General features: G+C 59.8%; 5 protein-coding genes and 1 long non-coding RNA gene across 8 annotated transcripts in view; 3 read left to right on the top strand and 3 right to left on the bottom strand.

Moving 5' to 3' along the window:
• Positions 1-8,712: 8,712 nt before the first annotated feature.
• On the top strand, positions 8,713-18,213 carry LOC142829294 (perforin-1-like). Its single transcript, XM_075928692.2, has 3 exons — positions 8,713-8,737; positions 13,842-14,425; positions 16,782-18,213. The coding sequence occupies exons 2-3, from the start codon at positions 13,899-13,901 to the stop codon at positions 17,845-17,847; spliced, it is 1,593 nt and encodes a 530-aa protein (XP_075784807.2). The 5' UTR covers positions 8,713-8,737; positions 13,842-13,898; the 3' UTR covers positions 17,848-18,213.
• A 4,792-nt stretch (positions 18,214-23,005) lies between these two features.
• LOC142818243 (perforin-1-like) lies at positions 23,006-28,535 on the top strand. Its single transcript, XM_089779059.1, has 3 exons — positions 23,006-23,157; positions 25,769-26,333; positions 27,220-28,535. Exons 2-3 carry the CDS (start codon positions 25,789-25,791, stop codon positions 28,280-28,282), a joined length of 1,608 nt encoding a protein of 535 aa, XP_089635185.1. The 5' UTR covers positions 23,006-23,157; positions 25,769-25,788; the 3' UTR covers positions 28,283-28,535.
• Positions 28,536-36,118: 7,583 nt separating this feature from the next.
• Positions 36,119-38,460, top strand: LOC102462304 (perforin-1-like). Its single transcript, XM_089779060.1, has 2 exons — positions 36,119-36,701; positions 37,370-38,460. The coding sequence occupies exons 1-2, from the start codon at positions 36,193-36,195 to the stop codon at positions 38,406-38,408; spliced, it is 1,548 nt and encodes a 515-aa protein (XP_089635186.1). The 5' UTR covers positions 36,119-36,192; the 3' UTR covers positions 38,409-38,460.
• Positions 38,461-40,824: 2,364 nt separating this feature from the next.
• Positions 40,825-47,194, bottom strand: LOC142829291 (uncharacterized). Its single transcript, XR_012903728.2, has 3 exons — positions 46,890-47,194; positions 41,205-41,284; positions 40,825-41,126 (listed from the first exon to the last, which is right to left on the bottom strand). It is a non-coding gene; the product is annotated as an uncharacterized LOC142829291 (long non-coding RNA).
• Positions 47,195-49,311: 2,117 nt separating this feature from the next.
• Positions 49,312-56,294, bottom strand: LOC102459672 (perforin-1-like). Of its 2 annotated transcripts, none has more exons than XM_075928672.2 (3): positions 55,924-56,294; positions 53,787-54,392; positions 49,312-50,451 (listed from the first exon to the last, which is right to left on the bottom strand). In XM_075928672.2, the coding sequence occupies exons 1-3, from the start codon at positions 55,974-55,976 to the stop codon at positions 49,329-49,331; spliced, it is 1,782 nt and encodes a 593-aa protein (XP_075784787.2). In that variant the 5' UTR covers positions 55,977-56,294; the 3' UTR covers positions 49,312-49,328. The 2 variants fall into 2 exon arrangements, with proteins under 2 accessions (XP_075784787.2, XP_075784788.2); XM_075928673.2 differs by having other exon boundaries at positions 53,787-54,350.
• Positions 56,295-61,633: 5,339 nt separating this feature from the next.
• Positions 61,634-62,957, bottom strand: part of LOC102459428 (perforin-1-like) — a 9,330-nt gene continuing 8,006 nt past the window's right edge. The window contains exon 2 of one of the 2 annotated variants that reach the window (XM_089779051.1): positions 61,634-62,957. This exon is cut by the window's right edge and continues 1,810 nt beyond it. The gene's annotated coding sequence lies outside the window, so the exon portion shown is untranslated. The other variant, XM_075928674.2, reaches the window with a different exon arrangement.

The raw sequence follows: 62,957 nt of genomic DNA, 5'->3' as shown, positions 1-62,957 counted from the left end.
CCCTGGTGCCTCCCCTGGGAACCCCCTCCCCTCCCCTCCCGGGGCCCTGCTGGCTGCTGCTCTGGCGCCCCCTGGTGCCTCCTCCTGGGAACACCCTCCCCTGCCCCCTGGGGCCCTGCTGGCTGCTGCTCTGGCGCCCCCTGGTGCCTCCCCTGGGAACACCCTCCCCTGCCCCCTGGGGCCCTGCTGGCTGCTGCTCTGGCGCCCCCTGGTGTCCCCCCTGGGAACACCCTCCCCTGCACCCCTGGGGCCCTGTTGGCTGCTGCTCTGGCGCCCCCTGGTGTCCCCCCTGGGAACACCCTCCCCTGCTCCCTGGGGCCCTGCTGGCTGCTGCTCTGGCGCCCCCTGGTGCCTCCCCTGGGAACACCCTCCCCTGCTCCTCTGGGGCCCTGCTGGCTGCTGCTCTGGCGCCCCCTGGTGCCTCCCCTGGGAACACCCTCCCCTGCTCCTCTGGGGCCCTGCTGGCTGCTGCTCTGGCGCCCCCTGGTGCCTCCCCTGGGAACACCCTCCCCTGCCCCCTGGGGCCCTGCTGGCTGCTGCTCTGGCGCCCCCTGGTACCTCCCCTGGGAACATCCTCCCCTGCCCCCTGGAACCCTGCTGGCTGCTGCTCTGGCACCCCCTGGTGCCTCCCCTGGGAACACCCTCCCCTGCCCCCTGGGGCCCTGCTGGCTGCTGCTCTGGCGCCCCCTGGTGCCTCCCCTGGGAACACCCTCCCCTGCCCTCCCGGGGCCCTGCTGCCTGCTGCTCTGGCGCCCCCTGGTGTCCCCCCTGGGAACACCCTCCCCTGCTCCCTGGGGCCCTGCTGGCTGCTGCTCTGGCGCCCCCTGGTGCCTCCCCTGGGAACACCCTCCCCTGCTTCCTGGGGCCCTGCTGGCTGCTGCTCTGGCACCCCCTGGTGCCTCCCCTGGGAACACCCTCCCCTGCCCTCTGGGGCCCTGCTGGCTGCTGCTCTGGTGCCCCCTGGTGCCTCCCCTGGGAACACCCTCCCCTGCCCCCCATGGAGCCCTGCTGCCTGCTGCTCTGGTGCCCCCTGGTGCCTCCCCTGGGAACACCCTCCCCTGCCCTCCCGGGGCCCTGCTGGCTGCTGCTCTGGCGCCCCCTGGTGTCCCCCCTGGGAACACCCTCCCCTGCTCCCTGGGGCCCTGCTGGCTGCTGCTCTGGCGCCCCCTGGTGCCTCCCCTGGGAACACCCTCCCCTGACCCCTGGGGCCCTGCTAGCTGCTGCTCTGGCACCCCCTGGTGCCTCCCCTGGGAACACCCTCCCCTGCCCCCTGGGGCCCTGCTGGCTGCTGCTCTGGCGCCCCCTGGTGCCTCCCCTGGGAACACCCTCCCCTGCCCTCCCGGGGCCCTGCTGCCTGCTGCTCTGGCGCCCCCTGGTGTCCCCCCTGGGAACACCCTCCCCTGCTCCCTGGGGCCCTGCTGGCTGCTGCTCTGGCGCCCCCTGGTGCCTCCCCTGGGAACACCCTCCCCTGCTTCCTGGGGCCCTGCTGGCTGCTGCTCTGGCACCCCCTGGTGCCTCCCCTGGGAACACCCTCCCCTGCCCCCTGGGGCCCTGCTGGCTGCTGCTCTGGCGCCCCCTGGTGCCTCCCCTGGGCACACCCTCCTCTGCCCCCCGTGGGGCCCTGCTGCCTGCTGCTCTGGTGCCCCCTGGTGCCTCCCCTGGGAACACCCTCCCCTGCCCTCCCGGGGCCCTGCTGGCTGCTGCTCTGGCGCCCCCTGGTGCCTCTCCTGGGAACACCCTCCCCTGCTCCCTGGGGCCCTGCTGGCTGCTGCTCTGGCGCCCCCTGGTGCTTCCCCTGGGAACACCCTCCCCTGCCCCCCTGGGGCCCTGCTGGCTGCTGCTCTGGCGCCCCCTGGTGCCTCCCCTGGGAACACCCTCCCCTGCCCCCCTGGGGCCCTGCTGGCTGCTGCTCTGGTGCCCCCTGGTGCCTCCCTTGGAAACACCCTCCCCTGCCATCTCCGTAGCCCCAGAGCACCCTGTGTCCCTTCACAGCAGCTGTTCCTCCCTCCCCTATGTCGGGGCTCTGTGCTCCCCCACTCCTTTCCCTCATATCAGGGGCTCTGTGTGTCCCCCATTCCCGCCATGCCAGGAGTGTGGGTCCCCCCGTTGCCCCCCTTTCCCTGTCACAGAGCTCAGAGGTTACAAACATCAGAGCGGCCAGACTGGGCCAGACGAAAGGTCCATGTAGGCAGGTGTCCTGCCTGCCGACGGGTGCCCCATGGGGAGGGCCGTACGGAGGCCTGGAGAGCTGGTTTCTCTGTTGCACTCAGAGCGGGCGAGGTCCTAGCTAGAGAGCCGGCCCAGCCCTGGGAGGGGCACGTTGGGAGGACGTGGACACACGGCGAGAGTCCAGAGGAGAGCGACAAAGCGAGAAGAGGTCGGGACACGCGGCCTGTGAGCAAAGCGGCAAGCAGGGGGCACGGTCTGTCCTGAGAGAGTTGGGGGGCTTGGGGCCGTGCTGTGCTAGGGTTGCTAGATGATTTAATCAAAAATACTGAGCCCCCTCCCGCCCCAAAAAAACCCCATCAGTGGAAAAAATCTGTTGAGAAAAAAAAAGAGGAGACCAAAGTCATTGAACATAAAAAAATGGACCCCAGACTTATTAAGCAAAATAAAATAAAATAATAAAAAAAAACCAGCATGGCCCCTTTAAGAAACGCCTCTGAGGCTTTTTGGCTATAACAGGCTGGTGGCGGCTGGTGGCCATCTTGTTTTCTGGCTCCAGGCCAGACAGTTGTCCTGCAGAATCGGGTAACCTGGTTGCTGAGTGTCTGTAGGGTTGCCAGGTGTCCGGCTGTTACCCAGAGAGGCCGCTATTTTTGCCTCCTGCAGGGAAAACATCAGAAAATTCCGGACATTTCAGGTGTCTGGTATTTTCTGAATTTTTTTACCGGACAGGATACAAAAACAGCGGAGGGTCTGGGTCAATACTGGACACCTGGCAGCCCAGGGCTTTCCACGTGTTCAGGACTGTGGCCCTGTAGGGTCCTGTCTTCTCCCCACACGCCCACCAGGGTGGGAGAAGGATTCATGAACCCGCCCCACATGGAGCTCTGCCCTGATCTCTCCCCTCTCGAGACAGAAATAGGGTTGCCAGGTGTTCAGTATGTGGGATTTTTTGCCTCCCCTCCAGTAAAAAAATACCGAAAATACCAGACACCTACAATGCTGTCTGGCTGAATTCGGAGGCAGCCTGGCATCCCTTGTGCCCACCGGGTTCATCAGGGAAGCTGTCCGGCCCCACGCAGGGAGGAAAGATGGCGGGTGGCCACCAGCAGCTTGTTAGGGCTAAAAAAGACTCACCACGTGGTTTTTAAAAGGGCCCCGGTGCTGGGGTTGTTGGGTTTTTACGTAACAATTCTCGGGGGCCTTTTTTTTTTTTTTTTGCTCAACGAAATTTTTCCTGGCAACCCTAGACGGAAACCCAGTCTGAAGCAGGGAGCGCAGCACTCGCTCCACCGGCCCCATCACCTCTGGGGTGACAAGCTCCCCCCCCAACTCCTGCGCCATGTCCGCAGAGCACGCCGGAGGATCCAACATTACCGTCCCCTGCAGCACAGGCCGGGATGGGGAAGGCAATCTGCAGCCCCGGCCCCGGCCCTGAAGCCTGGCCCTGCCAAACCAGCCTGAGTTAGTTGGAGGGCTGGGGTTGCCATGCTGTAGCCCTGGCCCTAGCCCTGCCAGGTGGCTGTGGAAGTCAGGCTGCTACGTGGCGCCCCCAGCCTTCATGGGTGGTGAGTTTTATGAGCTGGTTGCGCCCATGTTCCAGGAATATTCAGAGCCGGGGGCCGTGCTCACCAATGGACTGAGGCTAGGACAGCCTGTTCTTTCTGTTTGCTGGTCATTCCTTGAATGAATCATTCAGTTAAGGGGAATAGCCCAGAGGGAAAAGGCGATGAATCATAGAATCATAGAACTGGAAGAGACCTCAGAAAGTCATCAAGTCCAGCTCCCTGCTCTAGGCAGGACCAATTCCAACTAAATCAACCCAGCCAGGGCTTTGTCAAGCCGAGACTTAAACACCTCTAGGGATGGAGACTCCACCACTTCCCTAGGGAACCCATCCCAGCGCTTCACCACTCTCCTAGGGAAAGAGTTTTTCCTAGTATCCAACCTGGACCTCTCCCACCACAACTTGAGACCATCGCTCCTTGTTCTGCCATCTGTCACTACTGAGAACAGCCTCTCTCCAGCCTCTTTGGAACCTCCCTTCAGGAAGTTGAAGGCTGCTCTCAAATCCCCCCTCACTCTTCCCTTCTGCAGACTAAACAGACCCAAGTCCCTCAGCCTCTCCTCATAAGTCATATGCTCCAGCCCCCTAATCATTTTGGTTGCCCTCCGCTGGACCCTCTCCAATGCGTCCCCATCCTTTTTGTAGTGGGGGGCCCAGAACTGGACACAATACTCCAGATGCGGCCTCACCAAAGCCGAATAAAGGGGAATAATGACATCTCTGGATCTGCTGGCAATGCTCCTCCTAATGCAACCTAATATGCCGTTAGCCTTCTTGGCTACAAGGGCACAGTTGACTCATCTCTAGCTTCTCATCCACTGTAACCGCCAGGTCCTTTTCTGCAGAATTACTACTTAACTGATTGGTCCCCACCCTGTAACTATGCTTGGGATTCTTCCATCCCAAGTGCAGGACTCTACACTTGTCCTTGTTGAACCTCATCAGATTTCTTGTGGCCCAATCCTCCAATTTGTCTAAGTCACTCTGTACCCTATCTCTGCCCTCCAGCGTATCTACCTCTCCCCCCAGCTTAGTGTCATCCGCAAACTTGCTGAGGGTGCAATCCATCCCCTCATCCAGATCATTAATAAAGATATTGAACAAAACCGGTCCTAGAACCGAACCTTGGGGCACTCTGCTAGAAACCGACCCCCATCCTGACATCGAACCGTTGATCACTACCCGCTGGGCCCGGCCTTCCAGCCATATTTCTATCCATCTTACCGTCCATTTATCCAATCCACAATCCCTTAACTTGCTGGCAAGAATACTGTGGGAGACCGTATCAAAAGCCTTGCTAAAGTCAAGGTATATAACATCCACTGACTTCCCCACGTCCACCAAGCCAGTTACCTCATCATAGAAGCTAATCAGATTGGTCAGGCACGACTTGCCCTTTGTGAATCCAACAAGCATGAAGTAACAAGTATGTGTGAAGAGACAATCGCCAGAGGCCAGAGAGACCAAAGCTCTGTCCTGTTGAAGAGAAACTGAAGGGGGGTTGGGCTGCCAGTAAAGGGCCTTTTTTTTGGAAACAAGCATCAGGAAAAAGTCGTCTTTGTGTTTTAAAGTAGGTCTAATTCAAATAAAGATTATTGTACAAAGCCAACTTTGAACTTTCTATTAGTGAACTTAAAATCACAATAACTGAAGTGATAGAGATGCAGCCGTGTTAGTCTGGTGTAGCTGAAACAAAAAACAAGACTATGTAGCACTTTAAAGACTAACAAGATGGTTTATTAGGTGATGAGCTTTCGTGGGCCAGACCCACTTCCTCAGATCAAATAGTGGAAGAAAATTGGCACAACCGTATATACCAAAGGATACAATTAAAAAAATGAACACATATGAAAAGGACAAATCACATTGCAGAACAGAAGGGCGATGCGGGGGGGGGGGGGGGGGGGGAGGAAATAAATGTCTGTGAGCTAATGGTATTAGAGGTGATAATTGGAGAAGCTATTTTTGTAATGGGTAAGATAGCTAGGGTCTTTGTTGAGACCCACGTGTAGAGTATCGAATTTTAGCATGAATGACAGTTCAGAGGATTCCCTTTCAAGTGCAGATTTAAAGGGCTTCTGAAGCAGGATGCAGGTAATTAAGTCGTTGAGACAGTGTCCTTTCTGGTTGAAATGGCAAGAAACTGAAGCTGAGAGAAATGTAGCCGTGTTAGTCTGGTATAGCTGAAACAAAACAGAAATGTACATATTAAAGCCAATTATCAAACTGACACTAGGTGTAACCATTTGAGAGTGATTGTTTTATTACAAAATAGTCAGGGAGAAAGTTATAAGACTATTAAAAACATTGAAAAAGTTCTTATACATCACTAGAACAAAACCAAGCGAGTACATTATGATAAGATTTTGACCAATCCACTACGTTACAAAATCACCTGCCAATATTTGACAAAATCCTTGGTTTGAATACAGACATCAGTATGGAACATCCATGCAGGCACAATGATATGGTGACATTATTGTCATGATCAATTAGACATCACTGGAAGCAGAAGAAAGTGGCTTTATATCATGTAAAAGAACTTTGGGAGATCTAGTAAACAAAAGAGATTCTGTGAAAGACAGCGAGGGACAAAAAGAGATGGAAAGAGTCAGTTATAGACAGTGTTTCGTTCCTGGATTCACTTACTATGTTAAAGAGTTCTCTTTTGAAGACCCAAGTAAGATGCAGGCAATGACTGAAGATGCTGTCTTTTTGTTTGTGTGAAAATTATGTAGGAATTCTTCTTCCTAATCTCCCCAGCCAGCGCCCCCGCACCTCCCCCCCCCACCAGCTCTGATTCCTGCCCACTCTTACTCTTGGCCACCCTCGCGGCCCCTGATCCCCCCCAACTGTGCTTCCTGCGCCCCCTTACTCCCGGCCAGCCCTGACCCCTCCCGGCTGGCCTCCCCTCCCCCGACCAGCCCCATTGCCCCCCTCCACCGCTTTAACCGTTTCCAGGCCTCCCCTTTCCAGCCAGCACCGCTCCCTTCCTGGCGCCTGCTCCCCCCTGCACATGAAGTGTGTCCGGGTTTTGGTTTTTTTAATGACCACCCGGTAACCACTAGCAGTGATCCAGGTCCTTGGAGTCTTTTTTTTTTTTGCTCAATAACTTTGGTCTTCCCCCCTTTTTTTCCTTCAACAAATTTCTTTCCCGGTGTTTTTTTGGGGGGGGGGAGCAGCGTATTCGGTATTTTTCTTTCAGCCAACTGGCAACCCTAATCATGGGCCACCCCAGCCCTGCAGACAGACAACCGGCGGTGAGAAATGAGGCCGGGTGGGCGGGAGGATCCGCTGCTGGCAGCCAACCGGCGATTGCAGGGGGAGTCCTCACCGGCCGCCTACAGGTGCTGCAGCCAGCGCGCTCCCTCCATCCGGCCTGGGGCTACCAGGGACACAGGCAGCTTCTGGGCTGGCCGCAGGGGCTGGGCCGACAGCCTGGGATCTGTCCTTTCCCGGCCCTGCGAGAGCTCGGCCCCCACTTCTGTGACCACCCGAGCAGCAACCGCACTGCCCCAGCGCTGGCCCGCAGTGCGTCAGGCCTGGGCTCAGCAGGGGAAGGCCGGTGACCTTTGGGCTCTGTGTGCCCCCCTGCCCCAGCACCCCGCCCTGCAGCTGGGCGGTTTCTGGGAAATGCCGAGGCTGGAGCCAGCATCCCTGGAAAATTTTTGCTGTCAGCTTCCAATTGGCTCTTCAGTTTTGTTTACGCTGTAGGAACCAAACCCACCAATCACAGTCCCAGGGCAGTGGGGGTGGGGGATCCCTCCTGGGACAGTGGGGGTAGGGACCCCACCCACCAGGCACGTGTCCTGCCCAGCTCAGGGGGGAGACACCTCTGAGCCCAAAACTCAGCTAAATCCAGGGGACAAGAAATGATCAGACAGGAGGAGGGTTCAGGGCCCCACCCAGGGACCCCGAGGGGAACAGCCTTTTTTGGGGGTGTCGGTTGGTGGGGGCTGTGATCAGGGCTGCAGGATCTGGGTAGGGAGGCTGGCAGGGGAGCAGGGGAACCGAGCAGCGCAGCCAACCGGGAGCAATGTTCCCTCGAATGTTTTCCAACTATCGGCAGGTTGTTCCACCTTTGTGCGGAATAAAATGTTTACATGCGCCGAGGCCTCTGCAAGGTGCACCACCCATAGAACACAAACCGCGCTGGGGACGCTGTTAGTGAGGTGGGCAGCACTGGCATCTCCCCTGAGGGGCCGCACAAGCGCTTAGTTCCCAGGGGACGCTGGCCGGGAGGGGGAGCAGGCAGCAGGGCAGTCTCGGGGTTGGGGCTGCCAGAGCCAGCGCTGCCCACAGCTCACGGTGCCCTGGGCACACGCCGCACAGGGACTGTAGCAGCCACCACTGCTGAGGCGAGGTTTGGCAGGCGGGGAGGCCACAGAGCAGTGAGGGGAAGGGGGGAGGCCTTGGGCAGGGGGTGCATCAGGAAAGTGGGATTGGGGGGGCTCAGGAGGTGGCAGATGCTCTGAGGTCACCCTCTAGGCACAGGTGTAACATCCCCCCTCCACCGCCTGCCCAGAGCCTAGAGGGGGCCCCACGCACCCCCCCCCCAGGGCACCAGCCAGCCTGGGACTGCGGAGCTCTGGGCCGGCTGGGGTGGGCGGGGGGCCCCTCCGGCCCTGGGTGCGGCGGGGAGGGGACTGGGCCCCACAGCCCTGGCACCAGAGGGGAAGGACTCAGGCTCTGCCAGCCCGGACAGGATGCAGAGGGGGGTCTGCCCAGGCACTGGGGGGGCCGAAGGCTCACCGGGGGTGGGGGGAGGGGTGGCCGGTCAGGGTTTCCTTTGCCCAGGCTGGAGGGGGGGGGCTGAGGGAGGGTCAGTGTCTGGACCAGGCACCACGGGGTGGGCGGAGAGAGGGGGGGGCCCGAGGGGAGGGGGGCGGAGCATCCCTGGGAACACCAGCCCCCAGCCCCTAGGGATGTATTTATAGGGCACCCGGCAAACCCGGTGGCAGGGAGTCTGGACGCTGGATCCCTCCGGCCTGGGACACAGAACAGGTACGTGCCGGACACGGGGAAACGCAGACGATGGATGTCAGCCGACGGTCAGGGCAGTGTGTGTGTGTGTTCTGAGAAAAGGTTTAACGTCTGTGACTTTACTGCTAGAACCAGGGTCCCGTCGCAGAGGGCAGCCAACAGGCTGACAGATGCACCTGTTCATAGGAAGAGCTTATTACAGCTCAGATTTTAGCTGCTAGGATACAGGATCCCTTCGCAGCGGGCAGTCTAGGGAAGACTGAGAGATGCCCCAACGGATGTCACCTGGGAGTGACACGATCCAAACGCCCAAGCTCCTTCTATACCTGTCCCTTATAACCAGCTGAAGTTCTTTTAAATTGTGCTTGTTTCTGTTACAGCAACTGAAGGAGTCAGGTTAAAACTTAAACAGTTACAGGTTTATTAAAAAAAACTTATAAAAGCAAATGGTTACAATGGCTATTGCTCTCTTTCTTAACTGCTAGCAAATACAAATCTTAAAAATGGTTACAAAGAAAATAAAGAAAGAAAATAGAAATAATGGTACCAAGTGACAGCTTAATCTTTAAAGAGCTCTAAGTCTGTGTACACTTAAGACAAAGGACACATCCAGGTACAATTTTTACCCCTTTCTGTGCCTCTCGACTCCAGCGGGTCAGGCCAGGGCCGGTCTCTCAATTCCTAGGAAAGACGAATACGAGGTGGGCGTCCCCGTGGAACCTCGGGAGATCAAACACCAAACCCGACCAGCACATAGATGGTAGATGGACACTCAGAGTAAATGTGCTGCTGGACCCATCTTTATACCCCTGGGGGCCCGTATCCTCTTTCTTATCTTAAGAGGCCAAATTGTCCTGGTCCGTTTTGTGGCGCCAGTTCTTACAAGCAAGTTTCAAATAATTTACACTTGCAAGAGAGAGAACTAAATTGTGAGCACTGGACATTCTTTACTGGGCGAGAGATTCCTCCCCCCGCGGACGGCTGTGTGTTCGTATCAATATGGGTTAAGTCAAGGACACTCCTCGGCAGCCTCTTGGTCAGCAATTGGCGGATCTCTGTTTACAGCCATTCACGCTCACAGCAGCCTGCCATATCCTGAGCCTCCTGCTCCCAGGCTTTTACTGTTCTATGTGCCCTGCATGCTCCAGGCAAGCAACGATGGATGTTACAGGGGGGTTCCTGTCTGGCTACAATGGATCCGGGGCTAAACCCCGAGCTCTGGGGAGAGGGAGCCACGGCCTGGGATCTGGCTAAATCAGGGTGACCTGGCTCAGGGGGCAAAAGCCAGCAGGGAGCCGTTTCAAGAGCTGGGGTGCGATAGGACAGTATCTGTTTGATGTTTCAGTTCCTTTCGCCCCCAAAGGCCGGTGACCTATTCGGAGCTCTGTGTGCTCCTCCCCCCGGCCCCCCATCCTGCAGCTGGGTGGTTTCAGGGAGGCTGGGAGCCAGTGTCCCTGAAAGAACTGTACTTTTAGCTTCCAACTGGCTCCTTGGTTTGTTTTTTATTTTTACATCACAAAGCAAACCCACCTATCAAAGTGCCGGAAAAGTGGGTGGGGGGAGAAACTGCTGACCCCAAGGTTCAACTCAATTTGGGGGCAACGAGTGATCAGACAGGAGCAGGGGAGAGGGTCACAAGGCAGAGCCAGGGATTGTGAAAGGGACCCCTGAGCGGAGACCCCTGGACAGCACCCGCCTCAAAGGTGTCAAGGGGTGACCCGGCACCCACAAACGCTGGCTTCCCAACAAGCTCTTGGCTTTCAATAGCACTTCGGGGGTCCTGGCTTCAGGCCCCTGGACCGGAATCCCCAGGGACTGTCACTCAGGGCAAAGGCAAAGAAGGGGGCAGACCTTCCCCAAACTGGGGTTGTTTCTAAGAATTCCACTCACCAGCCAGCCAGAGCGCGGCGTCTACAGCCCTGGCCTGGTTGGCAGAAGCCAGCCTCGCTGCTCCCGTCGCCACCCGGCCTTGGGCTCCCACCCGGGCAGCCGAGTCACACGCCGAGTTCCGCGAGTGCCAGCCTCTTGGGCACGTTGCCCTCCGGGGAGTGACTCTTCCAGACCTGCCCCAGGCCCCGCATGCAGCCAGAGCTGCTCAGCTCCGCTCAGCTGTGTGACAAAGCAAAGAGAGAGCCTGGGCTAACGTCCAGGGGACCGTGTGAGCTACGAGGAGAGGCTGAGGGAGTTGGGTTTGTTCAGGCTGCAGAAGGGAAGAGTGAGGGGGGATTTGAGAGCAGCCTGCAACTCCCTGAAGGGGGGTTCCAAAGAGGCTGGAGAGAGGCTGTTCTCAGTGGCAGAACAAGGAGCAATGGACTCAAGTTGCAGTGGGGGAGGTCTCGGTAGGAAAAACTCTTTCCCTAGGTGGGTGGGGAAGCGCTGGGCTGGGTTCCCTAGGGTGGGGGTGGAGTCTCCATCCCTAGAGGTGTTTAAGTCCCAGCTTGACAAAGCCCTGGCCGGGTTGATTTAGTTGCGATTGGTCCTGCCTAGAGCAGGGGGCTGGACTCGATGACTCCTGAGGTCTCTTCCAGCTCTCTGGTTCTATGGTTCTATGTCCTACAGCTGCAGACACAGTTCCCAGCTGTCTCCTAGGCGGGGGGGTGTTCTGGCCTTGCCAAGAGCCTTTTCCCAAATCAGTTCATCAGATTCCTTCCAGCATCAGGCTGATCCAGGTGGGAACTGGAGACCTCAGCTCTGTGGCTCAACTATTCCCTGAGCAAACTGAGGGGGGCTGAGCTCACAGGGCCAACTAATGGCTCATCATTGACACAATCAACTCTGGATTAAACAAAGACTGTGAATGGCTCGCTAACTACAAAAGCAGCTTCTGCTCTCTTGGAATTCACACCTCCAGATCAGCTGCTAGAAGTGGGCCTCATCCTCCTTGATTGGATCCACCTCGTCATCTCCAGCCTGATCCTGGCCTGCATATTTATTCCTGCCTCTGGAAATTTCCACTACATGCATCTGACGAAGTGGGTCTTTGCCCACGAAAGCTTATGCTCCTACACTTCAGTTAGTCTATAAGGTGCCACAGGACTCCTCGTCGCTTTTGCAGACTAACACGGCTACCCCTCTGATACTTACTACCCCCACAGCTCACTCCACTGTGAAGATTAGCTTTCGCTCTCTGAATTAAGAGAATAACCTCACACTAAATATGTGAAAGCACACAAACACACACTCATTGCACACACACACACACACACTCATTGCACACACACACACACTCATTGCACACACACACACACACACACTCATTGCACACACACACTCATTGCACACACACACTCATTGCACACACACACACACACACACTCATTGCACACACACACACACACACATTGCACACACACACACACTCATTGCACACACACACACACTCATTGCCTAGTAGGTCTCTTAAGGTTGAATCTGGATTAGCCTGCTAGTGCTTAACCTCTTCTGGACCCATATCCCTCCCCTTTCTAGCCCACTAGACCGGGGTGGTCAATAGTTATTAATGGGGGCACACCAAGATTTGGGTAAGTGGCCACGGGTTGAACTTTTCTACGGGGGGGGGGGGTGCAGTGTCTGTGGCGGCGGCTGGGTGCAGAAGGGAGCTCAGGGTACGGGACCGGGGTGCAGCAGAGGCTGTGGGGTCCGAGAGGGAGGTTGAATGAAGGAGGGGTTATCAATGGGGCAGGGGGTTTGGGAGCAGGCTCCGGGAGGGGATATGGTTGCAGGAGAGGAGTCTGGCCTGGCGGGAGCTATACGAGGGGTTGCAGGGACTGGGTGGGAGTTGTGACCTGGAAAAGGGCGAGAAGGGGCTGCAGGGGATTTGGGGGGTGGCCCGGGGGCAGGTAGTAGAGGGGAGAGAGGGGGTGCTGTGCCAGAAGCAGGCTCTGGCTGGAAGGTGCTTAGCTAGGCAGCCCCCAGCCGGCAGCCCTGCAGGAACCTGAGCCAGGCGCCACGCCTGTGAGCTGGGCTGGCTGCTCCAGCAAGGAGAGGGCGGGAGGATTCCCATGGTGCCCCTGCCGCCAGCAACATTTCTCAACTCCTATTGGCTGGAAACTGGCCAACGGGAGCAGAGGGGTTTTTTTAGGGGCAAGGCTTGGCACGAAGCTTCCGCCTCCCTCTCCAGAGCAATTAGCAGCCGGGCATTTAAAGAGGCATCCGCTACTCTGTAGAAAGGGGCCCGGTGAGGCAGCCCTGGCCAGATCCAGGGGCTTGGAGGGCAGGATCTGGCCTGCTGGCTGCAGCTTGCCCTGCACTACTCCCAAAGCAGGGACAGAACCCAGGAGTGCAGGCTCCCCGCCCTTTCTGCTCCAGCTCATTGACCCAATTGCACTCAGAGCAGGGAGCGAGGTGGGAATCCAGCAGGGGGCGCTGTGCTGCAGGGAGCAAGGCAGGGGCCCAGCAGGGGGCGCTGTGCTGCAGGGAGCGGAGCAGGGTCCCAGCAGGGGGCGCTGTGCTGCAGGGAGCGGGGCAGGGGCCCAGCAGGGGGCGCTGTACTGCAGGGAGCGGAGCAGGGTCCCAGCAGGGGGCGCTGTGCTGCAGGGAGTGGAGCAGGGTCCCAGCAGGGGGCGCTGTGCTGCAGGGAGCGGGGCAGGGTCCCAGCAGGGGGTGCTGTGCTGCAGGGAGCGGGCTGGGGTCCCAGCAGGGGGCGCTGTGCTGCAGGGAGCGGGGCAGGGTCCCAGCAGGGGGCGCTGTGCTGCAGGGAGCGGGGTGGGGTCCCAGCAGGGGGCGCTGTGCTGCAGGGAGCGGGGCAGGGGCCCAGCAGGGGGCGCTGTGCTGCAGGGAGTGGGGCAGGGGCCCAGCAGGGGGCGCTGTACTGCAGGGAGCGGGGCAGGGGCCCAGCAGGGGGCGTTGTACTGCAGGGAGCGGAGCAGGGTCCCAGCAGGGGGCGCTGTGCTGCAGGAAGCAAGGCGGGGGCCCAGCAGGGGGCGCTGCGCTGCAGGTGGGGGCCCAGCAGGGAGTGTTGTGAGCAGGGAGCGGGGTGGGCTCTAGTATAAGTTGCTGGAGATCTCTCTTCTCAGATGCAGGGAGAGCCATAGAAGCCTGGAGACTTCTGGGCTGTGTTGGCCTGTGGAACTCCCTGCCACTAGATTGTCATGACTGAAGACTCTCTCTGTTTCTCTCCCTCTAGGGAGGGTCAAAGCCCAACAGCAGCTTTGGGTGAGGGGTGCCCCTCATCACACCAGCCATGGCCACAGCCAGGGTTTTCATCCCTCTCCTCCTCCTTGCGCTTGTGCCTGGGGTCTCTCCCTTCTGCCGCACAGGCACGGCTCAGGAGTGCAGGAGGAGCGTGGCCTTTGTGCCTGGGCACAGCCTGGTACGGGAGGGCATCGACGTCACCACGCTGGGCTGGACGGGGAACTACCTGGTGGACACCAGCCTGTGGCGCGGCCCCAACGGCACCTGCACCTTGTGCCGGAACCCGCTGCAGGGGGGGCAGCTGCAGAGGGCGCCGCTGGCCGTGACGGACTGGAAGGTGAATATCTTGTGCAACCGGGAGCTCAGCACCTCGGTGCAGGAGTCGGCCGTGGCCGTGGCCCGGGCAATGGCGTCCGATGTGAACAACGACTGGAAGGTGGAACTGGAGCTACCGGGGGAGTCCATGGGCCGGGCCCTGGAGGGGACCCGATCCGAGCTCTCCGGCTTCGCCTACGAGAAGGAGCAGCAGGACAAGTTCATGTTTGTGCTCCACGAGCTGCCCTGTGGGTATTACAGGTGAGAATCCCCTGAATGTCCCCCCGGCCCTATAGTGCAGCGCCCCCTGCTGGGCCCCCGCCCCGCGCCCTATAGCGCAGCGCCCCCTGCTGAGCCTCCGCCCCGTTTCCTGCAGCACAGCGCCCCCTGCTGGGCCCCCACCCCGCTCCCTGCAGCACAGCGCCCCCTGCTGGGCTCCGCCCCACTCCCTGCAGCGCAGCGCCTCCTGCCGGGCCCCCGCCCCGCTCCCTGTAGCACAGCGCCCGCTGCTGGGCTCCGCCCCACTCCCTGCAGCGCAGCGCCTCCTGCCGGGCCCCCGCCCCGCTCCCTGTAGCACAGCGCCCCCTTCTGGGCCCCCATCTTGTTCCTACAGGACAGCAGCCCATGGTGATTCCCTGCCCTGCTCCCTGTAACATAGGGTATCCTCTTGAGTCCCCAATTCCCTGCAGAATTGCACCTCCTGTTGGGCCACTGCCCTGCTCTTTGGGGCAATGGCACAGCACTGCCTGGGAGGGGCCCTGCCTCCTAATCAGAGAATCAGAGAACACTAGGACTGGGAGGGACCTCGAGAGGCATCGAGTCCAGTCCCCTGCCCTCACGGCAGGACCCAGTACTGCCTAGACCATCCCTGAGAGACATTTATCTAACCTGCTCTTAAATATCTCCAGAGATGGGGATTCCACAACCTCCCTGGGCAATTTATTCCAGTGTTTGACCACCCTGACAGGTAGGAACTTTTTCCTAATGTCCAACCTAAACGGCCTTTGCTGCAGTTTAAGCCCATTGCTTCTTGTTCTATCCTCAGAGGCCAAGATGAACAAGTTTTCTCCCCCCTCCTTATGACACCCTTTTAGATACCTGAAAACGGCTCTCATGTCCCCCCTCAATCTTCACTTTTCTAAACTAAACAAACCCAATTTTTAGCCTTCCCTCACAGCTCATGTTCTCTAGACCTTTCATCATTCTCATTGCTCTTCTCTGGGCCTTCTCCAATTTCTCCACATCTTTCTTGAAATGCGGTGCCCAGAACTGGACACAATACTCCAACTGAGGCCTAACCAGCGCAGAGTAGAGCGGAAGAATGACTTCTCGTGTCTTGCTCACAACACGCCTGTTAATGCAGCCCAGAATCATGTTTGCTATTTTGCAACAGCATCACTCTGTTGGCTTCTATTTAGCTTGGGGTCCATTGTAACCCCTAGATCCCTTTCTGCCGTACTGCTTCCCAGACAGTCACTTCCCATTCTGTGTGTGTGAAACTGATTGTTCCTTCCTAAGTGGAGCACTTTGCATTTGTCTTTAATAAACTTCATCCTGTTTACCTCAGACCATTTCTCCAATTTGTCCAGATCATTTTGAATTATGACCCTATCCTCCAGAGCAGTCGCAACCCCTCCCAGCTTGGGATCATCTGCAAACTTAATAAGCACACTTTCTATACAATATCTAAATCACTGATGAAGATATTGAACAGAGCTGGTCCCAGAACAGACCCCTGCGGAACCCCACTTGTTATACCTTTCCAGCAGGATTGTGAACCATTAATAACTACTTTCTGAGTACGGTTATCCAGCCAGTTATCCACCCACTTTATAGTAGCCCCATCTTAGTTATATTTGACTAGTTTATTGATAAGAATATTATGTGAGACCGTATCAAACGCCTTACTAAAGTCTAGGTATACCACATCCACCGCTTCCCCCTTAGCCACAAGACTCGGTATCCTATCAAAGAAAGCTATCAGATTGGTTTGACATGATTTGTTCTTTACAGATCCATGCTGGCTGTTCTCTATCACCTTGCCACTTTCCAAGTGTTTACAGATGGTTTCCTTAATTACTTGCTCCATTATCTTCCTTGGCACAGAAGTTAAACTAACTGGTCTGTAGTTTCCTGGGTTGTTCTTATTTCCCTTTTATAGATGGGCACTAGATTTACCCTTTTCCAGTCCTCTGGAATCTCTCCTGTCTCCCATGATTTTCCAAAGATGATAGCTAGAGCCTCAGATACCTCCTCTATCACCTCCTTGAGTATTCTAGGATGCATTTCATCAGGCCCTGGTGACTTGCAGGCATCTAACTTTTCTAAGTGATTTTTAACTTGTTTTTTTAATTTTATCTTCTAAACCTCCCCCCTTCCCGCCAGCATTCACTATGTCAGGCATTCCTTCAGAAAGCTTGGTGAAGACCAAAACAAAGAAGTCATTGAGCATCTCTGCCATTTCCAAGTTTCCTGTTACTGTTTCTCCCTCCTCTAATGAGCCCCGTTCATGGTGGCCACAAAGCAGGCACTGTGGAGATGGGGCCAGTTTGTACTGGGGAAGGTGGTGGGGTTTCTGGTTAGCTCCTAACTCCTCTCTCTTTTTCCCCTCTGGCAGGATGAGGGTACCCCCAAACCCTCCTCTGACACCCTTATTCGCCCAAGCCCTGAGTGACCTTCTACCCACCTACAACCCATCCACATACCGACCCTTCCTGGCCACGTACGGCACCCACTATGTGAGCCAGGCAGTGCTGGGCGGGCGTGTGCGGCAGCTGACGGCCATCCCGACCTGCCGGGCAGTGCTGGACGGGCTGACAGACGCTGAAATCAAGGAGCGCCTGAGCTCTCAGTTCCTGCAAGACCTGGGTTTGAGTCAGCTCCCCTCCGGCTCCCACGCCCACGAGCCGAGCAGCCAGAGCAGCTGGAGCTCCCAGGCGGCCTACACGGATCACCGCAACGAGGTGACGGGGGGCCACGGCCATGCCAACCTACTCTATGCCACCAAGCAAGACCCCGGGGCCCTCTCGGCCTGGCTGGAGAGCCTCAAAACCAGCCCCAGCCTGATCTCCTTCTCCCTGGCGCCCATCCACACCCTGGTGAGGCCGGGAGACCCCCGGCGGGAGGCGCTGAGGCAGGCAGTGAAGGAGTACGTGGCTGAGCGGGGGCAGAGGAGGTGCCCTCGACGGTGCCCACAAGGCGGCTACGCCGACCCCTTGGAGCCCTGCAAATGCCGTTGCTCCGGAAACCCCTTCACCAACTCCATGTGCTGCTCCCTGCAGCGGGGCCTGGCCCGGCTGAAGGTCCATATGATGTCGGGCAAAGACCTGTGGGGGGACCCCTTGTCTCCCAGCGACCCCTACGTCAAGGTCATCTTCCAAGGGCAGAAGCTGCAGACGCGCTACATTAAGGACAACAACAACCCCCAGTGGTTTGAAGACCTGGACTTCGGGGTGGTGACGCTGCCGGTGAAGCCCGAACTGGAAGTGGAGGTGCGGGACAGCGACTCGTGGCCATGGGTGGACAGCCACCTGGGAACCTGCCACGCCCACCTCAAGGCCAGCAGGAACGTGACTCAGAGCTGCGTCGTCTCGCCCGGCCTCGTGACGTATTCCTACTCCCTGGAGTGCGGGCCCAACCTGGGCGGGGACACCTGCCAGGAGTACGTGCCCGTGAGGGGCTAAGGGGGCACCTGCCAGGAGTCCTGATGTCCAGCCCCTGCTCTCACCACTAGCCCCCACTTCCTTTCCTGAGCTCACATAGCTAATGTTTTAGAAAATTAAGCAGCGCTGCCTTTCAACCCCACGCCAAGGCCAGGCCGGAGGGAGAGCAGGGATGTGCTTACACACGTTCCCTTGTTGCATTTCACTGCAGTTGTACATTTGCTGCAGTGAAATGAAGTTGCACATTTAAACTAATAAACGTGTGTGTATTTGCATTGTTGATCGCATGGTGTTCCTCACACGCACCAGGCCCCTGGGGGTTCTGTGGGCTGGGTAGGGCGCAGTCCCACATGGCAGCCTGTCCCGGCGCAGGACAGGGAATGGCGGGAGCGGGTGTAAAATGGGCGGGACGGGACCTTTCCGAATTCCGGCATGTTTTCTTCATGGTGCGGGAATGGGGGTCGGGGCATCTCGTGTTCTAGCGACGGGCGTCTGCATTGGCACCGGTTCAGCCCCTGCACAAACAGCCCAAAGCCGAGACCCCCAGTGAAACAAGCCCCAAAACAGCCCCCTGGCCCCAGAGAATAAAAGCGACTATTGACTAAAGCAGGCCCAGTTCTGCCGGGCCCAAGCTGGCGCCCCCTGGTGCCCCTGATACCAAACTGTTTAGGACAGTCAAGACAGAAGCAGACTGTGAGGGACTCCAAGAAGATCTCACCAAACTCAGTGATTGGGCAACAAAATGGCAAATGAAATGTAATGTGGATAAGTGTAAAGTAATGCACATCGGGAAAAATAACCCCAACTATACGTACAGTAGGATGGGGGCTAATTTGGCTACGACAAATCAGGAAAGGGATCTTGGAGTTATCGTGGACAGTTCTCTGAAAACTTCCACACAGTGTGCAGCGGCGGTCAAAAAGGCAAATAGGATGCTAGGAATTCTTAAGAAAGGGATAGAAAATAAGACCCAGAATATCTTACTGCCCCTGTATAAAACTATGGAACGCCCACATCTGGAATACTGTGTACAGATGTGGTCTCCTCACCTCAAAAAAGATGTTTTGGCCTTGGAAAGGGTTCAGAAAAGGGCAACTAAAATGATTAGGGGTTTGGAACGGGTCCCATGTGAGGAGAGGCTAAAGAGACTGGGACTTTTCAGTTTGGAAAAGAGGAGACTGAGGGGGGATATGACAGAGGTCTATAAAATCTTGAGTGGTGTGGAGATGGTGAATAAAAAAAGTTATTTATTAGTTCCCATAATAGAACTAGAGGACACCACATGAAATTAATGGTAGCAGGTTTAAAACTAATAAAAGAAAGTTCTTCTTCACACAGCGTGTAGTCAACCTGTGGAACTCCTTGCCAGAGGAGGCTGTGAAGGCTAGGACTATAATAGAGTTTAAAGAGAGGCTTTTATGGATGTTAGGTCTATTAAAGGCTATTAGCCAGGGGGTAGAAATGGGTCCCTGGCCCGTTTGTCTGGAGAGGGATGGCAGGAGTCAAATCGCTTGATCATTGTCTTTGGTCCACCCCCTGTGGGCACCTGGTGCTGGCCACTGTGGGCAGACAGGCTACTGGGCTAGATGGACCTTCGGTCTGACCCAGTACGGCCGTTCTTATGTTCTCTCCTGGGGCCCTGCTGGCTGCTGCTCTGGCGCCCCCTGGTGCCTCCCCTGGGAACGCCCTCCCCTGCCCTCCTGGGGCCCTGCTGGCTGCTGCTCTGGCGCCCCCTGGTGCCTCCCCTGGGAACACCCTCCCCTGCCCCCCTGGGGCCCTGCTGGCTGCTGCTCTGGCGCCCCCTGGTGCTTCCCCTGGGAACACTCTCCCCTGCCATCTCTGTACTCCCGGAGCCCTCTGGCATTCCTTCCTCCCCCTATGTCAGGGCTCTGTGCCCCCCCCACTCCTTTCCCCCATTTCAGGGGCTCTGTGTGTCCCCCATTCCCCCCATGCCAGGGCTCTGGGAGCCCCTCATTGCCCCCCTTTCCCTGTCACAGAGCTCAGAGGTTATGAACATCAGAGCGGCCAGACGGGGCCAGACGAAAGGTCCATGTAGCCCGGTGTCCTGCCTGCTGACGGGTGCCCCATGGGGAGGGCCGTACGTAGGCCTGGAGAGCCGGTTTCTCTGTTGCACTCAGAGCGGGCGAGGCCGTAGCTAGAGAGCCGGCCCAGCCCTGGGAGGGGCACGTTGGGAGGACGTGGACACACGGCGAGAGTCCAGAGGAGAGTGATAAAGCGAAAAGTGGTCAGGACACGTGGCCTGTGAGCAAAGCGGCAAGCAGGGGGCACGGTCTGTCCTGAGAGAGTTGGGGGGCTTGGGGCCGGGCTTTACTCGGGTTGCCAGATGGTTTAATCAAAAATACCAACCTCCCCCCCCTTCCAAAAAAAACCACCGGGGGAAAAAATCTGTTCAGAAAAAAAGGGGAGACCAACGTTCTTGAACATAATAAAATGGACCCCCAGACTTATTAAGCAAAATAAAATCAAATAAAATAATTAAAAAAAACCCAGCATGGCCCCTTTAAGAAACGCCCTTGAGGCTCTTTGGCTTTAACAGGCTGGTGGCGGCTGGTGGCCATCTTGTTTTCTGGCTCCGGGCCAGGCAGTTGTCCTGCAGAACCGGGTAACCTGGTTGCTGAGTGTCTGTAGGGTTGCCAGGGGTCCGGTTTTTACACAGAGAGGCTGATATTTTTACCTCCTGCAGGGAAAAAATCAGAAAATGTCGGACATTTCAGGTGTCTGGTATTTTCTGAATTTTTTTACCGGACAGAATGTGAAAATACCGTACGGTCTGGGTCAATACCGGACACCTGGCAGCCCAGGGCTTTCCACGTGTTCAGGACTGTGGCCCTGCAGGGCCCTGTCTTCTCCCCACACGCCCACCAGGGTGGGAGAAGGATTCATGAACCTGTCCCATATGCAGCTCTGCCCTGATCTCTCCCCTCGAGACAGAAATATGGTTGCCAGGTGTCCGGTATGTGGGAATTTTTGCCTCCTGTCTGGTAAAATAATTCAGAAAATACCAGACACCTACAATGCTGTCCGGCTGAATACGGAGGCAGCCTGGCATCCCTAGTGCCCACCGGGTTCATCAGGGAAACTGTCCGGCCCCACGCAGGGAGGAAAGATGGCGGGTGGCCACCAGCAGCTTGTCAGGGCTAAAAGACTCACCACGTGGTTCTTAACAGGGCCCCGGTGCTGGGGTTGTTTTTTGCGTAACAATTCCCGGGGGCCTTTTTTTGCTCAACACATTTTTCTTAGAGTGTTTTTTTTTTGTTTTTGGTATTTTTTCAGAAACCATCTGGCAACTTTCGATGGAAACAGAGTCTGAAGCAGGGAGCTCAGCGCTCGCTCCACCGGCCCCATCACCTCTGGGGTGACAAGCTCCCCCCCAACTCCTGCGCCGTGTCCGCAGAGCACGCCGGAGGATCCAACATTACCTGAATGGCGGCCGTCCCCTGCAGCACAGGCCGGGATGGGGAAGGCAATCCGCAGCCCCGGCCCCGGCCAATCCAGCCTGAGCCTTGCTGGCCACTTGGAGGGCTGGGGTTGCCATGCTGTAGCCCCGGCCCCAGCCCTGCCGGGTGGCTGTGATAATCAGGCTGCCACACGGTACCCCAGCCTTCCCCAGGGCCCGGCCACTGGGGCGTCTCTATTCTCCCTTCCCCATGTCATGGGCCACCCCTGCCCTGAGGACAGACAACCGGCGGTGAGGAACGAGGCCGGGTGGGCGGGAGGATCCGCTGTTGGCAGCCAACCGGCGATTGCAGGGGGAGTCCTCACCGGCGCTTGCAGGTGCTGCAGCCAGCGCGCTCCCTCCATCCGGCCTGGGGCTACCAGGGACACAGGCAGCTTCTGGGCTGGCCGCAGGGGCTGGGGCCGACAGCCTGGGATCTGTCCTTTCCCAGCCCTGCGAGAGCTCGGCCCCCACTTCTGTGACCACCCGAGCAGCAACCGCGCTGCCCCAGCGCCGGCCCGCAGTGCGTCAGGCCTGGGCTCAGCAGGGGAAGGCCGGTGACCTTTGGGCTCTGTGTGCCCCCCCTGCCCCAGCACCCCGCCCTGCAGCTGGGCAGTTTCTGGGAAATGCCGAGGCTGGAGCCAGCATCCCTGGAAGATTTTCACTGTCAGCTTCCAATTGGCTCTTTAGTTTTGTTTACGCTGTAGGAACCAAACCTGCCAATTACAGTCCCAGGGCAGTGGGGGTGGGGATCCCTCCTGGGACAGTGGGGGTGCGGATCCCACCCACCAGGCACGTGTCCTGCCCAGCTCAGGGGGGAGAAACCACTGAGCCCAAAACTCAGCTAAAACCAGAAAATGATCAGACAATTGGAGGGTTCAGGGCCCTACCCAGAGACCCCGAGGGGAACAGCCTTTTTGGGGGTGTCAGTCGGTTGGTGGGGGCTGTGATCAGAGCTTCAGGAGCAGGCTAGTGAGGCTGGCAGGGGAGCAGGGGAACTGAGCAGTGGAGCCGGCCGGGAGCAATGTTCCCTCGAATGTTTTCCAACTATCGGCGGGTTGTTCCACTTTTGTGCGGAATAAAATGTTTACGTGCACCAATGCCTCTGCAAAGTGCACCACCCGTAGAACACAAACCGCGCTGGGGACACTCTTAGTGAGGTGGGCAGCACTGGCATCTCCCTGAGGGGCCGCACAAGCGCTTAGTTCCCAGGGGACGCTGGCCAGGAGGGGGAGCAGGCAGCCTCGGGTTTGGGGCTGCCAGAGCCAGCGCTGCCCGGAGCTCACGGTGCCCTGGGCACACGCCGCCAGGGACTGCAGCAGCCACTGCTGCTGCTGAGAGGTTTGGCAGGCGGGGAGGCCGGAGAGCAGTGAGGGGAAGGGGAGACCCCCCCCCTCCACTGCCTGCCCAGAGCCTAGAGGGGTCCCACGCACCCCTCCCCCAGGGCACCAGCCACCCTGGGACTGCGGAGCTCTGGGCCGGCTGGGGTGGGCGGGGGGCCCCTCCGGCCCTGGGTGCAGCGGGGAGGGGACTGGGCCCCGCAGCCCGGGCACCAGAGGGGAAGGACTCAGGCTCTGCCAGCCCTGACAGGTGCAGAGGGGCGTCTGCCCAGGCACTGGGGGAGCGGCGGCTGGTCACGGTTTCCTTTGCCCAGGCTGAAGGGGAGGAAGCGGGGGGGGGGGGGCTGAGGGAGGGTCAGTGTCTGGGCCAGGCACCACGGGGTGGGCGGAGAGAGGGGTAGGCCCGAGGGGAGGGGGCGGAGCATCCCTGGGAACACCAGCCCCCAGCGCCTGGGGCTGTATTTAGAGGGCACCCGGCAAACCCGGCGGCAGGGAGTCTGGGCGCTGGATCCCTCCGGCCTGGGCACAGAACAGGTACGTGCCGGACACGGGGAAACGCAGGGGACGGATCCGGGGCAAACCCGGAGCTCTAAGGTGGGGGGAGCCCACATCTTGTGTCTGCCTAAGTCAGGGTGACCTGCACTGGGGGGCACCAAGGGAGGTGCCCAGGCAGGGGGGCAGAGAAGGGAACTTCCCACCCAATAGAGAAACTGCAGCACTGACCTCTCTGACCCCCAATTATCTTCGATCTCCTCCTTCACCCCCTTCCTACTCCACCTGCCCCCCCACATCTCCCACCACTCCCCATTGCCCCAGCGCCCCTGCCCCAGGAATCGTTCCTGCCTGGCCCCACATCCCAGCATTCACGGAGGGGGGGCGCGAGAGGGACTGGCATGTTTTCCGTTAAAAGCATTTTCGAAACAGAGCGTCTAGATTGGCAGGATGCTTTTCCGGAAAAGCACTTTTTACGGAAAAGCGTCCGTGGCCAATCTAGACACGCTTTTCCACAAAAAAGTCCTGATCGCCATTTTCACCATCGGGGCTTTTTTTGTGGAAAATGAATCAGAGCTGTCTACACTCGCCCTTTTGCGCAAAAGCTTTGCCCAAACGGAAGCAGAATAGCCTTTCCGCAAGAAGCACTGATTTCTTACACTAGAAAGTCAGTGCTTTTGTGGGAATTCAAGCGGCCAGTGTAGACATCTGGCAAGTTTTCCCGGAAAAGCAGCTTATTTTCCGGAAAAACTGGCCAGTCTAGACACAGCCCAGGAGGCCTGGCTCCCGGCTCCAGTGAGCAAGCGGGTGAGAGTCACCCTGACGTTGCCTAGTGGGGCCAAAGTGCAAGGGACGGTTGTTGAGACGTGTCGGGATTCTCATGTGAACACACAAAACCCAGCCACAACCACGGCCGGCTGCCTGCAGCGACTCTGGCACACACTGGGCTCCGTGGGGTACAAGTGGGCTCCGTGGGTGTCTAGGGAAAGCTTGTGCGTTGCTGCGTCTGTCTGCCCTGCTCCCCTGTCTGTGGGCTGTGTGCGGAGGGGAGGCATGTCGGCTCCGTGCTGGGATCGAGGGTGGCAGGGCCGATGGGCCGGCGAGTCGAGGCTCTGGGCGGGCCGTGGACGTTCGGGGGGGCCCATCCCCAGCTGAGGAGTTTTGCTGTGACTCTGCAGAGTCTGAGCCACGGCTGCCGGGCGGAGTCACGCCTGGACAAGCGACTTGCTCCTGTGACAAACAACACAAGAGCCACGGGATTCCCACCACGTGGGCAAGGGGAGAAAACGGCCCCTGGAGATTCCTCCATTTGGGCTTCACTCCGGCTCATCCCTGCAAGAGCATCTCTGCTAGGAACTGAGCCGGGCAGGACTGACGGCCCCTCCCAGCACAGGGCGTGTCCCGGAGACTTGTGATAGCAGAATATCCCATCCCGGCGACACGCCTGCGCCAGGAACCTTGCATGGGTGCACGCTGTGGGCTGCCATGGCTGTACATCGCGGCAGTGCGACACTTTCTGTCTGTGATCGGTTCCTTCCCGAACCATTCCCAATATTCTCTGAGCTTTTCCGACAGACACTGCAGAGGTTTTCAGGGAGCTCTCCGCAGCGACTCCCAGATCTCTCTGGAGTGGGACCAGCCGCGCCCCCCCCGATGAGGGGTCACACGTGGGATTGTCTTGCCCTGTGCGTTCCTTTGCGTTTCCGCTCCCTGGATTCCCTCTGCCCCCGGCGCCCAGGCACCCAGTGCTGGGAGGCCCCTTTGCAGCGCTTGGCAGGCAGCTCTGCCCTGCAGCAAGACGGGGAATGTTCCACCTCTGCGTTTGCGCCTTTCCCAGGGTCGTTAAGGAAAAAGCTGAACCACCTGGTCCCCATCCAGCCCCCTGGCGCCCCCACGAGTCCCCCCTCCGCCCTCACCGTTTGTTCCTGCCCCGGTAGGAGGAGGACTGAGGACACTCCCGTGGGCGCTCTGCTCTCTCGCTCTCCCTGCGGCAGGGCACGGGGCTGCGCGTGTCTGGGACAGGTCACCCCACTGCACTGGCTCCCAGACGTCTGTACGTGCGGCCCCTGAATGAGAACCCCCCCCCCCGGACATCACAGACACTTTAAGAGCGGTATCAGTGGTGACGGCAAAGCGGGGTCTGGGCTGCAGCCTGGCAGCTCACGGCCCCCAGGTAACAATCTAGCAACCCCCTGGCAGCTCCCAACCTCCCCCCCCCCGAGAGCCCTGCCCTTGTCCTGCAGCTCACGGGGGGATTGAGATCCGACACAAGGAGGGGAGATTCACCTGGGGGGGGGGGGGGCGTAGGACTGTGCACAGCAGCTTGGCCATTGGATGGAATGAGAACGACTCACTAGTTTTACGTCCCCTCCCACCCACAGCAAAACCAACCGCCCCCTAGTGCACAGAACCAGAACTGTCAGGTTATGTGTGTCATAGCCCCTGCACTGCTCTCACCAAGCTGCAATTCTCTGTTAGATTCAGAGGGGTGGGCCGGCTCTAACATAGCTTGTTGGAATCTTTCCTCTCACATGCAGGGAGAGTTGTAGAAGCTTGGATGTTTCTGGGATGCTGGTAGCGTGTGTGGTGCCTGCGGAACTCCCTGCCACTGGATTCCCATTAATGAAGGGTCTCTCTGTTTCTCTCCCACTAGGGAGGCTCAGACACTGAAAGATGCTCCCTGGTGAAGGCGCCCTGGTACCAGCCATGCCTAGTTGCAGCATCTTCATCCCGCTTCTCCTCTTTCTCCCTGGAGTCTCCCCCTACTGCTACACCGCCATGGCTGAGAAGTGCAGTGAGTCGATGCCTTTGATGCCTTGGCACAGCCTGGTGGGGAAGGGCATCGACATCACCACGCTGGGCTGGACAGAGGCCTCCCTGTTTGACACCAGCCTGTGGCAGAACCATGATGGCACCTGCACCCTGTGCCAGAGCCCGCAGCAGGACAGGAAGATGCCGCTGGCCGTGGTGGACTGGAAGGAAACCGTTTCCTGCCAACAGGAGGTGAGAAGCTCGGTGGAGCAGTCGGCTGTGGCCGTGGCCCAGGCCGTGGCATCGGCTGTGACCAGCGACTGGAAGAAGGAGCTGGGTCTGTCGGGGGAGACAAAAGACCTGGCCCTGGGGGGGGCACGATCCCCGCTCGCCAGCTTCGCCTACGAGAAGGAGCAGCAGGACAAGTACATGTTTGTGCTCAATGAGGTGTCCTGTGTGTTTTACAGGTGAGAGTCCCCCAATAGGTCCCCCGCCCCGCCCCCTGCAGCATAGCGCCCCCTGCTGGGCCCCCGCCCTGCTCCCTGCAGCACAGCGCCCCCTGCTGGGCCCCCGCCCCGCCCCCTGCAGCACAGCGCCCCCTGCTGGGCCCCCGCCCCACCCCCTGCAGCACAGTGCCCCCTGCTGGGCCCCCGCCCCGCTCCCTGCAGCACAGCGCCCCCTGCTGGGCCCCCGCCCCGCCCCCTGCAGCACAGCGCCCCCTGCTGGGCCCCCGCCCTGCTCCCTGCAGCACGGCGCCCCCTGCTGGGCCCCCGCCCCCGCCCCCTGCAGCACAGCGCCCCCTGCTGGGCCCCCGCCCCGCCCCCTGCAGCACAGTGCCCCTGCTGGGCCCCCGCCCCACCCCCTGCAGCACAGCGCCCCCTGCTGGGCCCCCCCCCTCTCCCTGCAGCACAGCGCCCCCTGCTGGGCCCCCGTCCTGCTCCCTGCAGCACAGCTCCCCCTGCTGGGCCCTCGTCCCGCTCCCTGCAGCACAGCTCCCCCTGCTGGGCCCCCGTCCTGCTCCCTGCTCACAATACTCCGTGATGGGCCCCCGCCCCGCCCCATGGGCCCCCCCCCCCCCTGCTCCCTGCAGCACAGCGCCCCCTGGCCCCCCCCCCCGCTGGCCCCCCCCCCCGCTCCCTGCAGCACAGCGCCCCCTGCTGGGCCCTGCCCTGCTCCCTTCAGGGGCCTTTCCCCAGTGCCTGCAGCACAACCTGTGCCCTGCTCTCTGAAGCACAGCGCCCCCTGCTGTAAAGCCACAGAGTTGGCACTGAGGCAGTGAGGCCAGTGTTGTTGGGGAAAGGAGCAGGGGCCTGTAGGTGGCTCATTACTCCCCTTTCTTTCCTTTCTGGGCAGATTGCGACTCACAAAGCAGCCCTGGCTGATGCAACAATTCTCCCATGCCCAACGCCACCTTCCGCCCAGCTATGAACCTGACATATACCAGCCCTTCCTGGCCACATATGGCACCCACTATCTGAGCCAGGCAGTGCTGGGTGGGCGCGTGCGGCAGCTGACGGCCATCCCGACCTGCCGGGCGGCGCTGGACGGGCTGACAGATGCTGAAATCAGAGAGAAGCTGGGCTTTGAGTTCTTGGAAGACCTGGGATTGAACCAGTTCCTATCTGGCTCCCACGATGACGAGCCGAGCAGCCAGGGCAGGCTGAGCTCCCCGGTGCCCTACATGGAGAAGCGCGTCGAGGTGACGGGGGGGGACAGCCGCACCCAGGAACTCTTCTCCACCACCCAGAACACCACGACATTCACAGGCTGGCTGGAGAGCCTCCACGCCAGCCCCGGCCTGGTCTCCTTCTCCCTGGAGCCCATCCACACGCTGGTTAAGCAGGGAGACCCCCGGCGGGAGGCGCTGAAGCAGGCGGTGAAGGAGTACGTGGCTGAGCGGGAGCAAAGGTGGAACTGCACTGGGAGCTGCCCAGAGGGCGGCTATGTTGACTCCTTGGATCCCTGCAAATGTCACTGCTCCAGCAACCCCGTCACCGACTCCATGTGCTGCTCCCTCCGGCGGGGCCTGGTCCGGCTCAGTGTCCACGTGCAGTGGGCTAAAGGCCTATATGGGGACGTCTCATCTGGCACCGACGGCTACGTCAAGGTCTTCTTCCAAGGCCAGGAGCTGCGGACTTTCTACATTGAAGGAAACGACAACCCCAAGTGGTTTCACAAGCTGAACTTCGGGCTGGTGACGCTGTCGGTGCAGCCCAAGCTGAGAGTGGAGGTGTGGGACAGTGACCCACATTATGACGACCTGCTGGGTGCCTGCGACATCGAACTCGAGTCCGGCAAGGACGTCACGCTCATCTGCAACCTGAACCACGGCTTCTTGAGGTTTTCCTACCTGCTGGAGTGCGGGCCCAACCTGGGCGGGAACAGCTGCCAGGAGTACGTGCCGGTGAGGGGCTGAGGGAGAGAACCCAGGAGTCCTCGCCCACAGCCAGCTCCCCCCCATCTCTGTAGCCCCCAGCCCCTTGCCTGAGCTGCAGTTCCCAAGGCTCTCAAGGAAATACAGCCCCCTCCTTTCCCAGCAACCCCCCATCTCCGAGGGCGCAGGGCCGTGCGTATTCCCATTCCGTCACTCTTTGCAGTAGCTCTGGTTTTGCTGCACCGTGCAGTTCCACCTCAGCGCCATCGCGCTAATAAACGTGGGACCGGCTTGATTTCTAGTTCCTTTCATTTTAGAACAGGCACCCTCAGCCCAGCCGCTCCCTGGGGGCTCTGTGGGCTGGGCTGGGCGCCGTCCCGCATGGCAGCCTGTCCCGGTGCAGGACAGGGAATGGCGGGAGCGGGTGTCGAATGGGCGGGACAGGACCTTTCCGAATTCCGGGGTTTCTCTCCATGGGGCGGGAGTGGGGGTCGAGATGTCTCACATTCTAGGGTTGCCAGATTAATAAAAATTACCGAACACCCCCCCAAAAGCCCCACCAGTGAAAATCTGTTTGGGGGGTGGGAAGAGATCACAGTTGTTGAGAAAAAGAAATTTAAAAAACTAGCAAACCAGCATGGCCGCATTAAGAGGCTTTTGGGAACTAGGAGACTGCCATTCGCTGGCAGCCAGATTGTGTCTCCATGCTCCGGGTCAGACAGCTCCGCTGCAGAACCAGGGAAGTGGGGAAGGATGGGAGGCTTGGGACCTGTTTCTGAGTGTGTCCAGGGGTCCAGTATTGACCTGGACAGTCTGGGATTCTCACCCCCGGCTGGGAAAGAAACAAAAAATTCCAAACATTTCAGATGTCCAGTATTTCCTGATTTTTTTTACTGGACAGGAGGAAAAAATACCAGACTGTCTGGGTCAATACCGGGCACCTGGCAGCCCCGGGCTTTCCACGTGTTCAGGACTGTGGCCCTGCAGGGCCCTGTCTTCTCCCCACACGCCCACCAGGGTGGGAGAAGGATTCATGAACCCACCCCACGTGCAGCTCTGCCCTGATCTCTCCCCTCGAGACGGAAATAGGGTTGCCAGGTGTTCAGTATGTGGGAATTTTTGCCTCCTGTATGGTAAAAAAATTCAGAAAATACCGGACACCTACAATGCTGTCCGGCTGAATACGGAGGCAGCCTGGCATCCCTAGTGCCCACATGGGCCCCATGCAGGAAGGCAAGAAGGCTGGCAGCCATTGGCAGCCTGATAGGGCCCAAAAGACTCACCACGGGATTTTTAAAGGGGCCACGGTGGTGGGTTGGTTTTGTATGTTTTTTGCTTAACAATTCTTGGGGGCCCCCTTTTTATTTTCTGCCTGGCAAACTTTTTCCCAGCGTGGGGCTTTTTTTTCCGGTATTTTTTCTGAAACCACCTGGCAACCCTAGACGGACATCCAGTCTGAAGCAGGGAGCTCAGAGCTCACCCCACCGGCCCCATCACCTCTGGGGTGAGAAGTGCCCCTCCTCCCCACCCCTGCGCCGTGTCCGCAGAGCACGCCGGAGGATCCAACATCACCTGAATGGCGGCCGTCCCCTGCAGCACAGGTCTGGGTGAAGGCAATCGCCAGCCCCGGTCCTGAAGCCAAGCCCTGCCAAATCCAGCCTGAGCCTTCCTGGGTGTCAGGGCTGGCTTGAGCCATTCCTGCGTCCTGAGCACCTGGCATATGCCGCATGCATGGCTCCGCCCCTGGGCACACAGTGCAGGAGTGGCCCCACCCCCCGGCACGCTGTGCACCATCCAGCTGCAATCAGAGCCGGATTAAGGGGGGGGGGCGAGCAGGGCAGCTGCCCAGGGCGCCAGCCTATGGGGGGCACCTGATGGCAGTTGTAAGGGGCACCTTGCGCCCAGGGCTGGGGGCCACGTGACACCCCTTAGAGCTGCCATTAGGCACCCCCCATAGGACAGCGCCCTGGGCAGCTGCCCGGCTAGCCCTCTCCTTAATCTGGCCCTGCATGCTGTAGCCCCGGCCCCAGCCCTGCCGGGTGGCTGTGATAGTCAGGCTGCCACACGGTACCCCAGCCTTCCCCAGCGCCCGGCCACCGGGGCGTGTCTGTTCTCCCTTACCCATGCCACGGGCCACCCCTGCCCTGCAGACAGACAACCGGCGGTGAGGAATGAGGCCGGGTGGGCGAGAGGATCCGCTGCTGGCAGCCAACCGGCGATTGCAGGGGGAGTCCTCACCGGCCGCCTACAGGTGCTGCAGCCAGCGCGCTCCCTCCATCCGGCCTGGGGCTACCAGGGACACAGGCAGCTTCTGGGCTGGCCGCAGGGGCTGGGGCCGACAGCCTGGGATCTGTCCTTTCCCGGCCCTGCGAGAGCTCGGCCCCCACTTCTGTGACCACCCGAGCAGCAACCGCGCTGCCCCAGCGCCGGCCCGCAGTGCGTCAGGCCTGGGCACAGCAGGGGAAGGCCGGTGACCTTTGGGCTCTGTGTGCCCCCCCTGCCCCAGCACCCCGCCCTGCAGCTGGGCGGTTTCTGGGAAATGCCGAGGCTGGAGCCAGCGTCCCTGGAAGATTTTCACTGTCAGCTTCCAATTGGCGCTTCAGTTTTGTTTACGCTGTAGGAACCAAACCCACCAATCACAGTCCTGGGACAGTGGGGGTGGGGATCCCTCCTGGGACAGTGGGGGTAGAGACCCCACCCACTAGGGACGTGTCCTGTTCAGCTCAGGGGGGAGACACCTCTGAGCCCAAAACTCAGCTAAATCCAAGGGTCAAGAAATGATCAGACAGGAGGAGGGTTCAGGGCCCCACCCAGGGACCCCAAGGGGAAGAGCCTTAAGATTTTTGGGGGTGTCAGTCAGTTGGTGGGGGCTCTGATTATGGCTGTAGGTGCCAGAGCAGGGTAGGGAAGCTGGCAGGGGAGCAGAGGAACTGAGCAGCACGGCCGGCCACAATATTCCCTCTAATGTTTTTCACCTATTAGCAGTTTTTTTCCACTTATGTGCGGAATATTTTTTTCTGTGTGTCAATGCCTCTGCAAGGTGCACCACCCGTAGAACAAAAACGCTGTTAGTGAGGTGGGCAGCACGGGCATCTCCCCGGAGGGGCTGCACAAGCGCTTGGTTCCCAGGGGACGCTGGCCGGGAGGGGGAGCAGGCAGCAGGGCAGCCTCGGGGTTGGGGCTGCCAGAGCCAGCGCTGCCCGGAGCTCACGGTGCCCTGGGCACACGCCGCACAGGGACTGTATCAGCCACTGCTGCTGCTGAGAGGTTTGGCAGGCGGGGAGGCCGGAGAGCAGAGAGGGGACGGGGGGAGGCCTTAGGGGGGGGAGGTGGAGGGTGGGAAGTGGCAGCAGGAAGATAGGAATGGGGGGGGGCTCAGGAGGCAGCAGATGCTCTGAGGTCACCCTCCAGGCACCCCCCCTCCACCGCCTTTGCAGAGCCTTGAAGGGCGCCCCACGCACCCCCCCCAGGGCACCAGCCAGCCTGGGACTGCGGAGCTCTGGGCCGGCTGGGGTGGGCGGGGGGCCCCTCTGGCCCTGGGTGCGGCGGGGAGGGGACTGGGCCCCGCAGCCCTGGCACCAGAGGGGAAGGACTCAGGCTCTGCCAGCCCGGACAGGTGCAGAGGGGGGTCTGCCCAGGCTCTGGGGGGGCTGGGGGCTCACCGGGGGTGGGGGGAGGGGCGGCCGGTCAGAGTTTGCCTTTTCCCGGACTGGAGGGAGGAAAGCGGGGGGGGGGGCTGGGGGGAGGGTCAGTGTCTGGGCCAGGCACCACGGGGTGGGCGGAGAGAGGGGGGGGCCCGAGGGGAGGGGGCGGAGCATCCCTGGGAACACCAGCCCCCAGCGCCTGGGGCTGTATTTAGAGGGCACCCGGCAAACCCGGCGGCAGGGAGTCTGGGCGCTGGATCCCTCCGGCCTGGGCACAGAACAGGTACGTGCCGGACACGGGGAAACGCAGGGGACGGATCCGGGGCAAACCCGGAGCTCTGGGGAGAGGGAGCCAGGGCCTGGGCCCTGCCCAAAGCGGGTGACTGGGATTGGGGGGGGGCAGGGGAGGTGCCCGGCAGGGGGCAGAGGAGGGAACGTCCCACTGAACAGAGACACTGCAGAGCTGACTCCACCGCCCTGGTGTCTCCCCAGCACTGACCCCTCTGACCCCTGAACCCCCGATCTCCTCCTTCACCCCCTTTCTACTCCACCTGCCCCCCCACATCTCCCACCACTCCCCATTGCCCCAGCGCCCCTGCCCCAGGAATCGTTCCTGCCTGGCCCCACATCCCCATGGTGGCAGGGAGCAGGTGGAGCCCCCCAATTCCATGTGTGCACACCTAGGGCAGAGGGCCTCATTCTCGCCCCCCCCATGACCCTGGCACACGCACACAGAGAGGGCCTGTGGGAGAAGGACTCCGTTAAACCTTGGCCCCCTCTGAGAGAGGGACTCAGAGCCACCCCCATCCTGGAGCAGACACAGGTCGGGGGCTCAGGGATGCCGCGTATCTCAGGGGCCGAGGGAGGGGTCCCTCTGCTCTGCCCCTGGTCTCCTTCCCCGTGTCCTGTCTCTCCCCGCATCCCGACCGGCAGAGCAGGGTGCAGGCATCCATGGGGCGACCCCGCGCCCGCACACACTGGCTCCCCAGCAAGTTTTTGGCTTTCAGTAGAACCCAGGAGGCCTGGCTCCCGGCCCCTGTGACCATCTGGGTGAGAGTCACCCTGACGTTGTCCAGTGGGGCCACAGTGCAAGGGACGGGTGTTGGGATTCTCATGTGAACACACAAAACCCAGCCACAACCACGGCCGGCTGCCTGCAGCGACTCTGGCGCACAGTGGGCTCCGGGGGGTACAAAGTGGGTTCCATGGGGTGTCTAGGGAAAGCTTGTGCGTTGCTGCGTCTGTCTGTCCTGCTCCCCTGCCTGTGGGCTGCGTGTCCGGAGGGGAGGCGTGTCGGCTCCGTGCTGGGATCGCAGGGGTTTGCTTCTGGGAGACACAACAGGCGTCCCCACCGAGCGTGGCAGGGCCAATAGTCCCAACACAGCATGTAGTCCAGAGACTTCTGTGATAGCAAAATATCCCATCCCGGCGACACGCCTGAGCCAAGAACTTTGCATGGATGGATGGATGGATGCTTGCTTGCTTGCTTGCTTTCTCTTTCGATGTTAGATTCTAAAGGATTGGCCCAACTTGCTCTTTTATATAAGACCTAAGCTGGAAATTGAGCAGGGAATGTAAGTGGTCACATTCTAACTCCCTAGAAGAGCAGACAGGAACCGCTCAGTTACATTGTCACTAACACTAGAGATGTGATCACAAAGTGTACAGTCAATGTCTTTTAGTAGGTCTCTAAGGGCACGTCTATACTGCAGGGTGAAAGCCAAATTAAGCTTCGCAACTTCAGCTATGTCAGTTGCGTAGCTGACGTGAAAATAGCTGAATTCGGCTTTAGGCGCTGGCTACACAGCAGGAAGTCAAAGGAAGAACACACATCCTCCGACTTCTCGTGAAAGGAGGGTTGCAGGAGTCGGAGTAAGAAGTCCCCCAGCTCGACATATTTCGAAATAACGGCTGGTGGTGTAGATGCACGCTGTGTTGTTTCAGAATCTAGGTTTTCCTGTGAAACATTGTGAGTGTGTCTCACACTCTCCCTTTCTATATCACTAGACTCCATTCTGCTCCCAGAGGCGGGGCAAGAACCCAGGAGTTCAAGCTCCCAGCCCCGCTCTCTGCTCTAACCACTAGACCCCACTTCCCTCCCAGAACCAGGGAACCAACCCAGGAGTCCAGGCTTCCAGCCCCACCCTGCCAGTGCTCTGATCCCTCAACATCACTCCCCTGTCAGAACCTGGAAGAGAACCCAGGACTCCTGCATCCTCCAGTCCCCTCTCTACCCAGTCATGTCCCACTCCAGAGTTACAATGGGACCACCATGGTCAGGGTCTGTCCCTTCCCCTCAGCCAGGTCCTCCTCACTGGCGGACTAAAGACTAACACATTTCCAAGGGGATTAGGGCACATGATTTCGTGAGCTACAACTCACGTCCTCAGCTGCTGAAGAGAAAACGACAGACAGGAAAAAAAGGACACACACCAGAGCTAACCGAACCGGCCTGGCGGTGGCTCATCTCCAGCAGGGGGAGAAGGGGAGAGGACAAAGACGTGAGCGGGAAATTCCCTAGTGGACTGGGAGAACGGCTTCCTGGGGGTGTTTAGACCTTGGCTCGGGGAGTCCAATTTGCACCCGAATCCCAGCTCAGCAGAATCTCTCTCCGGTCTGTGTTTGGACGTTTCTGTCTCAGGCTGGCAGCTTGCAAGTCTGAAACTGTACCGGGGGATTTTGTATGTTGCTGCTCTTAATGCCTGATCCGTGTCCACAGATCCTTGTTCGCAGAGGGAGTCTGGTTTGGCCGATGCACAGGGCAGGGGGCGTTGCTGGCACCCGATGGCCTATGTCACCTTAAGGATGGGCCCCTCCAAGCATTTCTGGTGCCATTCTCCCTACCTTTCCCAAATCCAAGGTTGCTTTTTGAGATGGGACCTCCAGGCCGGCCTGTGGAGTTCACGCTGTGGGCTGCCATGGCTGTACATCGCGGCAGTGCGATACTTTCTGTCTGTGATCAGTTCCTTCCCGAACCATTCCCAATATTCTGTGAGCTTTTCCGACGACCACTGCAGACGGAGCAGATAGTTTCAGGGAGCTATTCGCAGTGACTCCAAAATATCTTTCATGAGTGGGAACAGCTGCTCCACCCCCCCGATTTGGTGTCTATACTTGGGATTCAATTTTGCCCTGTGCATTACTCTGCATTTCTGCTCACTGGATTCCCTCTGCCTCTGTATCGCCCAGGCACCCAGTGCTGGGACATCCCGTTGGAACGCTTGACACGCAGCTTTGGACTGCACTATTTTGAGTAATTTTGTATCATCTGCCAGTGTTTACACCTCTCTGTTTGCTCCTTTTCCCAGGATCATTCACGAATACACTGTACAGCCTGGGCCCACAGCCCCTGTGTCGGAAGAGGCGTCATTCCTCGCAGAACGAGGTTTACCGACGCTGAGAGGAGCTGCCTGTTATTTTGATATTAATTCGAAATAACGCTATTGCTGTGTAGACGGTCCATTGGTTGGAGTGAGAGCTACTCACCTGTGTGTGTTTCATCCTCGTCTATTCACAAGACCAGCCGCCCCCTAGTGGACAGAATCAGAACTGCCAGCTTGTGTGTGTCATAGCCCCTGCACTGCTCACCTCCTGCAGCAACTCTCTGTTAGGGTATGTCTAGGGGTATGTCTACACTAGCCCCCTAGTTCGAACTAGGGAGGCTAATGGAGGCATTCGAACTTGCAAATCAAGCCCGGGATTTAAACATCCTGCCCTTGATTTGCATGTTCCCGGCCGGTCGCCATTTTGAAATTTACAAGCCCAGACTAACTGCCGGTGTCTACATGAGGCAGGGAAATGGGCGTTCAAAATAAACCCCCTAAATCGAACTCTCTCTTAAACCTCCTTGCAGGAGGAATAACAGGTAGTTAGATTTAGGGCTTTATTTCGGACACTCCTTTCCCTGCCGCGAGTAGACGCAGGAAGTTAGTCCGGGCTTGTAAATTTAAAAAATGGCGACCGGTCGGGATCATGCAAATCAAGTGCGGGATGTTTAAATCCCAGGCTTGATTTGCAAGTTCGAATGCCGACATTAGCCTCCCTAGTTCGAACTAGGGGGCTAGTGTAGACATACCCATAGATTCAGAGGGGTGGGCCGGCTCTAACATCGGTTGTTGGAATCTTTCCTCTCACATGCAGGGAGAGTTCTATCAGCCTGGATGTTGCTGGGATGCTGGTAGCATGTGTGGTGCCTGCGAAACTGCCTGCCACTGGATTCCCATTAATGAAGGCTCTCTCTGTTTCTCTCCCATTACAAGGCTCAGACACTGAAAGCCGCTCCTTGGTGAGGGCGCCCTGGTACCAGCCATGCCAAGATGCAGCGTCTTTATTCTCCTCCTCTTTCTCCCTGGAGTCTCCCCCTACTGCTACACCGCCACGGCTGAGAAGTGCCGAGAGACGACGCCCTCGATGCCTTGGCACAGCCTGGTGGGGAAGGGCATTGACATCACCACGCTGGGCTGGACGGAGGCCTCCCTGCTGGACACCAGCCTGTGGCACGGCCCTGATGGCACCTGCACCCTGTGCCAGACCCCGCGGCAGGACAGGAAGGTGCCGCTGGTCGTGGTGAACTGGAAGGAAACCGTTTCCTGCCAACAGGAGGTGAGAAGCTCGGTGGAGCAGTCGGCTGGAAACGTGGCCCAGGCCGTGGCATCGGCTGTGACCAGCGACTGGAAGAAGGAGCTGGGTCTGATGGAGGAGACAAAAGACCTGGCCCTGGGGGGGGCGCGATCCCCGCTCGCCAGCTTCGCCTACGAGAAGGAGCAGCAGGACAAGTACATGTTTGTGCTCAATGACGTGTCCTGTGTGTTTTACAGGTGAGAATCCCCTGATAGGTCCCTCGCCCTGCCCCCTGCAGCACAGCGCCCCCTGCTGGGCCCCCGCCCTGCTCCCTGCAGCACAGCGCCCCCTGCTGGGCCCCCGCCCTGGCCCCTGCAGCACAGCACCCCCTGCTGGGGCCCCCCCCGCCCCCTGCTGGGCCCCCCCCGCCCCCTGCAGCACAGCGCCCCCTGCTGGGGGCTCCCCCCCGCCCTGCCCCCTGCAGCACAGCGCCCCCTGCTGGGCCCCCGCCCTGCCCCCTGCAGCACAGCGCCCCCTGCTGGGCCCCCGCCCCCCCCTGGGCCCCGCCCCCTCCCTGCAGCACAGTGCCCCCCCCCCGCTCCCTGCTGGGCCCCCACCCTGCTCTCTGCAACAAAGCACCCCCTCCTGGGCCCCCGCCCCCTGCAGCACAGCGCCCCCTGCTGGGCCCCGCCCTGCTCCCTTCAGCACAGCGCCCCCTGCTGGACCCCTGTCCTGCTCTTTAGAGAACAGCTCCCTGTACAGCTGCATGGGGACAATGAGGCAGTACTGACTGGGAGGGGACCCTGCCTTCATCTGAGCCCCCCCCCCAGGGAAGCCACACAGCGGGCAATGAGCCAGTTTGTGCTGGGCGAGGTGCCAGAGGTCTCTTGTTGGCTCCTAACTCCTCTCTCTTTCCTCTGGGCAGATTTAGACTCGCACATGACCCCCAGCTGACATCGCAATTCTCCCAGGCCCTGCGCCACCTTCCGCCCACCTACAGACCTGACACGTACCGGCCCTTCCTGGCCAGGTACGGCACCCACTATGCATGGCTGCCTGCGCTGGGCGGGCGTGTGCGGCAGCTGACGGCCATCCCGACCTGCCGGGCAGCGCTGGACGGGCTGACAGCCACTGAAATCAGGGAGCATCTGGACTCTGAATTCCTGCAAGGCCTGGGCTTGCACGCCCACATGTCAACCAGCCAGGGCAGGCTGAGCTCCCAGGCTCCCTACCTGGAGAAGCGCATCGAGGTGACGGGGGGTGACAGCCGCACCAACGCACAATTCTCCGAAAAGCAAGACCCCACGACATTCTCAGCCTGGAAGGAGAATCTCAACGCCAGCCCCGGCCTGGTCTCCTACTCCCTCCTGCCCATCCACACCCTGGTGGGGCCGGGAGACCCTCGGCGGGAGGCGCTGAGGCAGGCAGTGAAGGAGTACGTGGCTGAGCGGGGGCTGAGGAGGAGGTGCCCGCAGCACTGCCCAGAAGGGGGCTACGTCGACTCCTGCAAATGCCACTGCTCCAGCAGCTCCCTCACCGACTCCAAGTGCTGCCCCCTCCGGCGGGGCCTGGCCCGGCTCAGTGTCCACGTGCTGTGGGGCAGGGACCTGTGGGGGGACCACTTAACTGCCACTGATGCCTACGTTAAGGTCTTCTTCCAAGGCCGCGAGCTGCAGACGGGCCACATTGACAACGACAACAACCCGGAGTGGAAGAAAAACCTGGACTTCGGGGAGGTGACGCTGCCGGTGGGGCCTGAACTGAAGGTGGAGGTGTGGGACAGCGACTCAGCACCATGGCAGGACCACCTGCTGGGACATTGCACATCCTACCTCAAGGTCACCAAGACGCTCACACTCACCTGTAACCTTGACTATGGCCATGTGGTGTTTTCCTACTCGCTGGAGTGCGGGCTCCACCTGGGCGGGGACAGATGCCAGGAGTACGTGCCGGTGAGGGGCTGAGGGAGAGAACCCAAGAGTCCTGGCCCCCAACCAGCCTGTCCTGGTGGAGGACCTGCCGTGGCGCCCCCTGGTGCCTCCTCCTGGGAATGCCCTCCCCTTGCCTCCTGGGGCCTGCTGGCTGCTGCTCTGGCGCCCCCTGGTGCCTCCCCTGGGAACGCCCTCCCCTGCCCCCTGGGGCCCTGCTGGCTGCTGCTCTGGCGCCCCCTGGTGCCTCCCCTGGGAACGCCCTCCCCTGCCCCCTGGGGCCCTGCTGGCTGCTGCTCTGGCGCCCCCTGGTGCCTCCTCCTGGGAATGCCCTCCCCTTGCCTCCTGAGGCCCTGCTGGCTGCTGCTCTAGCGCCCCCTGGTGCCTCCTCCTGGGAATGCCCTCCCCTGCCCCCTGGGGCCCTGCTGGCTGCTGCTCTGGCGCCCCCCGGTGCCTCCTCCTGGGAATGCCCTCCCCTTGCCTCCTGAGGCCCTGCTGGCTGCTGCTCTAGCGCCCCCTGGTGCCTCCTCCTGGGAACGCCCTCCCCTGCCCCGTGGGGCTCTGCTGGCTGCTGCTCTAGGACCCCCCCACTTTCCTGAGCAGACTCTATGCTTGTAAAGCATGAACCGAGGGATCGCACCCTGGGGCTGTGTGGGCTGAGCGCTCTGTTCCCCCCACCAGCGCCCTGTGTGCCCCCTCCCTGCAGCCCCTTCCCCCTCCTCATCATGCCAGGGGCTCTGTGCACCCCCCACTCCCTTCCCCCATGCTAGGGGCTCTGTGTGTCCCCCATGTCCCTATGCCTGGGCTCTGGGAGCCCTTCGTTGCCCCCCGTTTCCTGACTTTCCTTCCTACCGCATTGCTCGGTGGTTACAAGTATCAGAGCGGCCAGATTGGGCCAGACCAAAGTCCACGCACCCGGTGTCCTGCCTGCCGACGGGTGCCCCAGGGCATGAGCGGAACAGGGAATCAGCCAGTGATCCCTCCCCACTCCCAGCTCCTGGCAAACAGGCGGGGGACACCGTCCCGCCCAGCCTGGCTCACACCCACTGCTGGACCGTTGTTCTTTGAGCCCTGTTACAATCGGCATCCCCGGCCCGGAGCTAACCCTGGGTTGAGGGCATGGACATTTGCATGCCTTAGGGACACTGGGCAGGAGTGGCTGGGCCCTTCTGCAATGCTGCCAGGGGTTAACCTGCCCCCCTCCCTGGATCAGGGAGCAGACTGGTTCCAGGGGGTAGGAAATGGGGCCTCTCCCCTCTTGGGGGCACCAGCTACTGTCTTAAACCAGCAACCACGTGCCATTCCCCACCCCAGGGCTGTGAGATGCAGCTGCTTCTGGGGTGGAGCAGAGGGACCTGTCAGCCTGTGGGCATTTCCTACCCATTTCAAAGCCAGAAGCAGCAAGGGGCGTTCCTTGGGGCCCGGCTCTTCGTGGCCACGGGAGTCACGTGCTGACGGGAAGAACCAGGGGAGAGGCAGCGCCGGGCCGGGGCCAGAAGCCCCCACAGCAGAGCGCCCTGCACAGCTCCCAGCCCGGCCGGGGACAGCGTGAGAGGCGAGAGGCAGGGAGCTGAGCCCGGTGCTGAGGGACACGACCGTCTGATTCACACTGGTACCCAAACTGAAACTCACAGGCTGGGGGAGGGGCGCCAGGTCTGAGTGTGGGCGGGGCTCAGGCTGTCAGGGGGTGCTGGCTCTGGGGTGGGGCAGAGGGTGGGGCGCAGAGCTGTGAGGGGCGCTCCGGGGCCAGGCTGCTCTGGCCATGACGGGGGGACACGGTCCGGGTCCAGGCGCACTGCCTGAGGCAGGGCGACGTCTCCCTTGTGTCGTGAGGGTTGAGCCGGGCCGAGCTCCGGGAGATGCTGCCCGTCCCGTCTCCCAGGAGACACCACCCGGGGAACATGCACCCAAGGTTAGAAAAGGCGCGGCAGGGACACGCCGCAGCCACTGGAGACACGCAGCCCGGCCCTGCCCCGAGCAGCCGCAGCGAGACCGAGCCAAGAGGTCTCCGCGCGGGGCCGGTTGGTTTGGTCGGACGCGTTCCTGGCAGCACCATCAGCACAAGCTGGAATTGCCGATTAACCTTCGGTTCCTGCAAGCGCCCCCTAGAGGAGCCTCCTGTGAAGCTGCCGTGGGGCACTATGTGGGGGGAAATTGGGAGGGATCTACCCTGGCTCCTCCCCAGCACACGATGATCCCTAGATGCCCAATACCCTCAATGAGGCACGAATTCCCCCACCCAAATGAGAGGCATCAGAAAGGGTTGCAGGAACACAGGAAGTGACACCAAATGAGACAGGAAGTGGGAATGGACTCCCCTGGCATGGAGAGAAAAAATGGCAAGAGGTGCACAGGAAGTGGCACCAAGTGAGACAGGAAGTGGGCACAGCTAGTAGGGCACCGATGCTGTCAGAGCCGATTTGTCCGAGACAGGAAGGTGATGCCAGAGGGGAGGGGCAGCAGACGAAAAAGACGTTGACGTCGCCATAACAGGAAGGAGAAGCTGAGAGTGAAAGGCGGGGCTCACAGGAAGCTGATTTTTCCAAAACAGGAAGTAGCTATTGCAGGAAGGGTGGCAAGGCAGGAAGTGGATCCCAGTGGGAAGAGGCAGGACCATGGAAGTGCTGGAAACAGGAAGTTGTGCGGGGGCAGGAAAGCGATGCAGAAGTGGCGTTTGGCGCCAGCTGGAGGATCTTGCTGTGCCTGGTTTCGAACTTGTTCAGTGCCTGCTTGGTCTTACGTGTCCTGCATTATCTGTGGAAGAAGGGACGGGGGTCAACATCCCAGCCTGGCCTGCCCTTGCCCCCCGTATCAGCTCTCCCTGACACTCACGATCGAGACGGACACCTCCGTTAACCCGCTTTCCAGCAACTGCTCCAGCTCCTCGTCCGACACCACTTCGCCGCCAACAGCTGGGAGAGCAAGGGAGTGGGTCAGCCCCCTTCTCTACCCACTAGGCCCTACTGCCCTACCACAGCCGAGGGTGGAACCCAGCATGCAGCACTGTTTCCTAGTGGCCTTGGCGACAGCAAGAAACGCGGCCTGACTGGTATTTGGGTATAAAAACAAAGCACTAAATATCCTGCGGTACAAGAGGTTTGATTCCCCTGTGATTGGCGCACGTGTCTTGCTGTGTGCACAGATTGCTCCCAGCTGCCCCTCCCCAGAGCTGGCTGCATCTCAGGGCTCCATGGCACTCCTGGGTCGTTCAGCACGGAAGTGACCTGAATGGGTCTCCTGTTAGTCCTGCTGTAGTGCAGTGTCCACCAGCAGGGGGCAGCGCGTCTCCATGTATCCCCACCCCCCAGCTGCGCCTTTCACATCAGTTCCTTCCAGATGTGCCCACGTCTGACTTAGTGCTCTCTGAGCGGGAGGGTGTGTACCTATCTCCTCCCAAAGCCAGGCAGGGAACCAAGAGGCCAGGCCCCCTTGATCTGACCACTAGCCCTCACTCTCCTCCCAGAGCTGGGGCGAGAGCTCGGGTGAGCCAGGCCTGGGGTGCTCAGATTCCTGGCTAGCACAGGGCCAAAAAAACCCCTCCCACCAAAAATGCAGTCTGAGAAGGACTGAGTATAGGGAAGAACCTGGGGTGGGGGTGCATCTCTAGCTTGGGGGGTGGGCTCTGCAATGGGGCAGGGCATTGCGGTGCGGCAGGAGGCTCGGGGTGTGGGCTCTGGGTGGGGGGTTGGGGGCAGCAGGGGGGGTGCGGGGCTGGGTTGGAGGGTGGGGTGCAGGTGGGAGTGAGAGCTCTGGGTGGGGGTTTGGGGGCAGGAGGGGGCTCGGGGCTGGGTCAGAGGGTGGGGTGCAGGTGGGAGTGAGAGCTCTGGGTGGGGGGTTGGGGGCAGGAGGGGGCTCGGGGCTGGGTCGGAGGGTGGGGTGCAGGTGGGAGTGAGAGCTCTGGGTGGGGGGTTGGGGGCAGGAGGGGGCTCGGGGCTGGGTCGGAGGGTGGGGTGCAGGTGGGAGTGAGAGCTCTGGGTGGGGGTTTGGGGGCAGGAGGGGGCTCGGGGCTGGGTCAGAGGGTGGGGTGCAGGTGGGAGTGAGAGCTCTGGGTGGAGGTTTGGGGGCAGGAGGGGGCTCAGGGCTGGGTCGGAGGGTGGGGTGCAGGTGGGAGTGAGAGCTCTGGGTGGGGGTTTGGGGGCAGGAGGGGGCTCGGGGCTGGGTCGGAGGGTAGGGGTGCAGGTGGGAGTGAGAGCTCTGGGTGGGGGTTTGGGGGCAGGAGGGGGCTCAGGGCTGGGTCGGAGGGTGGGGTGCAGGTGGGAGTGAGAGCTCTGGGTGGGGGTTTGGGGGCAGGAGGGGGCTCGGGGCTGGGTCGGAGGGTAATGGTGCAGGAGCTAGGTGGGGTGTAGGGGGTAGGGGATTGAGGTACAGGATGGGGTGGGCGCTTGCTTTGGGCGGTTCCTGGTTGGCAGTGCACTGGGGCGCAGTGAGGCGTACGTGCCTACAGGAGGCGTTGCCTCCACGGCTCTCATTGGTCCCAGTAACTGACCAATGGGAGCTGCAGAGCCGGAGATTCCCAGACACCCCTTCCCTGGGGGCATGTGGGCCAGCCGGTGCTCGCGGCTCCAGCCCTGGCGGACCGGTATCACCGAGGCCCGGGCTGTAGCCCCCGATGTCCCTACGTTAGCCCATGGCTGGGGGCTACCCTGGCACACCCATTGAATGTGGCTCAGAGCGCCGTGCGGCGGGGGAAAGGCTGATATTCTGGAGTGTCGCAGGGGGCTTTGACCAGAGATGCTGCAGCGTCTGCTCCATTAACCTTTGGACCCTCTGGCTGTGTCCACACAACGGACACAGCACTTGTCTTCCCCCGGGGTAGAAGCAGGACCGGCCTTCCCATGCGGTGAACTGAGCCAGCCGCCTCCGGTGCCAGACTGTGGGGGATGCCCCAAGGCCCCAGAGAATTGAGATCTTTCCAAGTTTGGGCCCAAGTGACGAGGTCTGGGGGCGACATGACGTTGTGGGCCGGCCTGGGTAGGAGTTTTACGCTCACGAGTTTTTCTGATCACAGTGGGGCTGGTCCCACCTCTCACCCCTGCTCCTAGATTGAGGAGGCTGGAGATGGCTCTTACCAGGGGGTCTGCCTCCTACTCCAGCCCTGTTTTGGGCATGTGTGTTTGCAAGCCCGTAGGACCGGCCGGGGTTCCTTGTCCCAAACAGCCGCTCCAACAGGGCCAGAGCCAATGGCTCACCATAGCTCCTGTCTTGTGAAACCCAGCCGTTTCTCAATGCTCCCCGGGGCTTTTCTGAGCGCACGCCCATTCGCCGGACACCCTCAACTTGCAAAGGGCGCGGCCACGCCTCCGAGCAGCAGTCGAGGGTCGTGATGCAACGTCAGCTCCCTCGGCTGCGGAGCCGAGGTGGAAACAGCCGAATTGGGCGCTGGCTACACAGGCGGTGGAAGGAAGAGCGCGGCTCCTCCGGCCTCCCTTCCTCCTCGGGAAATGAGGTTCCAGGAGTGGGGGTAGGAAGACCTCCAGTTCGACCTGATTCTGCAATAACAGCGGGCTGTGTCGCGGCGCTCTTTGGCATTTCAGAATTGCGCCAGGCACTCCAAAAGAACACTGCTGTGTAGACGTACCTCTAATGTTGCCCTGGCCCCCTGCGCCTCCTGCCCACTGCAAACAAGTGATCGCGGCCGGTGGGAGGCGTGGGGCGGGGCAGGGAGGGGGCTGGTCAGCAGGGCCCACAGGCGGGCAGGGACACTGGGGGGCAAGGGAGGGGCGGATGCTGGGGGCGGTGCTCTGGGTGCGCCTGTATCTAGGGCTGAATTCCTCCAGCCGCTGAGTTTTGAGTTCTCTCCTCTTTCGAGTGTGTTTGTCTTGGTGGGCCTGGGGGAGGCAGGATCAGCTCCGCCCTCGGTCCCTTTCCCCGCCAGGGGACGGCAGATTCCGGCTAGAATCCCACCTCAGTCTGTCAGACACAGGGGCGAGGGGGGATCCTTATCAAAACACAAGGAAAAGCCCCCCCCTGCCCCAAACTGGTGCAGAGAAGGGCCGCTGGAGGGGGAAAGCCCCATGTCCCAGTCTCTGCTCCTCTGAGCCTGCCCTGTGCCCTAGCACCGGAGTGGAGAGGGCCCCTGGGGGGGGTGAAGAAATTCCAGGGGGGGCGCGAGGCGACCCAGCCCCCCCCCCCAAATCAAGTTTTGAGGCCCCAGTCAATTTCCTCCTTTTTTTTTCCTCAACAAGTTTTGCTATTTTGGAGTGTGTGTGTGGGGGGGGGGTGATGCTAAAAAGTTTGGGAAGCCTCTGAAGGGGAAAATGGGAGGCGATGGGAAAACAGGGTTCCTGGGTTCCATCCTGGGCTCTGGGAAGGGAGTGCGACCTAGGAGCTAGTGTTGGGGGATGGGACTGCTCATCATGCCCTAGGCCTGCCGGCCGTGTGCCTCGGTTTCCCCACCCGTAAAACAATCCAGCTGAGGGTCATTTCTCTGCGCATAGGGCTCGGTCCCGCCCTGCGGTGACTCTGCCCGCAAAGCTGCACTGACCGCCACGCTCTCGCTTCTCACGCTGTCCCTGGGCGGCCGGGAGCTGCGCGCCGCGCTCTGCTGCGGGGGCTTCTGGCCACATCCGGGCGCTGCCTCTGCTCCGGCGCGTACCGGCAGCAGCGCCTCACTCATGTGGCCACACAGAATCAGGCCCCAGAACCCACATCATCCTGCATCAGCAGCCCAGCCCCAGCCCCACAAGTAGCTGGGGGCTTTGATGTGGCCTGTGAGGTCCCCTTTGAAATAGGTGGGAAACAACCACACTCTGATAGGTCCCCTCGGCTCCACCCCAGATGCAGCTGCAGCTCACACACCCCCGTGACAGGAAGAAAGACAGGAGAAGGGGGAGGCACACAGAGCCCCTAGCCTGGGGGAGCCCCTGCTTACGGGGGTCCCACAGAGCCCCTGGCATGGGGGGAGGGGAAATGGGGGCATGCAGAGGTCATGGCATGGGGGAAGAAGGTGGGACTGCAGGGAGGGGGCACACAGGGTGCTGGTGGGGGTACAGCGAGCTCAGCCCACACAGCCCCAGGGTATGATCCCCCCGGTTAACGTTTTACAATCACAAAGTCTGGTTGGGGAAATCACAGGCACCAGGGGGCGCCAGAGCAGCAGTGGGGCTGAGGAGGGCAGGGGCAGGCGTTTCCGAGGGCAAGCTCCAGGGGGTGCCACATGCAGGCGGGGGTCTCCTTTTTGTTTCTGAGAGGGGCAGGGTGTGGGGTTTGGAGGCTGGTGTTATTTGGAGGTGGCTTCAGCACCGAGCAGGGGGTGGCCTGGCAATCAGGGAGGAAGGGGGGAGGCTCGGCGGGGTCTGGGTGACTGGTGCCTGCCTCCGACCTGCGCGCCTGTTTCAGATCCCGGCTCTGGGAGGGGAGTGGGGGCTAGTGGTTAGAGCAGAAGGGGCTGGGAGCCAGAACTCCTGGGCTCTCTCTCCAGCTCTGGCCGGGGAATAGGGCCGGGTGTTTAGAGCAGAGGGGCTGGGAACCTGAGTGGGGGGGGGGGGGGGGGGGTGAGTCTAGGGCTGGGAGAGGCAACCCCAGACCTGCCTCTTCCTCCAGAGACCCTGCCCCCTTCGGGAGCCAACCCCTCCCCACCACAGGGGCAGGAGGGGAAACACAAGGCCTGGTGAAGTGAGAACGGTGAGCCCGTCAGAGGCCGTCAGCTCACCCAGCAGCGCCCGGCAGGCCTGGGCAGCTGCCCCAGCCCCCCGCAGTGACGCCTGGCTCAGGCAGCGGGTGCCGGGCACGGCCGGGAAGGGCTGATTGCGGCTGAGTGGTGCCTGCTCGGGTCAGGGGCCGGGAGAAGCGGGATATGAGTGGGCGTCTCCCAGGCCTCCTGTCACCTTGTTCTTCCATGGCCCCCAAAACACGCCCCCACCCACCCAGCACTCAGGACGGACGGCCGTTACCCGGCCCGGGGCGGACGGCCGTTACCCGGCCCCGGACGGACGGCCGTTACCCGGCCCAGGACGGAGGGCCGTTACCCGGCCCAGGACGGACGGCTGTTACCCGGCCCAGGACGGACGGCTGTTACCCGGCCCCGGACGGACGGCTGTTACCCGGCCCAGGACGGACGGCTGTTACCCGGCCCAGGACGGACGGCTGTTACCCGGCCCAGGACGGAGGGCTGTTACCCGGCCCAGGACGGACGGCCGTTACCCGGCTCAGGACGGACGGCTGTTACCCGGCTCAGGACGGACGGCCGTTACCCGGCTCAGGACGGACGGCTGTTACCCGGCCCAGGACGGACGGCTGTTACCCGGCCCAGGACGGACGGCTGTTACCCGGCCCAGGACGGACGGCTGTTACCCGGCCCAGGACGGACGGCCGTTACCCGGCCCAGGACGGACGGCTGTTACCCGGCCCAGGACGGACGGCTGTTACCCGGCCCAGGACGGACGGCTGTTACCCGGCCCAGGACGGACGGCTGTTACCCGGCCCAGGACGGACGGCTGTTACCCGGCCCAGGACGGACGGCTGTTACCCGGCCCAGGACGGACGGCTGTTACCCGGCCCAGGACGGACAGCTGTTACCTGGCTCCGGTGCCTGCCCATGTGCTACCCACAGCCCAACCGTGGTGCCTAACCCATAGGAGGCCTGAGGCCGGAGCCGGAGCAGCCTCCAGGTTAACGCAGCCCTGGCGAGGGGCGGCTGGGAGCCAGGACTCCTGGCGGGGCCGTCCCTACGGAGGCGCAAAACGCCGCCGCGCAGGGCGCCAGATCTCACGGTGCTCGAGGCAGCTGCGTGCTCCGGTAGCCAGCCCCACCCCTCGGCTGCCCCCCGCCCTCCTGCGGGTGCTTCCTGCTGCTCCTCCCGGCCGTCAGCTCAGCCAGCCTCCCTGCCCCCACAGATTCTACCCCACGGCCCTGGAGTGCAGCCCCTGCAGAGGAGCTGTCCCACTCGCGGGTGGGGGCGGCAGGTCCCTGGCTCCAGGGTTTTATCCAAAGCACAGGGCGTGGTGGGCAGGGGGCAGGGGGCAGGGGGCGTTGCCCTAGACCGGGCAGGGAGTTCCACCCCAGCCTTGGGCAGACACCTGAGTGTGACCCCAAAGGATGTGACCACAGGCTAGGCCCTCACCCATCCCCATTGCCTCCTTCCCCCAATCCCTGCCCCACCTCTTCCGGCCCCTGCTCCGCCCCCACCCATCCCCATTGCTCCCTTCCCCCAATCCCTGCCCCACCTCTTCCGGCCCCTGCTCCGCCCTCACCCATCCCCATTGCCCCCTTCCCTCAATCCCTGCCCCACCTCTTCTGGCCCCCTGCCCCTCCGCCCCCACCCATCCCCATTGCCCCCTTCCCCCAATCCCTGCCACACCTCTTCCGGCCTCTGCTCTGCCCCCCCACCCATCCCCATTGCCCCCTTCCCCCAATCCCTGCCACACCTCTTCTGGCCCCTGCTCCGCCCTCACCCATCCCCATTGCTCCCTTCCCCCAATCCCTGCCCCACCTCTTCCGGCCTCTGCTCCGCCCCCACCCATCCCCATCCCTGCCCCCTCCTCCCCCCACCCATCCCCATTGCTCCCTTCCCCCAATCCCTGCCCCACCTCTTCTGGCCCCTGCTCCGCCCTCACCCATCCCCATTGCTCCCTTCCCCCAATCCCTGCCCCACCTCTTCCGGCCCCTGCTCCGCCCCCACCCATCCCCATTGCCCCCTTCCCCCAATCCCTGCCCCACCTCTTCCGGCCTCTGCTCCGCCCCCACCCATCCCCATTGCCCCCTTCCCCCAATCCCTGCCCCACCTCTTCCGGCCTCTGCTCCGCCCCCACCCATCCCCATTGCCCCCTTCCCCCAATCCCTGCCCCACCTCTTCCGGCCTCTGCTCCGCCCCCACCCATCCCCATTGCCCCCTTCCCCCAATCCCTGCCCCACCTCTTCCGGCCTCTGCTCCGCCCCCACCCATCCCCATTGCTCCCTTCCCCCAATCCCTGCCCCACCTCTTCCGGCCTCTGCTCCGCCCTCACCCATCCCCATTGCCCCCTTCCCCCAATCCCTGCCCCACCTCTTCCGGCCCCTGCTCCGCCCTCACCCATCCCCATTGCCCCCTTCCCCCAATCCCTGCCCCACCTCTTCCGGCCCCTGCTCCGCCCCCACCCATCCCCATTGCCCCCTTCCCCCAATCCCTGCCCCACCTCTTCCGGCCCCGGCTCCGCCCCCACCCAGCCTGCATTGCCCCCTTCCCCAAGCCTCCACCCCACCCCCCCCCTTCTGTCCCTGCCCCACCTCTCCCTACCCCTGCCTTTCCCACCCACATTCTCTTCCCTCCCCCAACTCCCCTCCCCTTTCTGGTTTCTGCCCCCTGCCCGGGGATGCTGGGAGCCATTGGGGCAGGCTGAGGCCAAGTCACTTGCTGCTGCCAGTGCCAGGCCCCTGCAAACTCTGGACCCCCCCCCCCCAAGTGTACATCCTGGGGCGGTTGCCTTGGGCTGCAGCGTGCACAGGGCGGCCCTGTCTGGCCCCGCTTTGAGCAGCGCCAAACACCACAGAGACCCGGTGCCCATGGCAACGTCATCGGGCCCCGCTGTGGGTGAGGGAGATCAGAAAATGAGTGACACCCGGCAATTCCCACCCCAAGGGGAGGGGCCGGCGGCCATGGGGAGGGGGACTATCTAGAGGAGGGGCTCAGGGCAGGGCGTGGGGCAGGAACCCTGGGAACCGAGACAAGGGGGCAGGGAGAGTGGAGCCCGCCTAAGTGCATTCCAGGATCTGGGGCGGGCGGGGGGGGGGGGGAGAACAGGGCAGGATCCTGCCCTCTGCCCCCACGTCAGTGCCTGGATCCGGGGGGCTGGACCTTGCCCTCCATGTGGGATCTGGGCTCAGGCAGGAAATTTTCCTTGGGGCAGAGTGGGGGTGGGAAGAAACGGGGGAGGTACTTGGGGCAGAAGGAGGCGATCGGGGGTCAGGAGGCTGGAGGGGGACAGAGGGGGGATGTGCACAGTGAGACACCAGGGTGGCCGAGTCAGCTCTGCAGTTCCTTTATTGGCTGGGAAGCTGCCCCCGTCTGTTGCCTCCTTGGCCCTGGGAGGCGTAGTCCCAGCAGTGGGGCCCGCGGAGGCTGGGGCCACACACCAGGCTGTAGCGGAAGTCCAGCCGGCCGTGGTTCAGGTAGCAGACCCGGCGCTGGTCCTCCCCGGAGCGCAGCGGCTCGTCGCAGCTCCCCAGCAGGTCGTCGTCGTACTTGTGGTCCTCGTCCCAGACCTGGATGCGGAGCTGGCTGGTCTCCACCACCCGCACGGGCCCCAGGTTCAGGTGGACGCCCCAGACGGGGCTGTCGGTGTTCCACACGGTTTCGGTCCGCACCTCCCGGTCCTGGAAGAAGACCTTGACGTAGGCGTCCGTGCGGCTGGTGATGTCCCCCCACAGATTGGTGGCCCGCTCCACCGTCACCGTCAGCTTCCCCTGGCCCCGTTGCTTTGAGCAGCACATGGTGTTGGTGGAGCTGTCCTCGGGGCAGACGCAGGAGCAGGGGTCGTGGGCGCTGCGCTGGGTCCCCGGAGGGCAGCTCTGGGTGCAATTCCTCCACAGGGCCCTCTCGGTGATGTACTCGCTCACCGCCTGCCCCAGAGCCTCCCGCTTGGGGTCGTCCTGGTCTAACAACATGTGGATGGGGTGCAGGGAGTAGGACACCAGGTCGGGGCTTTCTTTGAGGCTCTCCATCCATGACGAGAAGGCCTCTGCGTCCTGCCCCTCGGAGAAGAGCAGGTCGGCGTGGTTCTGGCCCCCCGTCACCTCGGTGTGGCGCTCGCTGTATGTCTCATGGAAGCTGTGCTTGAAGTTCTTCTTCTTCTGCTGCTCCTCGCACTGTTTGAAAGCCGCCTGGGCCTTGCCCTTCCCGCCCCCGATGCTGACAGAGGCCTCCACGCTCAGGCAGTCCTTGATCTCGTCCGCTGTCACCCCGTCCAGGGCCGCCTCGCAGACCCGCACGGCTGTCACGTCCCGGACCCGCCCTCCCAGCCTCAGCTGGGACAGGTAGTGAGTGCCGTAGGTGTCGATCAGCTGATGGTACTCAAGGCGTGAGCCGTGGGTGTAGTCCTCTGGGAGGTTCATCAAGGCCTGGGTGAATTCGCTGGTGAGTGGAGGATTCTGGGTAACGCGGAACCTGGGGGAAAGAAACATCCACCATGTGACGTGCCATACGATATCAGCGTTTTGTAGGGGGAGAGCTCAGTGTTATCCATCCACAGACTCTTAAGACCTGAAGGGGCCTTTCTGGGACATCTACTCTGACCCCCTGGATAACTCCGGCCTGAGAACAGCCCTGAATAAATTCCTGTTTAAACTAGGGCAGATCTTCTACAAAATAACATCCCATCTCAATTTAAAAACTGGCCATGATGGAGAATCGACTACACCCTACCGGTAGATCATTCCAGCGATCAATCCTGTTACGCTTACAAATTCACACCTTTTCCCCATCTACATATGCCTAGCTTCAGCTTTCAGCCTCGGATTCTGTCAGACCTTTGTCTGCTAGATTGAAAGCCCATAGCCCAAAGTTCGCTTCCCATGAAAATTTAGTCTTATACCTTTACTGCCTCACTTTTACCTCTTGCCCTCTTCAAGAAACTCAGTAAGTACATCATTCCATTCCTATCCATTCAAGTCCGTGAGGGAGTCCACACAGCCAGTCTTTTCCTTTTTCTTCTTGGGACCCTCCAAACCAGAATATGAGCTTTCCTGACTTGGCTCCTGCTGCTCATTGTATGGATAGGGGAAAGCGGTAGTTGTGGTATACCTTGACTTTAGTTAGACTTTTGATACTGTCTTACATCACCTCATCAACTAGGTAAATACAACTTAGATGGGGCTACTATAAGGTGGGTGCATAACTGGCTGGAGAACCGATCTCAAAGAGTAGTTATTAATGGTTCACAATCATGCTGGAAGGGCATAACAAGTGGGGTTCTGCAGGGGTCAGTTTTGGGACTGGTTCTGTTCAATATCTTCATTAGTGATTTAGATCACAGCATAAAGAGCACACTTATTAAATCTGCAGATGCTGCTAAGCTAGGAGGGGTTGCAAGTGCTTTGGAAGAGAGGAATATACTTTAAACTGATCTGGACAAGCTGGAGAAATGGTCTGAGGTAAATAGGATGAAATTCAATAAGTACTGGAAATGTAAAGTGCTCCACACAGGAAGGACCAATCCGTGTCACACATACAGACTGGGAAGCGACGGTCTAGGAAGGAGTACGGCAGAAAGGGATCTAGGAGCCAGAGAGGACCACAAGTCAGAAGTGTGAGACTGTTGCAAAAAAAGGAAACATGGCTCTAGAATGATGTAAGACTCAAAAAGTCATTCTTCCGCTCTACTCTGTGTAGATTAGGCAACAAATGGAGTATGGTGACCAGTTGAGGGAGCCGAATTTCAGGAAAGACGTGGACCAATTGCAAAAAATCCGGAAAAGAGCAACACAAATGTCCAATGGTTAGAAAACATGATGTAGGCAGGAAGATTGAAAAACGTGGGCGTGTTTAGTCTGGAAAAGAGAAGACTGAGAGGGGACATGACAGTGGTTTTCAAGTATCTAAAACGGTGTTAGAAGGAGGGGGGAGAAGAATTGTTCTCTTTGGCCTCTGAGGACAGGACAAGAAGCAATGGGCTTAAACTGCAGCAAGGGAGGTTTAGGTTGGACATTAGGAAAAAGTTCCTAACTGTCAGGGTGGTCAAACACTGGAATAAATTGCCCAGGGGGGTTGTGGAATCTCCATCCCTGGAGACATTTAAGAGCAGGTTGGACAGACATCTGTCAGGGATGGTCTAGACAGTGCTGGGTCCTGCCGGGAGGGCAGAGGACTGGACTTGATGACCCTCGAGGTCCCTTCCAGTCCTACAGTTCTAGGATGATTGGACCATCACACTGATGTCTCCCATAGGTGGCTTTTGCTTCACTGCGGGATGGCTCCCCCCAAGCCCTCCTCTTACAAGACTTATCACCTTAGAGGAGAGATTCCAGATGGCTCAACTAACCTTACAGCCATCAACCCTCAGACTAGATACTGTCACTGGCCATAAAACAGCCCCTGCAGCGTGTAACATTGAGAACATGAGGACGGCAGTTCTGGATGAGACCAACGGTCCGTCTAGCCCAGAACATTTACAACGCTGAAGGGAATGCAACATTGGAAACTCTAGCCATCACCCCCATCCCCAGCCTTCACCGGCACTCAACCCCTGGCCTTGCCCCTTACCTCCAGCCTTCACCGGCACCCAACCACCGGCCTTCCCCCTCACCTCCAGCCTTTACCGGCACCCAACCACCGGCCTTGCCCCTCACCTCCAGCCTTCACCGGCACCCAACCACCGGCCTTCCCCCTCACCTCCAGCCTTCACCGGCACCCAACTCCCGGCCTTCCCCCTCACCTCCAGCCTTCACCGGCACCCAACCACCGGCCTTCCCCCTCACCTCCAGCCTTCACCGGCACCCAACTCCTAGCCTTCCCCCTCACCTCCAGCCTTCACCGGCACCCAACTCCTAGCCTTCCCCCTCACCTCCCGCCTTCACCGGCACCCAACTCCCGGCCTTCCCCCTCACCTCCAGCCTTCACTGGCACCCAACTCCTGGCCTTCCCCCTCACCTCCAGCCTTCACCGGCACCCAACCCCCTGCACCCAACCCCCGACCTCCCCCTCACCTCCAGCCTTCACCGGCACCCAACCCCTGGCCTTGCCCCTCACCTCCAGCCTTCACCGGCACCCAACAACCGGCCTTCCCCCTCACCTCCAGCCTTCACCTGCACCCAACCCCCGGCCTTGCCCCTCACCTCCAGCCTTCACCGGCACCCAACCCCCGGCCTTGCCCCTCACCTCCAGCCTTCACCGGTACCCAACCCCCGGCCTTGCCCCTCACCTCCAGCCTTCACCGGTACCCAACCCCCGACCTCCCCCTCACCTCCAGCCTTCACCGGCACCCAACCCCCGACCTCCCCCTCACCTCCAGCCTTCACCGGCACCCAACCCCTGGCCTTGCCCCTCACCTCCAGCCTTCACCGGTACCCAACCCCCGACCTCCCCCTCACCTCCAGCCTTCACCGGCACCCAACCCCCAGCCTTGCCCCTCACCTCCAGCCTTCACCTGCACCCAACCCCCGGCCTTGCCCCTCACCTCCAGCCTTCACCGGCACCCAACCCCCGACCTCCCCCTCACCTCCAGCCTTCACCGGCACCCAACCCCCGGCCTTGCCCCTCACCTCCGGCCTTCACCGGCACCCAACCCCCAGCCTCCTTCTTACTCCCAGCCTTCACCGGCACCTACCCCCCGACCTCCCTCTCACCCCCAGCCTTCTCTGGCACCCAACCCCTGGCCTTCCCCCTCACCTCCAGTCTTCACCAGCACCCAACCACCGGCCTTCCTCTTCACCCTTAGCCTTGACCGGCACTCAACCCATAGCCTCTAATCTCCACCCATCTCTAACCTCTGCCCCGGCCCTTACTGGTAGTACTTGCAGGACACCTCGTGGCTGGTGAAGCTGTACTTGTCCTGCTGGGACTTGTCTGTGCTGAACTCGGCCAGCTTGGAGTGCGACCCGGCCAGCTCCACCTGCGCGTGGGTGCTGGGCTTCATCTTCACCTCCAGCCCCATCTTCCAGTCGTTCTTCACCCTGGCGCTTGCCGCACGGACCACCCCCAGAGCCGACTCCTTCACGGCACTGGAGAGCTTCCTGCGGCAGGAGACCTTCACCCTCCAGTCCACTGCCGCCAGCGGCAGCCGCTGTGGCTTCCTGTCCAGCAGGGAGTTCTGGCACAGGGTGCAGGTCCCATCCTTGCGCCTCCAGGGACTGGTGTCCACCAAATAGGCCCCTTTTCTTTCCAGCGTGGTCACGTCAATGCCCTCCCCTGCCAGGTTGTGCCCGGGCACAAAGGCCGTGTGCTTCTTGCACTCCTCGGCGGTGGCTGTGTGGCAATGAGTGGAGACCCCAGGGAGGAGGAGGAGGAGGAGAGGGAAGACGGAACAGGGTCTGGGCATGACCAGGAGGGATGTCAGTTTCTGGACCACCCTGGAGATGGAATCACAGAGAGAGCCCGCATTAAGAACAAGCCTGTGGGAAGAAGTTCCACAGATTAACATGCTGTTAATGTTACATGCAGCCTGGGCGCCTCTAAACGGGGCCCAAACACCAGTGCAATGGGGAGTCCATACTGAATGTGTTTGTGTTGTTGTGCATGGTGGGTAGCTCACATCCTTGGGCCCAGCTAATTTGGTATCCTGCTCCCTCCCTGCCAACCCAGATCAGACCCATGGGCCCATCCAGCTCGGCATCCTGCCCTCACCCCACAACCCCAGATCACACCGGGGAGGGCTCCTCTAGGCAGGAATCCTGCCCCTCTGGGCTGCCCCACATCAGATGCACAGACCCAGCTTTCTGGCCCTCCACATACTCTGTGCCAGGGACAGGACGTTGAAGGTGTGAAAACCTCTCAGGCACAGGATGTCTCAGAACACGAACAGAAACACAGAGAGATGCTGCCGTGGGGCGGAGGTGGGATGTCACTTAGGGGGTGTGTGTTTCCATTTGTCACACACGGGCATGGGCTCTGACTCATGGAAAGGAAAGAGCGAGAAATGACAGAGCAATCGCAACACACAGCCCCTGCTAGCCAGACCTGGACTCCCCACAACCAGCTACGCCAGTTCCCCTAAACCCCAGCCCTCAGCCCCCTCCTGATGCAGAACTGCCCCCCTCCCGCCCCAGCTCTGCTGGCGCCCACCAATTATGGAGTGATAAACAGAGTCAGATACGATGTTTGAGAGAGAGAGAGAGAGAGAATGTGTGAGTGTGTGGGGATGGAGATAGATAGATAGATAGATAGATAGATAGATAGATAGATAGATAGATAGATAGATAGATAGATAGATAGATAGATAGATAGATAGATAGATAGATAGATGGGGTGGGTGAGGATAGATAGATAGATGGGGTGGGTGGGGATGGATAGGTAGATAGAGGGGGTGGATGGGGATAGGTAGATAGATGGGGTGCATGGGGATGGATAGGTAGATAGAGGGGGTGGGTGGGGATAGGTAGATAGATGGGGTGGGTGGGGATAGACAGATAGATGGAGTGCATGGGGATGGATAGGTAGATAGAGGGGGTGGATGGGGATAGGTAGATAGATGGGGTGCGTGGGGATGGATAGGTAGATAGAGGGGGTGGGTGGGGATAGGTAGATAGATGGGGTGGGTGGGGATAGACAGATAGATGGAGTGCATGGGGATGGATAGGTAGATAGAGGGGGTGAATGGGGATAGGTAGATAGATGGGGTGCGTGGGGATGGATAGGTAGATAGAGGGGGTGGGTGGGGATGGATAGGTAGATAGAGGGGGTGCGTGGGGATGGATAGGTAGATAGAGGGGGTGGGTGGGGATGGATAGGTAGATAGAGCGAGAGAGGATAGATGATAGATGGGGAAGCCAGGAGACCTGGGTTCTCTGCTTCGGGGGGAGAGGGGTCTTTTCGGTCAGGGCCGGGGTCGGGAGGGACAATCGGGAAGCAGGACTCGTGGGTTCTGTCCCAGCTCCAGGAGGAGCCTGGGAGCCCAGAGATCCCCCCCCCCCCCCCCCCACTGACCTGCTGGTGGTGACCGTCCCGGGCTGCCAGAGCTGAAGAGAAGGAGCAGGCATGCACAGAGGGGCAGCCCTCACTCGCGCGGCAGTTCTGGGGTTCCCCCACTGACATCACAGGCACGCTCTTCCTGTTCCGGGCCCTGCCGGTGCAGCGGAGGGCGGGAGGGAAGCCTGTGGTCGGAGCCGCTCTTCCTGCCGCCAGCAGCTCACACGTGCGGTTCGAGCCCTGCCGGGGGCTGTAGCCAGGCAGGAGGAGCCCCGGGTGCAGGGCCAGCCCACAACATTTTGGCACCGGAGATGGGGAGCTCAAATGACGCCCCCCTACCCCCTCACTTGGGCCAACACTTGGAAAGGTCTCGATTCTGCCTCCTTCCTGTTCTACCGTCTCGTGGCACCGCTCTGCTACCTACATCTGCACCAGCGGCAGACACAATTTCCTACACTCTGGGTGCTAGTGACACCCCCCCACAATCTGGCACCTGAGGCGGCCACCTCAGTTCACCTCATGGGAAGGCTGGCTCTGTTCGGGTGCCAGGCATGGGAGGGGGCTCTGGGAATCCTGCCCCCCCCCTCCAGCTGGACCATATTTCCCAACCTCTTTGCTCCCAGCTTGGGCTGTGGGATGGCACCCGGTGTGTGCCACTCTGGGCCACTCGGCTCCCGGGCTCCTGGCCTGGGCCCCGTGACCTCAGCGTTTGGCCTGGTTTGCACGTGCCGCTGAGCAGAGACGGCCCTGGGCTCTCCTGCCTCCCAGCCCCAGCCTGGCCTGGCCTGTGGGGCTCCCCGTTTCCCAGCCTGGGCGACTGTAGCTGTAGGAGGGGTGGGATGCTACGAGATGGCCCCTATGGCTCATTGGCTTCCCAATGCCCCTCTCGCTCATCAGGCATCCTTCATCTCTGCTGCACTCACCCACCCTCCAGCCCTACTCTACCGCCAGGTCCCGCCCACTTAGCTTAGAAGAATGACAAGATTTCATCTTTAGGCATTTCCTTTCCCAAATGTTTACTGGAGCAGGGAGCTGCTTTTCCAAAGATCCAGAGACCTGGAATCCTCCCAGAAGCAAATCACCTTGCGGTGGAGCAAAGCTGCATGGCAGTTTTCCAGGCTGGAGATATTTCTCTTGCCGTCAGTAGGGTTCAGAGTTAACAGCTTTCTTTCACCAGTTACCTGCACCACAAACCAATTATTCTAGGCTCTCAGCAGATGTGGACATGGGGGAGCCAGGAAGAGGCTCTAGCATAACATTAGGGTCAATTTGCCCTTCCCAATATGAGACCAAAGCAGTGCCATCTCCCTGAGCCTGCCGATGGCCTGAATTAAGACCCTGTGAAATCATCTCCTGTGTTCACTCTGAATCCTACTGATGGTGAATGATATCTCATCTGAGCTGGGAACATGAAGCAGGCCAGTGGCTTGCACATTCAGGATGAGATAATTAATCCCCAAGCTACAGGATAATTGTGGAAAGTAACAGAAATAACAGTACCTGACCCGCCTCCTAATGAATCCCCCTAGTGAGCCCATCCCATCCATTGGGTTTTTGGAACCATGCCCATCCCCGGAGTATTTTTAGAGGATTAAGCACTTGTGTTAGAATCGGAAGGGGCTGATCTTTGGTCCTCGTGGTCTCTTCTCAGCGGGATGCGCTAGATTGATAATTACAGTGGGTGGATGGATCCATGGAGTGGTGGGTTAGTTGCAGAGCCTACACTCTTTGGTAAACTTGATATTCATTTGGTTGGTCGGTCGCACTGGCTACACGTTGCTTGGTTAGATATGTCAGATATAGGAGACTGTCAGGGCTGACCGCCAATTACCTCTGTACTTTATCGCGGATGGTCCAGCTAGAGCCAGCGGTGAGCCGGTTTTAACCGGTGATGAGCTGGCCCAAGGCCTCCTTAGTTGCATCAACAAGTTGTGAGATAATTAGACCCAAGGACATGAGGTGTGAGAACTAGATAGCAGCGGTGTTTCCTGCTAGAATCTGCTTGTGGATGTTTACGCCCCTAAGAAAGGAATAATTATAAGATGGCCAAAAAGCACTGATCCAGGGAACGGTCTCACCTGGGGACCTAGGCCGTGTGGGTGCCCAGGGACTCCCCACGCTGGAGCAGTGACCGCTACTAGCCGTCAAGAGCACGGACGGAGGGTCCGGGACTGTCGGTAGCAGAAGGGGTGTGAGCATTGGATTCTTGCTTGCTGGCCGTCTGCACAATCACCATCAGCTTCCCCAGGCCACGTTCCCGCGAGCAGCACATGCCGTTGGTCATGGCACTCCCAGGACAGACACAGGAGCAGGGGTCGTGGGCGCTGCGCTGGGTCCCTGGGGGACAGCTCTGGGTGCAATTCCTCCACAGGGCCCTCTCAAGGATGTACTCACTCACCGCCCGCCTCAGCTCCTCCTGCTTGGGGTCATTCTCCTCCATCAGGCTGTGGATGGGCTGCAGGCCAGGGCTGGCTTTGAGGCTCTCCATCCAAGCTGAGAGTCCTTGCCATCCTTCCCAGAGAAGAGGATGTTGGTTGTGCTGTGTCCTCCCTCCACCTCCACGTGGTGCTTCCGATACGTCTCGTGGAAGCTCCTCTGAACCTTCCTCTTCTTCTCCTCGCACTTGCTGTACCCACCCTTGACTGAGCCCATTCCGACACTCACAACTGCCTCCGCGCTCAAACAGTCCTTGACCTCGTCATCTGTCAAGCTGCTCAGTGCCGCTTCACAGACCCGCACGGCTGTCACGTCCCGCGCCCGGCCCCCCAGCCGCACCTGGGACACGTAGTGGGTGCCGTAGTTGCTGATACTCCACCTTGGATTTGCTGTCGTACTGCTCCGGGAGGTTCTCCAGGGCCTCAGTGAAATGGCTGGTGAGCGGGGGCGTCTCGCTGACCCGGAACCTGCCCAGAGACACAAGGTGCAGAGTGAGCTCAGCCTGGCCGGTCAGCTGTGATCATTATCACCGCGTTCTATGGTCCTGACTAGAGAGAATTGCTTCCCTTGGACTCAGTTTGGAAAATGACAGTGTGTGGGGGGAGTAACACGTGCTAAGCACAGAGAAACCCAACAAACTAATGAAAATAATCTGATCGCATCTGACTAAACATTTTCTATCCTACTCACATAACTGTAATTTCAAGATTTAGTCCTTCCCTAGGCATGGATGTGACTGGATTCCCCATGCCTGGCTCCCTGGCTTAATTCATGTTTGTCCAGCTCTCCTCTGGTCACATAACACCCAGAACAGGAAATTTCACTGCTCCCAATTAAAACCCCCCCATTCTGATTCCATTGGCTCTCCAGGCTTCCTGCCAACTCACTTCCTACTTCCCCTGCATTCCCGGAGGCTGCCTAGGACCCACGGTCTATGGTTTTAATCCTTCCAGGCAAGACAATTAGGGTTAGGTTTCAAGAGTTAACTACGGTGAAAAGATTTTAGATAACTGAATGGATGAAACGCCCCCTCCCATTCATCACCCTCCTCTTGACCTGCCGCTCACAAACAAGGAGGAATTGGTAAGGGGAGTGGAAGTGGCAACAGCAACCACGAGATGGTCGAGTTTCGGATCCTGACCAAAGGAAGAGCAGCAGAGTATGGACCCTGGATTTCTGAAAAGCAGACTTTGACTCCCAATGGGAACTGATGGGCAGGATCCCCCGAGAGGTTAATCCGAAGGGGACAGGGGTCCAGGAGAGCTGGCTGAATTTGACGGAAGCCGTACTGAGGGCACAGCAAGAAACCATCCCAATGTGCAGGAGGAAAAGCAAATCTGGCAGGTGACCAGCTTGGCTTCAAAGAGAAATCTTTGACGAGCTTAAGCACGGAAAGGAAGCTCACAAGAAGTGGGAACTCGGTCAGATGCCCAGCGAGGGGCATAACATACTGATGGAAGGAGAAAATTTGTTCCTCTTGGTTTCTGAGGACAGGACAAGGAGTAATGGGCTTAAAGTGCAGCAGGGGAGGTTTAGATTGGACATTAGGAAAAAATTCCTAACTGTCAGGGTGGTCAAATATTGGAATAAATTGCCAAGGGAGGTGGTGGAATCTCCCTCTCTGGAGATATTTAAGAATAGGTTAGATAGACATCTGTCAGGGATGGTGTAGACGGAGCTTGGTCCTGCCTTGAGGGCGGGGGGCTGGACTCGATGACCTCTCGAGGTCCCTTCCAGTCCTATGATTCTATGATTCTATGATCAAGCATGCAGGGGTGTAATCAGAAAAGCCAAAGCCCAACTGGAATTGCAGCTGGCGAGCGACATGAAGGACAAGAAGCATCTACAGGTACGTTAGCAACCAGAAGGTCAGGGAACGAGCGGGACCCTTACTGAACGGGGAAGACAACCTAGTGACAGGTGACGTGGGAAAAGCTGAAGTACGCTGTGCGTTTTTGGCACCTGTGGAGTGCTGCTTCCAGTTTTGAGCTCTCCACTACAGAAAGGATGTGGACACACTGGAGAGGGGCCAGCGGAGGGCGACCGAAATGATTTGGGTGCAGGAGCACGTCACCTACGAGGAGAGGCTGAGGGATTTGGGCTGGTTCAGTCTGCAGAAGGGAAGAGGGAGGGGGGATTTGAGAGCAGCCTGCAACTCCCTGAAGGGAGGTTCCAGAGAGGCTGGAGAGGCGCTGTTCTCAGTGGTGACGGATGCAGAACTAGGAGCATTGGGCTCAAGTTACTGTGGGGGAGGTCTCGGTTGGATCTCAGGAAAAGCTATTTCCCTACAAGGGTGAGGAAGCCCTGGGATGGGGTCCCTAGGGAGGGGATGGAATCTCCATGCTGCCAGATTTTTAAGCCTGCAAAGCCCTGGCTGGGATGCTTGAGCTCGGGGTGCTCCTGTTTTAATCACGGGGTGTGTCTCGATGGCCTCCTGAGCTCTCTTTCCAACCTCATCTACTATAATTCTGTGAATGAACTCACCCCACATCCCATGGTCGTCCGGGGCTTGGAACTGCTCCCTCTTCCCCTGGCATGCTCCAGAGAGGTATGGATGCCACGGGGGCGGGTCACGAGGAGGGGGTAGCAAGAGGCCCCTTCGGCTCCATGATCTCCTACCCTACGTTCCGTATCACTGCATCTCTCCACCGGCTGGCACCCTGGTGTAGTCCAGGACAAAGAGGTAGGTGTGCTGCTTCCCCACATCCCACCACTATTATGCTGGCTGAAAGTGCACCACAGCCCTCACCAGGCCAGACAGACTCTCTGGAAGGAAGCCCCGGATGAAAGAAACGCCCCCATTCTGGTCATTGGGGTGCAGACATGGATGAGATTCAACGTCCGCCCTTGCATGTGAGCCTGGCTGTACAGCAGGTGACCCTGTCGCAACCTCGGTGGCTCCCAGCATCTTGGTCCGGAGGATGGGGGAGAACAGGTTGCCCTCCACAACCAAAGGAACGCTGAAGTGGTGAAAGTTCCCCCCGTGCCCCCACTACAGCTGCCACCTAGCCTCAGTGGCTGGAGCCGTGTGGGTCTCCTGTGGGAATATCGCTGCGTCCCCTCCCTGCCTAAGGAAGAGGGCGCCGGGTTTCCCAGCGAGGGCTGGGAAGGAGCCTCATGGGAAGGGACAGGAGTCATGGGAGATGGGGGACTGCTGATTGGCCACAGGATGCTGCCTCCCAGTCCCCTTTACTCTGCTCTGAAATACCCCATGGGCGGGGGGACTAAACGGACGCCTCCCAGTGCTGGAGAGCGAGCTGCCTCTTGCCCTGGGAGCCACGGCTGTGCACCAGTGCAGCTCGTGCTGCAATGCAATGGGGGTCGAGGCCTCCCAACCTGCCTTTGTCCAGCAGCTGGGCCCTTGAAACCACCCGCAGCCCACAGACACGGGCAGTTGGCAGCCGCTAGTGTTCCCAAGCCGGCATTGCACCCGCACGTTTCTACGCTACAATGCGGTGTAGCCCACTGAGGTTAGAAGAATTACAAAGGCTTCCAGCTTCGAAATATGCTTTCAGAAATGTTTATTGAAGCAGGGAGATACATTCCCAAAGACCTAGAATGCCCCCAGAAGCAAATCGTTTTGCAGTGAAGCTGCAGAGTGCATGGCTGTTTTCCAGACTGGAGATATTTAACTTGTAGTCAGTAGGGTTCAGAGTTAACCGGTCTCCCTCCATCAGTAAGGTGCAACATGAAGCTATTGATCTAGACTCCCAGCAGACGCAGGTAGGTGTGAGCCAAGAATATGTTTTCATCCTTTTATGTAGGGGGAATACACCCTTCCCCATGTGATCTGAATGCATTGCCATCTCCTTAGGCCTGCTGACAGCCAGAATCATAGCCCATGTTGTTCTGGGTGTTCACTCTGATTCCTGAGGGAAATGTCATCATTTCTGATAGCAACTGAGCAGAGAAAACCCAACTGGATGGTCAGTGAGGCCTGTGAACTCATGATCCCATAACTAACCCAAGTCAGCTGGATAACTGTGCAACAGAGACGACAGTTAGGGACCAGCCCGTAAGGTCCCCCTGGAGCCCAGCCCACCCGCTGTGTGTTTAGAATCACGCCCATTTCTGGAGTCTTCAGGTTTCTTCAGAGGGTTAATCCCTGAAGCCACAGTGAGACAAGGCTGAGCTGTGCACCTTTCAAGTGGTTACACCAGACCGATAAATACAATGGGTGGGGAATGCACTGCCAACCAATCGTTTGACTAATCGGTTGGCATTAGGACATTACTTAGGTCATCCGTTGGATGGTTAGTTGCCCTGGATGTATTAGATCAGTGCTTCTCAATCCACAGCCCATGGGTTGCTTTTGGACCAATCAGCACACTCCTGAGCATCATACGACAACCTGACAGACGTACAGATAGCGCCCAACCATACAGTGGTCGGCTGAGAATAGGACACACACACACTGCTCAGTTGCCTGGACGGACGCATTGGATACTTTGTTTGGCAGGTAGGCTGGATTGGCAAAATACATCTTGTGTGGTTGTCTGGTTATATTGGAGCCCCTCAATATTTTCGTTGATTGGCTGACCAGATATTTCCTACGTAATAAACAAATTAATTGTTTGGCTGGCAGTCTGGCGTGTCACATTAACTGCTCTAGATAA

Source organism: Pelodiscus sinensis, chromosome 5, assembly GCF_052426305.1.
Source record: "Pelodiscus sinensis isolate ZL-2025 chromosome 5, ASM5242630v1, whole genome shotgun sequence".
NCBI classification, from domain to species: domain Eukaryota; kingdom Metazoa; phylum Chordata; order Testudines; family Trionychidae; genus Pelodiscus; species Pelodiscus sinensis.
This window is presented reverse-complemented; position numbering and strand designations above follow the sequence as displayed.

Coding starts and splice junctions, on each gene's coding strand:
- LOC102462304 (XM_089779060.1), top strand. CDS start 36,193: ATGCCAAGATGCAGCGTCTTTATTCTCCTCCTCTTTCTCCCTGGAGTC. Junction 36,702..37,369: donor GTGTCCTGTGTGTTTTACAG/GTGAGAATCCCC, acceptor TCCTCTGGGCAG/ATTTAGACTCGCACATGACC.
- LOC102459672 (XM_075928672.2), bottom strand. CDS start 55,976: ATGCCTGCTCCTTCTCTTCAGCTCTGGCAGCCCGGGACGGTCACCACC. Junction 54,393..55,923: donor GGGACGGTCACCACCAGCAG/GTCAGTGGGGGG, acceptor TTCTTCCCACAG/GCTTGTTCTTAATGCGGGCT. Junction 50,452..53,786: donor GTGTCCTGCAAGTACTACCA/GTAAGGGCCGGG, acceptor TCTTTCCCCCAG/GTTCCGCGTTACCCAGAATC.
- LOC142829294 (XM_075928692.2), top strand. CDS start 13,899: ATGGCCACAGCCAGGGTTTTCATCCCTCTCCTCCTCCTTGCGCTTGTG. Junction 14,426..16,781: donor CTGCCCTGTGGGTATTACAG/GTGAGAATCCCC, acceptor CCCCTCTGGCAG/GATGAGGGTACCCCCAAACC.
- LOC142818243 (XM_089779059.1), top strand. CDS start 25,789: ATGCTCCCTGGTGAAGGCGCCCTGGTACCAGCCATGCCTAGTTGCAGC. Junction 26,334..27,219: donor GTGTCCTGTGTGTTTTACAG/GTGAGAGTCCCC, acceptor CTTTCTGGGCAG/ATTGCGACTCACAAAGCAGC.